At 43.7% G+C, this 72,089-nt stretch overlaps 1 long non-coding RNA gene across 1 annotated transcript; it reads left to right on the forward strand.

Annotated features, from left to right (window-relative positions):
• Positions 1–31,949: 31,949 nt before the first annotated feature.
• Positions 31,950–51,514, forward strand: LOC121718683. The gene is made up of 4 exons (XR_006033983.1): positions 31,950–31,960; positions 39,056–39,059; positions 45,078–45,083; positions 51,435–51,514. It is a non-coding gene; the product is annotated as an uncharacterized LOC121718683 (long non-coding RNA).
• The last annotated feature ends 20,575 nt before the right edge of the window (positions 51,515–72,089 follow it).

The following is a 72,089-nucleotide window of genomic DNA, read 5'->3' on the forward strand; positions in this document are numbered from 1 at the left end:
ATTTATTACCTTGAGAAAAAAGGGAGCTAAGCCATCATATACTTTTTTGAGGAATGTAGTAGGGATTGGATCTAAAACACATGTTGAGGAGCCGGTTTGAGTTATAATTTTACCAAGCTCAGATTGAGTAATAGTGCTAAAGGACCTTAATTTTGGGGGGCTGTTTTTGGGTGTACTATCAAACATATTACTTGTGTTACCAATAGCCTCCCTTATAGAAATGACTTTGTTTTTGAAGAAGTCTGCAAATTCTGCGCATCTTAGAGAGGATGCCTGACTGAGTGTATCAAAAGGTGTTTGATGCAATAGCCTATCAATGGTAGAGAACAACACCCTAGAGTTTCCACTGTTTTCAGCAATTACCTTAGAGAAGTGGTTCCTCCTCTCATTCCGAATAGCTCTATTATAATTTGCAATTTTTTCTTTTAGAATGGCACGGTGAACCTGTAACTTAGTTTTTTTAACCTGTTATTTTTTTTTATTATTATTATTTTTTTCAAATGAAACGCGACAGTGAAGTTGTGGTGTTGTCTATGGTATTCATGCTTGTGTGTGTGGAATGCAGTAGGTGTTTGGTTTCTGAGGAGCCGGTTACATGCTGCTATTCCGACATGCCGCTACTTAGACATTGGCGTCTAATTGTCGAAGTGGCGGCATTAACATTAATTTTCAAGCGTCCCACTACTGCAACAATTTTTTTTTTCATTGTCGGAGTAGCGGCACTTGACCTTTTTTTAAACGTCCATGTCTGTCTCTGCCTCTGCGGTCTGCACTTTACTGAACTTCGCTAGAGGTCGAAAGAAATCGCCCAAAAAGCTCTTTCGCCTGAGAAATACAGCAGTTCCCACATTACCTCCTGGGACGACAGAGTTGGAAGAACTTGGGGTAAGGTTGACATTTTGTAACGTAATGTTTGTAACAGGCGTAAAATTAATTTATTTGTTATGTCCATAACCTGTCATGTTCACATCATAAGCCTAACACTAGCCTACATTAATAATTTGGCTACATGATTTTGTACGTTTACTATTTTTTTGGCTGTGGAACTTTCATGATGAAAACGTAATGATTCACGTAGGCTATCCAGGGACGGATTAAACAAATATGGGCCCCTGTGCACAATATCAAAAGGCCCCCCCTCCCCCTGACCGCGACGCGCGCGGGCGCATTTGCGCATGCCCGTGCTGCCGGCGCTTCTCTCTTTGCTGTCGCTGTGCAGGCTGGTGCACAATTGCACACAATGAAAATGTAGTACATTATTTCATATATTATAACTCAGGCCCACACAGAAATGATTTCCAGCAGCTGTTTTTATTATTAGGCTGTAATCTCCCTTTGCTGTCCAAACAGTCTACATCAACATTTTTCACTAAACGGACCGGACACAGTTGTCATATCTGACGGACCGGTAGCAGGGACGTTGATAGTATTTTGTGAGAGGTGGTGCTGATCATATTACGGGGGGTTCGGCGTTTGGTAAATGGAGATGCAGATCATCTCCCTAATTAATTTCTTTGCGCAACAGCCCACATTATGCGCTCACTCCAGCGAGACGAGTGAAATAAGTGTAGGCCTATCTGTCATCGGCATCGCCATAGGCTATTTGCTACGATATAAGCTACTGTTAGGCCTACAACAAGTCGCGATTTATTAGGCTATCCAATCGCTATGATGTTTTCATGAACATTGCAGGAATCCACTTCATTCACCTACCCACGAGTGGGTCAGTTTCACTTTCGCAAACACGCATACACATTGAATGAGCACTCATAGCCTACCACTTCCACCTAATGTTATGCCTCTATATTTTATGAATTAAAAAGTATTTATTGATCAGGAAAACATTTAGTTTATTTTTCTTTCGGTCCACGGTTCCATAACACCATTCAGTTGTGCCGCAAATTAACAGACAGAAACACCGGGCATAATCTAGCCTAAATTCATGGCAATTTTTTTTTTAAATCCGAGGGCCCCTGTGCACATGCACACTTGGCACAAGCCATGATCCGTCCTTGAGGCTATCATTCACATTGTGCAAGTTCCAAGACATTTTAGCATTAGCCATGGACGTGACAATAATTTGTATAGCGTAGCCTACGATACCGCAACTGCATAAGACTACAGAAAGAATACAAACAACCCCATATCCGTTTCCGGCGGCGGAGTAATACCGTCGTCTCTAGCCTTAAGTAAAAAAAGAATTAAGAAGACATCTGAGCTGCACCGGCATTCCTCTCCTTCTCTTTACATTTTCTGTCCTGGCCTGGTTGCACCAGATTGTCGCTAAAAGACGCACAGAGATCCTTTGTCTTTTCATTTATTTTTTGCAAATTTAGTGATATAGTTCTGTGCTTTGCTCAGACCCCGTTAAATCACCGCTTGCGGTTATATTTTAGACTTGTTTTTTGTTTGAGTCAATATATTAATTGGCATTAATATATATTTTTTCAAGTTGGGAGCATTTGTTAATTTAACTTGATTATTTAAGTTCTTCACTGTTAAGTAGAGCTTACTCAAAAAAGCTAGTGAAATGTGTTGACTTGTTTTTTTTTTATTTTTTATTTGAAAGCACTTTTGATTCAACTTGAATTTTTGAGTTGCTAACCTACTGTAAGTCCACCTTACTCACAATACTAATGTCACAACCACCTGGCTCAAAGTATCTGTGACAATGAATGGGAGACCACACTGTAGCGATATGTTCAATAATATACATTTATTTTAACATTAAAAGATAAAGTCAGTATAGTGTATGAAAAAGGATAGTGTAATGCAAAGTATGTCTAGGGGTGATCAAACAAAAGTGTAAAACGCAATGTCGGTGTGAGGAGCAACGGCCTGAGGCTCTCCCCAGCGAAGCAGCCACGGAGTGACCAGGAACCAGGCCAGAGCATCAGAGCGAGTGCAGAGAGCAGAGACCGTCCATTACCCATGAGGTCTTCTTTATAGGGCCACCCATTACTCTCAGCACCAATGGGCATACTCCATGATCTGCAGATTAGTAACAAGATAGCATAGACGAAAGGGGCAGAGCCCCAACAGGCATTAGAAAAGGTGTTATACTGGGAATGACCAGCAGGGCCGTAACACTAAATTGGCATTACTAGATATTTCAAGTTGGGAGCATTCGTTGATATAACTTGATTATTTGAGTTCTTCACTGTCAAGTTGAAATTACTCAAAAAAAGATAGTGAAATGTGTTTTTTTAAGTAAACACAGAGGTTTTTTTTTTTACAGTGTGCAAGGCGAAACCAGTCGTTTTGGTAAAATTTATAAAATTAAGTTATTGTACTCACACGAACGGCCATAAACTAAGCTTTCCAACAATATGTATATCGGGTATTGCAAATAGTACCCTCATTAGATGTGGATATTTGGAGGTAAGGATAGCCTTCAAGAAACAAGGATCGCAGTTGCTCTGAGACATACGGCCCTTCTCCAGTCTCTCAAAATCAAAACACACCCAATTCACGCTTGGACTTTTCGATTATGTTTCTAAATGTTGGGACTGATGGACACTGAACTCTGGGGGTTATTTGAACGTTTGTTGTGAAGTGGTTTACTGTAAAAGGAGCGTCGGATATCCCGCCTGTCTTTGCCCCATTATAGGGCCATGATAATGCATGCGCAAACCTAAAGTCGAGAGAAAGAAGACTAAATAAATATGCAGACATGTTATGTGCAATTCAACAACTGCACGCATGACATGTAAAAGATATAGGCCTAGCCTACATTATTGTGTAGTAAATTGAGTTTATCCAACCTGCTGGCAAGCCAAAAAGCGTTGCACATGGCTTTATCATTGTCCTCTAAAATGCAATAGCCTATAAGCAACTTGAATATATCGCACACCCAGTTTGAACACCCTGATGGACACTGAACTCTAGGATTATTTGAACGTTCACTGAAGTGGTTTAGGCTACTTCAGTGTCTTTGCGCAATTGGCCATTGATTGACGGCCATTAATTAATATAGGACTACTGGCCTGCACGCATAGAGTTTGTTTGATGCATGGAGTTTCCGAACATTTTCCCCTGAGAGCTTAGAGAATAAAGTGAGGAGAGCTACCTGTGTTTTACATAATGTGTAACATTTATTCACATGGCCAGTTCAAAATCACCTAAGGTTTTGACTGAAATGTGTGCCGATATCAATTATTGGAAAAAACATTGTTTGGAGTGGATGGCGGGTGGATTGTTGATGTAGCTGCAGGTGCAGATGACATGACTACAGCTCATCCATGCATTTAAGATGTTGGAATTTAGGATACAGGAACTGCAGAGATAAATTGAAAATGAGGATAGGTCATGTCGCAATAGCAGTACTAAAAAAAATCGGAGTAGGGGCATGTCTAAATAGAGGCATGTCAAAATAACGGTATGTCGTAATAGAGGGTTGTCGTAATAACGGGTGAACCCCATAGGTGCCAGGCAATGCCAACCTCCTCCACCCGCAGCTCCCTCACTGACTCAGGCCTCGCAGGATAGAAAGCCTGAAACATTCTACTATCACAGACGGAGCTTCTGACAACTAATTATATCCTTTTAAAACTCAACAGCCACTGATACAGAGGAACAATGGCCCATTGATGAGGTGAGGCCAGTGGCTAGCATTTCATTTGGCTGCAGGGTTACAGAGTGAGGTTTGGGCTCATATTACCTTATCTTGCTGATGACAGCATGAGAAGAAGTCTGCCAACAGGCAACAGTTTTAACTAAACAAACATCAGAAGGACTACTTGATTCGCTAAGAGTTCCTATTTTGAAGCAAACTCCTTATTATAGTCTGACCATCATTCTAATATGTTCCCTTGTTCATTTTAAATATTATATTGTTTGTGTATTTGTATGTCGCTTTGGACAAAGGTGTCTGCCAAATCCCATAACCATAGCTAATGAAAAGAATAAAAGAAAGAGAACAAACAGGGAAAAGAAGGGTAAAGCAGCTGGGAAAGATGAGGAGAGAGCGATGGAGAATAGCGAATGTGTCATGAGCTCTCTCTCTGCCTGGTAACACGTGCTGATTGAAGTCTGATGACCTCCACCTGTTCCTGCTCTGCTCTGCCTCACCCTCGTTACCTACCAGCTGCACTGCATTCACCACTCATCATGCCCTCTATATAAAGCCTTGCTTTTCAGTCCACACTTGTCAGATCGTCTGCAACCAGCACCAGTTACCTGCCTGTTTATTGAAAACGCCTCTGACTCTTTGCCTGTGATCCCGGACCCGCTCGACTACTTCTGTGTTCTCCAGCCCCGGTAATCTTGACCTGCCTTCCGTCCCTCTTCTACGAATACCGCCTAGTCCTTGACTGTACTGCTGCTTCGTTTCAATTGCTGTTGTGTGTGTGTTTCCCCCAGGACTTCCCGGATCATCCAGCTCCTGCCTTCGCTGTTCGGCTACTGGGGGAACACACACACGCAGACTCTTGGAACTCCTGTACCCCCCCCGGAACCCCTGAAACCCCCAACCCTTAAATAAACTTTTGAACGTGACGCAATTGTGGTCCTCGTCCTGTTTGGTGTCTGACAGTACGATCTGACCAAACATGGACCCAGCGCACGGTCGAACCAGCATGGAAACCGACGAACCAGAACCACCCACCGCCATGCAACGCCTGGAAGAGACAGAGAGAGAGGTAAACCGCAACACTGCTGACATTGCCTCCCTACTTCAAGCCGGCTTGAGCCAGCGTCAGCAGTTCCAGCAGCAACAGCAACAACTTGCAATGATCATTCAACTTCTCACCAACCTTTCTCCTCTGCCTGCTCCCACCGGCCCAGCCCCAGCCAGCCTGCTCACCGGCCCAGCACCCGAGTCTCCTGCCCAGTCCACTGCTACCGTGGCTGCCGGAGCCCCAGAACCCAGGATCGGCAATCCAGAGCGGTTCAGCGGCGACCCAACCCAGGTACGGGCGTTCCTGACGAGCTGCCGTGTCCAGTTTACCCTGCAACCCAGGACTTTTGCCACTGAAGGGGCGAGGGTCGGTTACGTGATCACTCACCTGACGGGCCGAGCTCGACTCTGGGGAACGGCGGAGTTCGAGCGCCAGACCCCAGCATGTGCAACCTTCAACCTATTCGCAGAGGAGATGCTCAAGGTATTCGATTTGGAATCCACAATAGCCGAGGCATCTCGGATCCTGATGAGTATTCGCCAAGGCAGAAGGACTGTTGCGGATTACTCCATCGACTTTCGAACCGTGGCAAGTCGGAGCTCCTGGAACATGGAAGCATTGGTGGATGCTTTCCTCCACAGCCTGGCGGACTACATAAAGGACGAGCTGGTTTCCCATGATCAACCCCCCACTCTTGATGAAGCCATTGCTCTGGCTGTCCGCATCGACCGCAGGATCCAGGCCCGCCGTCATGAGAGAGGGCGCCAGAGTCCATCCACCAGCACACGGAGTGTCCCAACTGCCCTTCTGTCCGCACCTGCCACACCATCTAGCCAGCCGGACCAGTCTGAACCGATGGAGATCGGCCGCACCTCCCTAACCCCTGCAGAGCGCCAGCGACGCATCACCTCCAACTTGTGCCTGTACTGTGGTGGTGATGGTCATCGAGTCGCCACCTGTCCAGCAAAAGCCGGAGCTCACCAGATGTAGGAGGAATCCGGATGAGCTCAATGAACATTCAGCCCTCCATCAGCCGTAAACCCCTCATCCAAGTCTGTCTTCACCTGTCTGATTCCACCCACACCCTGGCAGCCCTGGTGGACTCTGGCGCAGAAGCAAACATTATTGACACAGGACTTGCTCGTCAGCTGGGCTTGGAAAGCCATCGCTTGTCCACTCCTGTTCCAGCCCGGGCCCTGGACGGTCACGCAATTGGCACAGTTACCAGCATCACAGCCCCCATCTCAATGATGGTGTCAGGAAACCACCGAGAGACCATCCGCTTCCACCTGCTCAGCTCTCCAGGCCAACCCCTAATCCTGGGCTACCCTTGGCTCCGTCTCCACAATCCTCACCTCGATTGGGCCTCCGGAACTGTGAAAGAGTGGGGAAATGCCTGCCACCTGACCTGTTTGCGTGCTGCCTCGCTGCCCCCCGGCTCAGTACCCCCCAGCATTGCCCACGACATTTCTAATGTCCCTGAATGTTACCATGGCCTCCGAGAGGTGTTCAACAAGACCAAAGCCACATCTCTGCCCCCACACCGTCCGTACGACTGTGCCATTGATCTCCTCCCTGGGACTGCTCCACCCAAAGGTCACCTCTACTCACTATCCCCTCCTGAAAGAAAAACTATGGAGGATTACATCAGGGACTCCCTGGCAGCTGGACTCATCCGCCCGTCTTCCTCTCCTGCTGGTGCCGGGTTCTTCTTTGTGGGAAAGAAAGATGGTTCTCTTCGCCCCTGCATTGATTATCGAGGTCTGAATGATGTCACAGTGAAGAACCGGTACCCTCTGCCTTTACTCACCTCTGCTTTTGAATTGCTCCAGGGATCCACTATTTTCACCAAACTGGACCTTAGAAATGCTTACCACCTAGTGCGAGTAAGGGAGGGTGACGAGTGGAAGACAGCATTCAACACCCACACCGGCCATTATGAGTACCTGGTAATGCCATTTGGCCTCACCAACGCCCCAGCGGTATTCCAGGCGCTGGTGAATGATGTGCTGCGGGACATGCTGAATAAATTCGTCTTCGTGTACCTGGACGACATCTTAATTTTCTCCAGAACTCTGTCCGAACACACCCGTCATGTCCAGCTGGTTCTTCGACGGCTCCTGGAGAACTCTCTCTATGTCAAGGCGGAGAAATGCGAGTTCCATGCTCAGACTGTGTCATTCCTGGGATACATCGTCGCTGAAGGCAATATCCAGATGGACCCCGCAAAGGTCTCGGCAGTTACCTCCTGGCCAGTTCCGGGGAATAGGAAGAAGCTGCAGCAATTCCTCGGTTTTGCCAATTTCTACCGGAAATTCATCCGGAACTACAGCTCCGTCGCCGCTCCCCTCACAGCTCTGACCAGCATCAAACACCCCTTTTCCTGGACCCCAGAGGCCAACACAGCCTTTCATACCCTCAAGGCCCGGTTCACCACTGCCCCCATCCTCCAGATGCCGGATTCAGACCGGCAGTTCGTTGTCGAGGTGGATGCCTCAGACGTGGGAGTCGGGGCCATACTCTCTCAACGGGCAGAGGAGGACAACAAGTTGCACCCCTGTGCATTTTTCTCTCGCCGGCTTTCACCTGCAGAGCGCAATTATGATGTTGGAAACCGTGAGCTGTTGGCTGTCAAGCTTGCCCTGGAGGAGTGGCGTCACTGGCTGGAGGGGTCCACAGTTCCGTTCCTGGTCTGGACCGATCACAAAAACCTCGAATACATCCGCAATGCCAAACGTCTTAACCCCAGACAGTCCCGCTGGGCCTTGTTTTTCACCAGATTCAACTTCACCCTGTCATACCGCCCAGGTTCTCGGAACACCAAGCCGGACGCTCTCTCCCGTCAGTTTCATAAGGATGACGCCCCTTCCCAGGAACCTGCATCAATTCTGCCCGATCCCTGCGTCGTAGCTGCCCTGACCTGGGATATCGAGGAGGAAATTCAAGAGGCCCTCCGTGACCATCCCAGTCCCAGTGCATGCCCAGACGGTCGTCTCTTCGTCCCAGATAATTTGAGGTCCCGGGTCATACAGTGGGGACACAACTCCCGCCTTGCCTGCCACCCGGGCTCCGCCCGCACCTGCCATCTCCTTGCCCAGCGCTTTTGGTGGTCGTCTTTGAGAAGGGATGTCCGAGAATTCGTCCGTGCCTGCCCCACCTGCAATCAGAACAAGTCCTCCACTCGGCCCCCCGCTGGTTTACTCCAGCCCTTGCCTGTGCCCACACGACCCTGGTCCCACGTCTCCTTGGACTTTGTAACTGGCCTCCCACCATCAGGTGGGATGACTGTCATTCTCACTGTGGTTGACCGGTTTAGCAAGATGGCACACTTCATTCCCCTCCCTAAACTGCCATCTGCCAGAGAGACTGCCCAGGCTGTTCTTGATCATGTCTTCCGTCTACACGGGCTGCCCAGGGATGTTGTCTCTGACCGAGGCCCGCAATTTACCTCTACATTCTGGAAGGAGTTCTGCCGTCTTCTAGGGGCCACAGTGAGTCTCACCTCTGGGTTCCACCCCCAGTCCAATGGTCAATCCGAGCGGGCAAACCAGGAGCTGGAGAAGGCGCTGCGGTGCATGGTTTCTCGCAAACCCCAGGCTTGGGCACAACAACTGATGTGGATAGAGTATGCTCACAACTCCCTCACCTGCTCTGCCACTGGTATGTCACCTTTCCAGTGTGTGTATGGCTACCAGCCCCCCCTGTTCCCCAGCCAGGAAGGAGATGTGTCCTGCCCGTCTGCCCTCGCCTATGCCCGCCGTTGCCGTCGTACCTGGTCACAAGCTCGTGCCACGCTACTCAAGTCAGCTGTCAGCTATGCCACTGGGGCTAACCGCCGAAGATCGCCGGCACCCGCCTACCGTGTTGGCCAGAAGGTGTGGCTGTCAGCCAAGGATCTCCCACTGCGGGTGGAATCGCGTAAACTGGCACCTCGATTCCTCGGCCCGTTCCCTATCCAGAGGGTCATCAGCCCAACCGCAGTCCGGCTCCAGTTGCCAACCTCCATGAGGGTGCACCCTACTTTCCATGTTTCGAAAGTCAAGCCGACGCATGAAAGCCCGCTGGTCCCCGTGCCGCTTCCTCCTCCTCCTCCTCGCCTCGTTGACGGTGGGCTGGTGTACACCGTTCGACGCCTGCTTCGGTCCAGACGGCGAGGTAGGGGCCTCCAGTATCTCGTCGACTGGGAGGGCTATGGACCTGAGGAGAGAACCTGGGTGCCAGCCAGTCGGATTGTGGACCGGACACTCATCGCCGACTTCCACCGTCTGCATCCTGATCAACCTGCAATCCGTAGGGGCCGCCCCAGAGGGGTCCCTAACCGTCCTGCCCGCCCGGCTTCCTGTCATGTGCCTGACCCTGACCCTGTCTCGGTACCTGTCCCGTCTTCTGTCCACGACCCTCCAGCTCCCTCCGAGGATGAGGATGTTCACTCGGACCGCTCGGAGGAATTCTAGCCCTCCACCGGCTCCCCTCCGCCCTCCCGACGTGGTGTCACTCTTGGGGACTTCTGGGGCCGTCCCTTAGGGGGGGGGTTCTGTCATGAGCTCTCTCTCTGCCTGGTAACACGTGCTGATTGAAGTCTGATGACCTCCACCTGTTCCTGCTCTGCTCTGCCTCACCCTCGTTACCTACCAGCTGCACTGCATTCACCACTCATCATGCCCTCTATATAAAGCCTTGCTTTTCAGTCCACACTTGTCAGATCGTCTGCAACCAGCACCAGTTACCTGCCTGTTTATTGAAAACGCCTCTGACTCTTTGCCTGTGATCCCGGACCCGCTCGACTACTTCTGTGTTCTCCAGCCCCGGTAATCTTGACCTGCCTTCCGTCCCTCTTCTACGAATACCGCCTAGTCCTTGACTGTACTGCTGCTTCGTTTCAATTGCTGTTGTGTGTGTGTTTCCCCCAGGACTTCCCGGATCATCCAGCTCCTGCCTTCGCTGTTTGGCTACTGGGGGAACACACACACGCAGACTCTTGGAACTCCTGTACCCCCCCCCGGAACCCCTGAAACCCCCAACCCTTAAATAAACTTTTGAACGTGACGCAATTGTGGTCCTCGTCCTGTTTGGTGTCTGACAGAATGAAAAGACAGACAGAGATAGATAGACTGAAGAATAAAAAAAAAAGAAATGTTGAAACGTGTGAATGCGTCAGGGGACATGTAGGGAATGAGAGCAGGCTCAAAGAGAGACAACCTCACACACAGGCAATTTTCAGGGGTCTCCCAGGCAACCGCCAGTAGCACAACAAAGAAGATTACATTTCTGGAGATCGCCCCCCTCTGCTGCTGCCTCCATATCCCGCCCATGGGTGTTAACAGGTGCAGGGTGCCCATGGCATCCCTGTGGGCAGGCTGACCCTTAGGGGTGGGGCTGATCATGGAAGCGTGGTGGTGGGGGCTGCATGGAGTGGCCGCCCGGGCCATAGGGCTGTGTGGAGTTGCGTTTGTTTGCTTACATCATGGCATGTGCCACGCCTCTTACATCCAAATGGTGAGTCATTATTACTCACGCGCCTGAGCTGTGGTCGCACATCTCTGTTGTGCGGGGTTAATGGCAAACCTGTATGTGTGTGTGTATGTGTGATAGAGAGAGAGAGAGATGGTGTTGGTTGAGCCGATGGATGTTGCTTGAATTTAGTTTGAGTTGAATTAATTTATGAGTTGTGTTCAGCGCATAGTGTGTCATTTTCACAAGAATGAAGGAAAAGGAAAACTTCCCAAGGGAATAAAAAGGGCTCAACAGCAGCACCTGCACACATGGGAGCCATGAGGTGACTGCTGTAGTGAGGTAATAAGGTGACTGCTGTAGTGAGCTAAGGTTGAGCTACAGTAATAAGGTGACTGTTGTAGTGAGCTAATAAGGTGACTGTTGCAGTGAGCTAAGGTTGTAGCTAATAAGGTGACTGCTGTAGTGAGCTAAGGTTGTAGCTAATAAGGTGACTTGCAGTGAGCTAAGGTTGAGCTACAGTAATAAGGTGACTGTTGTAGTGAGCTAATAAGGTGACTGTTGTAGTGAGCTAAGGTTGTAGTGAGCTAATAAGGTGACTGTTGTAGTGAGCTAATAAGGTGACTGCTGTAGTGAGCTAAGGTTGTAGCTAATAAGGTGACTGTTGTAGTGAGCTAAGGTTGTAGCTAATAAGGTGACTGTTGTAGTGAGCTAAGGTTGTAGCTAATAAGGTGACTGTTGTAGTGAGCTAATAAGGTGACTGTTGTAGTGAGCTAAGGTTGTAGTGAGCTAATAAGGTGACTTGTAGTGAGCTAAGGTTGTAGTGAGTTAAAGTGACTGTTGTAGTGAGCTAATAAGATGACTGTTGCAGTGAGCTAAGGTTGAGCTACAGTAATAAGGTGACTGTTGTAGTGAGCTAATAAGGTGACTGTTGTAGTAAGCTAATAAGGTGACTGTTGTAGTGAGCTAATAAGATGACTGTTGTAGTGAGCTAAGGTTGTAGTAAGCTAATAAGATGACTGTTGTAGTGAGCTAAGGGGACTGTTGTAGTGAGCTAATAAGGTGACTTGTAGTGAGCTGAGGTGACTGTTGTAGTGAGTCAAGTCAAGTCAATTTTATTTTTATAGCGCATTTAACATGCACAGAGTGCAACACAAAGTGCTCCACCAAAACAAGACACATAACAAAAAGACAAAAGATGCCGGACGGAGCGGCGTAGTCGCCAGCGTTCCCGCGACATCAAGACAAACAAATTTACAAAATAACAATTGACGCACAAGACAAAAGATGCCTGATGGAGCGGCGTAATCGCCAGCGTACCTGAGACACCTAACGGTAGACATACAAGACAGACAATGAACAAGTAATAAAATAAATAAATAAGAAATTAAAATAAAGAAAAGTCCGTGTTAACTTAGTCCAACTCAGTCCAATGGCAATGACATGGTGCACAGCTGCGTCTTCAGACCAACCCGGAGGATCCAACATTAACATGCCTTCTGTGAGTGACGTTAGTAGGCCTACTTGTAGAATGCAGTCTAGAGATCACTGGAAGCATAGAAGCTAACCGTCTGAAGTCATTGGCGATCCCGCAGATCAGCAACTCGGTGGATCCCCGACAGACAGCCTGATGCTCAGAGAGACTGCAGAGCTCCCCAACGTCAACGGTAGTTTCGAACGTTAGTAGCTGCTAGCTAGAAGCTAGTCTGCTCAATCCAGACACAGTTAACGTTAGTCTGCACCAAAAACGTTGGTCTGCACAAGCAGACTCCAGGCAATAAGGCAGATGGCAGGTCAGCAGCAGCTCGGCGGCCACGGCAGATCCCTCACAGAGTAGGTCCAGCTGTCCCGATAAAACTCGACCAGACAGTGAAGTGCAGCACCGTTCACGGATGGATGGATGGAAGGATGTCAGTCCAGGGTCACTATGACTGTTGTAGTGAGCTAAGGTGACTGTTGTAGTGAGCTACGGTGACTGTTGCAAACTTGGACAAAAGAGGAATTATAAAAGTTGACAGTGCTACGATTGGGCATCAGGTTCACAAAATCAAACCACCGCTTCTTCATCTCATGGTCTTTGAGTACATTTACATGAGAACTCAAGAGTTCCACAATTCTTTTGCATGTTTTCAGTAATATTTTTGTATGTGATGTAATGTGTTTCCAAACAAACCTCTGAATTTACACCATAAGCTTCTTTTTTAACCTCCTGTATGTTGCTGTAAATGTAAACATCAATGTTGTTTAGGAGGGGATAAAACAGTTTAAGAAAACAGAACAAAACTCAAGTTACTGCTAAACAATTAATCTGTGTCTTCATTAAGATTATTGACTAAAGTTGAATGTGTGTAAAAGCAACACATGCACAATATAGTGTATCATCTTGATTCTGCCTCTAGAGGAGAAAAAACAGGAGAGGAGAGCAAAGCAAACGAAGACATACTGACTTAACACTCCTGGCTGTGTGACACATATAGAGGCAGTGCATTCTATACATCCAATTAAGGCCGCCAGGACATCTTTGCATAATTTCCACGGCACCGGTCCTGTCACGATCAATGTGCCTGGCGACTAATGTCTCTCATTTGCTCCCGAATTTAATAGCCGTTAAATAGAGACTTTCATCTGATGTGGTATATGTGGCATAAACAAAAAGGGAACAACACACACAGATGAGCATACACCTCCTTTGCATAGACACCATAGGAACACTGACATTTCCTCACAGTCACAGAAATACTGACACTCATACCCATCCTCTCTCTCTCTCTCTAACACACACACAGACGCTCCCCACACACATCTCAACATCTCCTCTCCATCGGTCCCTAGACACTGGCCCAGTAACACACCGGTGCATTTTTCCATTAATCTTAATTACCCCCCCCCCCACCCCCCCACCCTAAATGAATTAAGTGATTCACTTGTTCCTCGGCGCAGTAAATCAACATGCTAATGTGTGCCATTCGTGTGGGGCACAAGGCTTGACATCCAACCTGGTAATTAGAGAGCCCCTTTCTTAAAGGGTGACGGGGTGGGGGTGAGGCTGGGTGAGGATGCTGCCTTTGTGCCGGTCGGTCCTGTCCCTGTTCCCCTCACATCTTTAAGCAGCACAGGAGACCGTGACCTCTCCTAGCCCATAGGCCTCTTAATCACACGGTGCGAATCATTGGAAAGAGAAGGCACTGTGCTCCTTCTCCCTCTCTCTTTCACTCTTCTTTCCTTTTCTTTTGGTCCATTATTGTTTTTCAAACCAGAGAACAAGAGATTGAAAAAAGAGGGAGGGGCTGTGGGAGAGACAGAGATGGAGTCGGCGAGGAGAGAGATGAGGTGCCCTGAAACATTAGCTCACCTCTGCATCTTCTGTGTGTGTGCGTGCGTACGTGTGTGTGTGTGTGTGTGCATACACATGAGCTATGTGTGAGTGTGTGTATCCTTGTTGTGTCTGTGTTCCTGTGTGTGTGTGTACTGCACATAGGTGTAGGATGAATGGGCATGCATGTGTTTTTCTGCTTACCAGCTAAAAAGAGACAAAGTAAAGTGAATCCACAATTGCATACCCCTGGTATTCCATTCCCCATCTCTCTCTCTCTCTTTCTTTCTCTCTCTCTCTCTCTCTCTGTGTCCTTGTGTTTACATAAATGCTGAGTGTGTCGAGCTGTGCTCGTGCACTACTTATCCTGGTAATGTGTGTGTGCGGGAGGCCAGGGCATCGAAGTGGTTTTGTCCACTGATTTTTCTTTCCTGATATCAACACTAATATCATCTTCCACAGTTCAGTATTATGCCACATAACGATCTTGCATTTCATACTTGTGTGTGTGCGCGTGCGTGCGTGTGTGTGTGTACGTGTGTGTGTACACACCACTCCACTTTCTTCTCAGGATACTGCACTTGAATCCTTTTCACCTTACAGAATTTCACTCACTGTAGCTGATATTTTCTTCACATCTCCAGAGGCATTTTGTGAAATGCAAAGCAAACAAGCGAGACAGGCAGGAGAACGTGAAAACTGGCCTACACAGCAGAATGTTTGCTTGTAGAATGATCAGGGTTCCCACGGGTCATGGAATTTCTGGAATATCATCTATTCCAGACATGGAAAGTCAGGGATTTTTATCATTTTTGGGCAAAGTCATGGAATATCAGGGAATTTTGTTGTAGCAGTTAAAAATGTACTTGCCAAAATACATAAATACAAATATTTCCACACAGAATTGGTAATTTGCTTTCCTGCTTCCTTGAGTATCCCAACTTTGTTTATTCAATGCCCATTTATTCATCTCTCACTCTAAAAAGTCACATATTCTTAACATACATTAGTAAATACCAATAGTATAGTAAGTCATGGAAATTCATTTTTTTGTCAGGGAAAAGTCATGGAATTTTACATTTGACTTAGAGTGGGAACCCTAAATGATGTTATCAAACATGCTATTAAGTTACTGTGGATCTAGTACAGATTAGGAGGGAGCCATTAGAGGGGGCATTGTGTGCTAAACAGATAGGACATTTATTAAGTGATTAGGTCATATCTGCCAACACTCCCACTCTTCCCGGGTTTCTCCCATATTTCGGGGTCATCTACCGGCACCCTCCCGTTTTGTTATTTCTTTTCATTTTGTGTGTTAATCTGACATTTCCCAGGTTGTCAGCTTGTGTATGAAATACACTCTACACATACAAATCATTAACTTCATTCAATTTCAACCCTTTTTTAATCATAGATCAGCAACCCAAAACCTGCAAGGCAGAGAACGTCTGTGTGGGTAATGTTACAGGGTCCCTGCTTAACGGCTATTAAATTTGGGAGCAAATGAGTATAAGTATATATACTCTTTGATCCCGTGAGGGAAATTTGGTCTCTGCATTTATCCCAATCCGTGAATTAGTGAAACACACTCAGCACAAGTGAACACACAGTGAGGTGAAACAACACTAATTCCGACACAGTGAGCTGCCTGCAACCACAGCGGCGCTCGGGAGCAGTGAGGGGTTAGGTGCCTTGCTCAAGGGCACTTCAGCGCTAACCAGTAGGCCACGGCTGCCCCCCAAATAGAGGCGGTTCTCGAGATATTCACAGAAAACTGTGTCCGCCCTACCCTCCTTTTGAGGGGGCAGGTGGGTGATGGATCAAAACAAAAATAAATGGTTCCATGTCATCCTTACATGTTACATGTCCACCAAGTTTCATGCAGCCCGGTCTTTCAGTGTCCCGGGAATCGTTGACACAAAATTACTGAAGAAAAAAAATACATATTCTGGAAGAAAACTCTGACTAAACCTATATGACTACCATATAAATAATACATATTGACACATCACATACACTGTTATTGAGTGTTGGTGATACACAATAAGCAAGTGTCCTCAGAACATAAACTGACAAGCTCAAGTTTTGGGGGTAGGCTAAAAGGCAGAAAGTGAATACATAATTGGAATGCAGCAAATCTCTTTCGGTAAGTAATCAATGACCAAAATGCAATGTTGCAAGTGTAGGCTACAGTATGAAACATGTTAAATATGCCACAGTCCATGTGTTTCTATTGAATTCCCAGTTGAATTGTCACTTTCAGAAAGAAATCAAGAGTTAAAGGGACAATTGAAACATGATTAAGCTCCACTTCATGATTGGCAACATGATAAATCTGTCAGCTGTTGATTTCTTTGCTGAAGTGATAAGTGAAATGACATCTTTATTTTTTCTCCAACGGCAGTTAAATAAATAAACTACATTGCTCCTCAAAAACAAACCTGACATTTTTAGAACTGACCTTTATATGCTGAGACACTCGCCTAGCACAAACAAAAGCGTGCGCTTACGGGATGACATTTAGCCAAAACCATGTCGGGGCCTGGATGTAGCCCGCCAGCTTCCCTGCCTCCCCGTATTTCCCTCCCCATGTGCTTGGATACTCCAGACGGGTTTTCGCACGGCGCCAGCTTTTTTTTTTCCCACTGGCCTTGAGAAGGCTGGACACACAGCTGGTCCGCTCATGTGCCCCGGTGGGTGCCGGTCAGCTGCCAGCTCTTCCCTTCTGGTCTACTGTATCTCTGGGCTGATAGCTCCTAGTGGGCCTGAATGTGTGCAACTGAAGTCGGTCCACTCCTCCCCTGCGGCTGCCAGGAGCACTCTCTCCTCGCTTGGCTCCTCTCCCTCCACCGCCTCCTGGGAAGCCCTCAGCAGGAGGGAGGGAAACAGAAATACAGTGCCACACTGAGTCTGGGTGGGTTTTTTTGTTTTGAGGTTTGCGATTTTGAGATTTTCGGTCAAGTTCGGACAGGATCATTAAACATGTCAATTTTATGTTCTGTAGTTTGTTTCAACTGATTATATTAAATACAAATTAGACTAAATAACACTTAATCTAAATCAATTCTAAAAACAGTATCCACATTGTGGGTGATTAATCAAGAGGCGCTTGCAATGACTGAGGCAGGGACTGAGCCTGTGATTCTGATATTGCTATCATTGATGAGAGGAATAGGATTGTGTTCATGGTGGAAGTAGGCTGTTGTCCTGATCCATGTATGGAGGAAGCCTATTTAGCAAAGCTGGTGAAATATCAGCCTGTGTGGTCTTGGCTACAAATGTCAATATCTTGTGCTCATATTTGGGGCACGTTAATAGGTCCCAGGATAGTTGGATTCTCAAAAGCAACATAACTGACTCAAAAGCAAAATAACAGAACTCAATCTCGTCGTCCATTATTGGAGGTTGCCACATTTTGAGAAGCAGGTGTGTACCCATAACATCTGCTGTGCTGCTGTTTTATTATTGACATATGACTGAATCTTGTCAGAGCAATTGTTGCAGCCATCAAATTTGTGTCCTTGTGTATATTTATTCCAAATTGCCTATGATATGTGTATATATACGTGTGTAATCAGACTTTCTGATACAGGTGGATGCTGATGACTTTGAACTCACACCAGCATATGTGTGTGTGTGTGTGAGACAGAGAGAATCCCATCTCTCCCTGTCCAGACCTGCACTCAACCCCACCCCCTCCACCCTTTCAAACTCCACAGCTGAAGGAGGAGATGGATTGGTGTGACTCAGGGGTAGATGTACTATCGCTTTTGCGCCCACTTGAGGCATATTTTCTTCACAACATGCACATAAAAACATGGTGTGGTCTGTACTAACAGGCCACACTTAGGTAAAACCAGAGACTGCCTGTCACAGGAACTGAGAATGACAATTTGTGCTTTTTTGTGTCATGCATAAGCATTCATAGGAGGGTCAGGGGAAATTGGGAGTTTCATGTAAAAAGATGAGCGTAAGATGTATTATCTATTAATGTATTACTCTTTATGTACGAAACTGTCTAGTTTGAGTATTTTCTTAAGTGGAGTAGAAAACTGCTCTGCATTATCTCTCTGCTCTCTATCATGTATTGTATTATTTCATGACTGCTAAACTTTTGATTCCTTTTAATGTTGTCAGTTGTGAGCAGTGCACATTGTGGTATGGGGCGGAGAAAGGTGCTGATTACCTGATGATTACGTTGATAACGCGGCGTTTGGAAATGTACATAAATCTGCCCCTCAGAGAGAAGAGTGGAACCACTATAGGATACTCTTATCACTCCCAGGCCACTTGTGTAGAAGAGAGGTCAAGGAAAGAGAGCAGGAGACCGATACATCGGAGGTGTGTTTTCAGACAGACACACCTCACGCCCTTCCCCACCCAAACATATTTACTTTGGCGTTAGTTGTCCTTTGGCTCTTTATGTCCTTTGTGCTTTGTGGGCATAATGCCAGTGTGGAGGGGAGAGTGTGTGGAGGGAGGTAAGGCCAGTGTGGAGGGGAGAGTGTGTGGAAGGGAGAGTGTGTGGAGGGGAGGGTGTGTGGAGGGGAGAGTGTGTGGAGGGGAGAGTGTGTGGAAGGGAGGGTGTGTGGAGGGAGGTAAGGCCAGTGTGGAGGGGTGAGTGTGTGGAGGGGAGAGTGTGTGGAGGGAGGTAAGGCCAGTGTGGAGGGGAGAGTGTGTGGAGGGGAGAGTGTGTGGAGGGAGGTAAGGCCAGTGTGGAGGGGAGAGTGCTGTGGAGGGGAGAGTGGCACTCATTCAGCCTGAGAGAGGAAGCAGAGCCCAGATAAGTGCATGTTTGTATGTTTATGGAAATGAGAGAGGGAAGTTTTGGACAGAGGAGAGAGAGAGAGAGAGAGATATATAATCAAAGGAAAGGAAGGTGAGGGAGACAGACAATAACACACACACACACACATATTCTCCAAAAGCAAAGGTATGCACACACTTTCACACGCATGCCAAATACAAATAGAGTGAACTTATCCAAATGCTAAGCACAAGCACACTCCCACAAATAAATTCAGTTACAAAGACACACACGTGCCCATACCCCCATGTATACCTTGGGCACACCAATCTCCTGTGTAAGCATCCCTGAGCAGTATCGACAGCTTTGCAGTCTTTGCGTGCACATGTGTACAGTATGCGTGTCTTTGCGAGTGTGTCTATGCATCTTCACTGCCCGTCCTTCCCAAAGCAACCCGCTTGCATTGCGGCAGATGTGTCCCCGTGACAGTCCGGTGCTGACTCAGTCTCCACATGGGTCACTTTGGGGGAAGAGGGAGCAGCACTGAGTCCATGATTGCCCGATGCCGTCACGCAGTCTGCAGGACACATCACAGAGGTCATCTAGTCGACGTCGGTGTCGTCAGGAGGGCTGACTTCCCGCCCCGCCTGCCTGAGAAGGCCCTGGAGGAAAAGGCTCTGCAGACTGGCGGCTGTGGAACAGCAGCTGGGTTAGAGCCTGCTTAGGGAAAGGTCATCTGGCCAGTGTGGGGTTGGGGAAGGTCACAGCCATGATGGCGAGTGGCTATATGGTGAAACAGAGCCTCAAGGACCCTGGTGAAGAACCAGCCTAGCTGAGGGAAAGGTGAGGATAGAGAGTCTGACACACACACACACACACACCTGCCATTCATCCTAACACCTTCCATATATAAATACAAGCATAAGATGCCAAATGGTTCCAAAATAGAGATCCAAAGACATACACATATAGCCTTGCTTTCAAGGAAGGCAGCGGTGTACTTCCGATTGGAGCACTCAAATGAACCCACCACCTCACCATTCATTCATTCATCATTCATTCATTCATGCATCTCTCTCCAAGACGCCCCTGTGGCCAGGCAGGTGCTTGACTGCCGCTGCATCACTCAGACAAAGAGCCCAACAAAAGCTGCCTCAGTGAGCATGCAAGCAGCCTGTGCCCACCCCCACATCATCACAAACACACACACACACACACATTCAGAGACTCACACATGCTTCACACATCCATTCCCTCAATTGCTCTAGGGCTCATGATATTGTTTTACTCTCATTATCTCTTTGTCTGTTGTTTACTCTGCCTGTCTCTCACCCCCCCCCCCCCCCCCCCCCCCCCCCACACACACACACACACACACCCATTCCTCTATGTTGTGGGTTGGTGGGCGAAGGACAAAGCGCTAATTGGTGCTGTGGAGTGGATGATAATGCTGCATTGACTGCTGCCGAGCAACTCCCCCACCTCCCCCCGCGACCCACTGCGGGATGTTGCCCCCCCCCATCCAACTCTCTCTCTGCCTCTCTTCTTAATTCCTCCCTCTCCCTCTCTCTCTGCCTCTCTTCTTAATTCCTCCCTCTCTCTCTCTGCCTCTCTTCTTAATTTCGCTCTCTGTCTCACTGTGATCCTCATGCTTCCACATTGTCACTATTTCTTCTCTTTCTCCTCCTCTTCTCTCTGTATCATTCTCTCCCTCTGTTGGGACTACGCTGCTTTGCTTTCTTTTTTTCCTTCCCTTCTCATTGTAGGCAGTGTGCCCTCGTTTGCCCTGCCCACACTTCCCTAAACATGTTGTTCCCTCTTCACACCATCCTCCCGTGCATGCACTCTTCCTACCCTCTCTGGTACCCTCCGTTCTTCATTGCCCAGTTGTCTCTTGCCCTTGCAGTTTACCCCCCCCCCCCCCCCCCCCTCTCTATCTTTGAGTCTAATTTAGGCCACCACAGAGGCGTAAGTGAGTGAGGATGCAGGGTGAAATATTTACAGGCTCCTGGCATCTTATCAGTGTCATTTACCTGCAACATTTATACTTAGCTGCTGGAGCTGAACAGATAGCTGTGCCTCTGCTCCTGCCGTACCCCTCCCTTCCCCAATGCAGACACAGGCACACACACACACGTTCACATACACACACACACATGCAAATGGAAACAAAAAAAGCTTTTGAGCTTTCACCTGTCAAGAAATCCCCTGAACATGACAGGCGGAGCTCTGTCCGAAGCCTGCCGAATGATTTGCAAAGCAATCCTTCCTCCTGTTTTTGATGTCTCCTCTCCTCCCACCCCTCATCGGCCTTTCTCTGTCTCTCTCTCCCTCCCTCACTCTGTGAATGAATATGCTGGATTGGCTTGGGTTTAGATGAAGTGATTAAATTCAAACCATGTCAAAGTGTTGTGGCGTGCCATGCATTTGAGCTCCATTTGATTTGACACACACACACACACACACAACCACCTGGTGGGGTGGGGATTTGCAGCTGCAGGTGTGAGAGAAACGTTTGCAATTTCCTTAAAAAGTGGCTGCGACGTTAACAGTACAGACATGGGCTGATAAGGTTAAGAATAACTTTCTTTCCTCTCCTCCCCTCCTCTCTCTGTTCTGATCCCTCCCTTTCTCTCCATCTCTCTCTCTCTCTCCCACTCTCTTCTGTCTCTCCCTTTCGCAGCAGCATCATTAGATTAATTGCACAGAGAAGCAGATGAAAGGGATCTGATACGGGGGGGGGGGGGGTATCTCTGTTGTCACGTTGACAGCCTGCCCCAGAGAGAAGTAGAGAAAGAGAAGTGTGAAAGAGGGAGAGAGAAGAAAGATAGAGAGATGTCAGAGTGGGGAACAAAGAGGAAGAGACTTCAGCATGAAAAGGAGAGAGGATGGAGAAAGTGGACTGCATAGAGGGAGAAGTGGCATACAGAGATATAGAAGAGAGAGGGAGAGAGAAATAGAGAGAAAGGGGGAGGGAGAGAGAAATAAATATATATACAGAGAGTGCAGACCTGCCGGATGGAGAGAACAGATAAAGCTACTGTGTGAGAGGGACTCATGGGCTGTGTGGCTGAAACGTCATTAGAGGTGTGTGTGTGTAAGCATCTCGCATCCCAATTTTAATAAAGCCTACAGGACACCACGGCAACATCAAGAGGCCAGGCACACCATGATTGATAGATAGATAGATACTTTATTGATCCCCAAGGGGAAATTCAAGACATAGGGGAAATAGCATGACAGAGACATGAGCCTAGTAAAAAACAACCAATCTATGGGCCAATTCTCTAAGGATGGCCTAATAAGGGAAGGTATGGAATGCCACTGCGACGTGTGCCTGTGTGCAGAGGCATATATTTGCCTAAGTGTGTGGAGATATTTTACGACCAAAGCACCAGAGACAATAGGAACCGTTAATAGGGAGTTCACGTTGAGTCATGCATATAAAACAGAAACCAGGGAAATAGTAAATCCATAACTTAGGTATGTTTGCCTGTTTAAATATGCATGTGTCTGTGGGATTTCTATTAGGCTAGTCTGTACATGTGTGTGTTTTTGTGTAAGACCTCATAAAATTGAATAGCTGTGTGTGAGAGAGAGAGTCTGTGTGTGTAAGAGAAAGTTCAGCAAACATAATACAGGGTAATAAATCTGTTGGACGCTGTTGGACCTAATCATACGTGATACACTGACACAGGTGGAGCAAACCAAATCCCCACATTCCCCACCTATCCATAATTGATGCATGTCTGTGGCTTGAGGGGTTTGAGGTAGGGCTGCTCACAAGGGGTTGTCACAGCCATGCCCAGAGGCTAAACTACTCAAACACCAGGATAATCCCTCATAACCACCCAATTCCTCACCATGCCCGGAGGCTAAACTACTCAAACACCAGAATAATCCCTCATAACCACCCACCCGGAGGCTAAACTACTCAAACACCAGGATAATCCCTTATAACCACCCAATTCCTCACCATGCCCGGAGGCTACACTACTCAAACACCAGAATAATCCCTCATAACCACCCACCCGGAGGCTAAACTACTCAAACACAACCACCCAATTCCTCACCATGCCCGGAGGCTAAACTACTCAAACACCAGGATAATCCCTCATAACCACCCAATTCCTCAGCGTGCCTCATCTGTGACCTCCCCAGGCACGGAGCATGACCCAGACTTCCAAAGAGTAGCCTATAACTGGAACACACAAAGGAGGGGATGGGGTTAAAAAAGACATAGACATAAACATGAGGAATGACAAAGCAAAACTATTTGTTTTTCCCTACACACAATTTTGAGTCTAATGTCCCTGTGAATGAAGCGGTCTAACGAGCTCCTCATCTAACAAGCTTGCTGACAAGTCACAGGGGTCTCTGCTTTACTGTTCATCTGCCCAACTGCATCATGTCACTGCACTGACAGATACAGTACATCAGCCCACTGCTGTTTATACACCTGTAATTACACACTACTAACAACCAGGGGAACCCTTGTCAGCAGGAATCTATTCCCAGAGGAGAGGCAGCTGCTGCAGAGTCACAGTACAGCTTGTCATCCATAATGGCCAGTTTATTTTCATGGTTATTTATTTATTTATTTATTTACTCATCTAGGAATTTATGCTGTCTTTATTTTGAAGGCCGTGGATGATTAGCTGTGATGCCCGTGATGTTGCAGCCAGCGACGGGGAGAGCCAGCGGATTCCCCCAGGATGATGGCGTCGTTGTACCCCGAGGCTGCTCAGGGACTCTGAGGGCACAGGGAATAGAGTCGTCCCTCAATTACGGTCTCAATCACCCAGCCAACGAGCGGTGCAGCATCATCGAGCACCGCATCATTTCCTCCTCTCCGTGTGGGCATATTAGTCGGCCTGACCTGCATCCAGCGTTGCCGAGATTTTTTTTTCTTCCCGGTGCTGAAAATCGCCACCCACGGGTTCTGCTTAAGATTGTGCAGTTTTTTTCCTATCCTTCCATGCTTTAATCCTTTCCCCCTATTTCCTCATTCCTCATTTTAAATTGTAATCAAATTGCCCATGTGGGTGACCTGAGCCTGCGATTCAGATAAGCATTAAATACGGCATTAGACTTTATAAATAAATAAAGTGAGCGAGTAAGATAAAGGCTCATGTCTGTCTGCTGTGACCGTGCTGCTAACACACATGGCCAAAGCCCAAAAGGAAGATGATCAAGAGTATGTGTGTGTGTGTGTCAAGTCATGTCATTCTTGGAGACAGTGTTAATCAGTGCTTTGTTTTTTTAGGCCACTCTTTCTATCCGGCCTTGGGGGCGACATTCCCTCTCTCCCTCAGAGGGATCGCCTCCTACAGCACCTGTCCACACCATTCCCTACCTATCCATACTGTGGGAACTCTTTGGGAAAATGCGGTGGAAAATATAGCAGCAGAAAGCAGATCATTAGTGGGTTCGGCCGGTGGACAAAATGATACGAGGGATACAAAGAGGAAAAAGACAAAAGATTATTCGAGGGATACAAAGAGGAAAAAGACAAAAAAACTTTTTAGCTGTCAAAGGTTTATTTGTGTGGAAGAGCTTCTTTATAAAGCAGCATTCTTTTTGGAAAGTCTGTGATGAACTCTCCTTAGATCTAGAACTCTTCAAAAAAACGAGGTAAGGTGCTGTCTGAGTTCTGCCGAGATCAAATCCACACCCTGCTGAAAGCCAGCCGCTATTAAAACTTTAAGACAGACACACTTGTTGATGTTCTAAGTAATGGTAAATAAAAACCTCCATGCTCCTCAATTTCTTCCCTATAAAAAGACACAAAAACTGGCCTCGACCCCACACACCTCCAATAATCCAGAAACAAACACACACATAAACACAGTTTTCATCCCACAACAACCTGGCGACTCAAAAGACCTTGCCGTGAAAATAACATCATCAGCTGCAGCAGCATTGCTATCTTGACATCAGCCCTGGCAATGGCATCAGCCACCCGTATCGATCCGAGCCCATAAATAATTTGGAAATGGGCACGTGCGGGAGAAGTGCTGGGGGTTGGAGAGAGTCAGCAGAGGCATTGCTTTCCGCTGACTCAGGGCCTCATTAAAAAGCACCCTCTGATTAAAACATAAGGAGAGCCCTTCTCTCCTGACCCTGTGCTCCCTTCCTCCTCCCGGCTCTCTTTATCTCTCCCCACTCACTCACTCTGTCCCTCTCTCATTCTTCATAAACATCAAAGGCTGAAACTTCGCTGAGGAGAACAGAATGCTCCTGACGCCCACCCCCCCCCCCCACACACACACGTCACCCCCTGCTGCTAATGATGCTGTCTAGAGAGGGAGAGAAACTCAAGTCTGGAGAGACTGGGCCACCACTACAACACATACAGAGATATCCACACACTCAGTGCTCACACTCAATCAGACACACACAAACACACAATAGGTTTCTGGTCTGAAAAGATACATGTTCATGAGGCACAGGGGGCTTCAAATGCATACACACACCTAGAAATGTGCAGACAGGGAACTAAACACACACACACACACCTGATCTCTTTACAGCCTTGTGCCATGTGAATATACTGTAGCTTAGCTCACCACCAAATTACAGACATCCACTGCTCTGACATATTAGCCAGAGATGAAGGGACTTGTTATGTACACTTATCCTACCCTACCATTAGAGGACATTACACTGTTTGTTTAGGTGTGTAGAAATTCAATAAGAGTTGTTATTACACTTGAATGGGCCTTCCCAACGTTCGGTGGTCTGCTAATTCTTGATAACAGACCGTTGCTAAGTATAACAGACCGCTGTCAAGGAAAATGGGTTTTGTGCTTCTAATTCACGTCTTTCATATCACTATGCAAGGACTGGAACTTCATTCAAAAGTGAAAGCAGACGGTTGATTAGCTGTGTTCTAAAGAATGTTTGATTCAAGTTCAGCGTGTGCTGTTGCGAACTACTTGTTTATCAGCATGGTGGTCAGCAAAAGCCACGATGAATCGGTAACAAATAGGCTATAGCTTAGGCTATGTAGGGTAAAGAGTCATATCGTGGGGAGTTTATTGTTTCGCTTTGGCAAGTAGCCGTGCAATAAGCGGGATAATGTATAAAACGCCGGTCATTATCAGGAAATGAGTCCCTTCAGGGCGGAACAAGACCCTGGTTCGCCCTGTCGGGACCTATTTCCCGATAATGACCGGCGCTCTATACATTATCCCTTACTTATAAAAGATGAGTGTCTCCATAAGCTGATTGCCGGGGGAATATGAGCTTAATCACATTCATTTGTGTCATGTTCTTGGGAAAAGGCTACTGAGGGTAATAGCATGAAATGGGCTGCTGCAGAATCATTGGTGTATTTGTGTTGTGGTGTTGTGCTGTCTTCAGCACAACAGCCCTGTCAGGTTCACGTGGAGCAATGTTAAAGGTGCAATGAGATTGTTTGGCTCGAGGCCAAGGCCAAAATGACTCCATCCATAGGGGCCACGAGGAGTGGCAAACAGCAGGTAGCAGACCTTAACGGCACACCAGAGAGATGGCGAGAGTCTGGGCTACAGGGAACAGACCCAAACACCTTGCTCAGCTTCCTCAGAGGTGTGGGACAGAAACCTGTTTAGGTAAGTTTAGATGCTGTGATAACACATCAGTTTTTTTAGTGCTTCCTGTTTTCTGCAATATCTGGGAAGGAAGTCTTTGACCACATTTTTAAGAATTCTACAGTGCCCAACCCAGCGTCTGGGTTTCCTAAAGTATTTTACCCCAGATAGCTAAAGATGAAGAATGCGGTGTGGCCCTGCTTGATTAAAACCGCTACACTACTGTGCCTTGAGCTTTTAAACTCAGAGTTCCTCTCATTATCTTCATCACATTTACAATTCTCACATTTCATTTCCTGACTATCCAAATGAACCTCAGAATTGTGCAGTGCACACACACACACACACACACAACACATACACACACACATACAATACACACACACACACACACAAAATAACAACTTCCCATCCAAAATAGCAGGAGATGTTTTTTTTTCCACTAAGACCTTCACCTAGACAATATCGAACCAGACTAGTGATTACCCAGCCTGCATGTGGACAAAACATTTTCAAGGACAACATCCTTCCTGAACACACAGATGGAGGCCTGCTTTCCCTATAACAAACAGAGAGTGAGAAGGTGAGAGCACAATGGAGCCATGGTGTAGGGTAGCGTCTCTGGTAATGGCATCCATCCAAACAGACAGCGTGGGGTCAGTGACAAGAGATGGATGTTGATTACAAGACAAACATGGACCACTGCCTAAATTCTCAACGTTTATGCATAAATTGCCCTGTGTAGACTCTGAGCCAAACCTGGTGCTAAGACCTCTAATCCCTAACCCAGAGAGGGTTTATACTGTACTGGGCTAGGCTAAAACAGGGCTTAATCAGTAACTCATGCCCTATAGCGATAAAGCCCTCTTAAATGTCAGGGCCACGTCCAAGATCCCGTACTTACATGTGATGATGAATGGGCCAGCTACAGTTGTCTTGATGTGAACTGGTAAAATGTGAACCACGGTTATTATGGTTGTATAAATAAGTAAGTATATGTTATTTACAGAACACATTTAAGACCTAAGAGCTTCACAATAGAAAACACACACACACAACATGCAAAGATACTACACCAGACTGTCAGCCATTCACAGTTCCAGAGACCAATGGTTGCCAAGTGCTAGAAAAAAAAAGAGTTTTAAAGTACAGACATCCCAACCTGCAGACCCGCCCCCCCCCCCCCCCCCCCCCCAAAAAAAATAAAAAATAAAAAAACTTTAGCCTACTTAGATACTGAAATACAGATTAATATGTTTGTTCAATAATGTCTAGTCTGCACACCAAATAAGGAAGGCCTATAGATGGAAATTGTGAAAATAAAATATGTAGATTTTGGTAGTTTGGTCTTTTCATGTAGCCTTGGCAACTAGCCATCTAGTATAGGCCTGCACATGAATATACACATGAATTGACACTAGTTAAACTCACCTCAACATGTTTTTTGCAATCATTTAACTTGCCATGGGCAATGCTAAAGTCACTGTTACAAACAGTGCAGCGTGCAAGACTAGGCCTATCATTATTTTTTACTCTTATGATTATGAGACAAGGGTACACTTTGAAATGGGTCTTACATTTTCCTTTTTTGGGGGCACTGACTCTGCCATGACGCTCCTGTTCCTAGATACACTGAACTGATTAAGTTCGGGAGAAAAGAGATAAAAAGCTCGCCTACACTGAAAACTGATTGGTTGATTTAGTGAAATAGGCCAATCAGCATGCTCTCTGTCTTGGATGCGTTAAGGCACACACCCTTTCTCTCCCCCCTGTCGTGTGCGCGCTACACTCAGATGCACAAGCAATTTTAAGTCTAGGTCTGTGTGATCGTTCGCTCTAGAACCCGGGAGATTTTATCTAATTTGCGGGCGTCAGGGAGCCGCTATCAACATGCGGGAGACTCCCGGAACTTCCGGGAGACTTGGGATGTCTGAAAGTAACACAATTTAGTATGGCCATTTAATGCCAGGGATTCTCACCATGCTTTAGCACCATTCTCCATATTGTAAGTCAGTGCAGCATCAAAATTAGACAGAGTTAGCTATTTTTCCTGGATTATTCAAATGCTGGGGGAAAAATGAAGTAACATAACTTGAGATATGGCATTTTGCAATTGGACTATTAGGATAAATGCATGCAGGCATACGTACACACATTGTCAGTGCACAAACACCTTTCCAACAATTTCCCATTTGCAACACAGATAATAAAGCCACCGCAGCAGATAGAAAGTTATGGAGTCATATTGTCTTTTTCTTAAACATGCAAGCACACAGGACATTAACTCCCATCCTCTGAGCATGTCATGCAAAGCTGAACTTTCTTTCGTGCCCACGAAAAATTAAGAGAGAGAGAATGAGAACTCATGAATTGGGCCAACAGAGAAGGCACAGCGAGGAGAGTGGAGGATTCATAGAGTCCATGCTCAGAATTAGGGTCAGTGTTCCCCTTTAAAGGAACACACCACCCAATGTCAGTAGTAATATATGTTCTTACCTTAACTTTCACGAGTTGGGTCATACCTCTCCCGTGTCGGTACGTGCACTCAAACGGTCTGGTGCGCGGCGCGAATGTGTTAGCATGTTGCTATGCTAGCGGGCTCAGACGTAGCCATAGAGGGAGGAAGATAGCAGTAATCGAAAACATCCACGTTTTCCCTACTTAAATACAGTTGCACGAGTAGTTGATAAAAATGTGTAAGGTCACACAACATGAAACGTGGCGATTTTCCAAGCGAATAAACAGGAGAACTACAATGTGTGGCGCAATAGCACTTGGAAGTACTTCGACCTAGCGTAGTAATATTAATTAACACCTAATTGTAGATCCTATCCACCATGAAATCACTATAATACTTCTGCTTGTTATCACAACCCTTCACAATGCATGTTATAACCATGATTGTTCACAATCTACAGTACTTTACCACTACCTGCTACTTTGCTAAGTCTGCTCAAACTAATGCCAGCAGGGCAGGTTGTCTCTATTTACGGATGACTGTGTGTGTGCCTCGGAGGGGGAGGGGGAGGCTGAGGGGTCGATTCAGCATGAACTCTGTGGTGGATAGGATTTAGTGTGTGGAAGTGTGCAGAGCATTGGCGCATGTTTAGTGTATGTTATGAGTAAAAAAAGCTATGTTCAGTTAGCCTGACGAGCCAGACCCACATTATAATGTAGGGTCTGGGCACTCACCGTTCGCAGTGCTCAGTCCGAGGCGCGGGATAATCGGTTGTCTTTCAAATTCTCTCCGCACGCAATAGGACCGCGCTATGAGTCCCATGCATTTCCCACCAGCGGAGCTAGTTGGCTAGTTCAAACTTTTGCCAACTTTTGCCAAGCTTAACTCGTGTCACACTGTTCGCCAACATCAACATCCATCTTATTTATTTTCAAGTAGCAGGGAATTCAAGCCAAACCGTTGCAACTCTGCCATCAATCATTATGTTAAGCCCGCCTAACGACTCTATACACGATTTGATTGGCCTGATAGAAGTTTAATTTTTCGAGCTCACAAGCCAACGGAGAGTTGCTAGACTAGCCCTGGCAGCAAATTTAATTTAATTTGCTGCCGCTAGGGTGCGTCTAGATTTCTAGGCTAATGTTCAGTTACTATACATCTGTTTATTTGCCGCTGATGGTTATGTCACAGTCAGGAGGGGTTTATTGTCATAAATATTGGGTTTTGGGGTTTCCAGGTATAAATGTCTGAGATGTGGGTTGACAATGCTTATTTGTGTACAATGAATAATTTCCTGTGATGGACGTTTTCCTGGTGTTCCATGAGGGAACACTGTGATTTGTGGATTGGAGGACGCAAACTACCGATCTAGTGAAGGGAAGTAATCACTGCCTATCTGCTGTCTTGCTGTGAGAGTGGGCCATCGTCGTCTGTCCAAGTTTTAAGAACTGCTTTCTTTCCGAGGGGTGCCGACTTCCTGGAGCTGTGCAGCCTGACCGAAGAGAGGAGACAGCTGATATGTGCGATCGTGCGTCTGCTAAAGTAAAGTAAAAACATTACCATTCTGTCTTAGTGTGGATGGGCCAGCTCGAGGGTTACGAAGTATTAAAACCTTGCTATTCTCTCCCTGAGGGCGATTGCTGTGTGGGAGATTGCGCCTCCCGACAAGGAAGCCAAGGACCTGTGCATCTAGGCAGCAGTTGGAGTGTGCCTCGACGTCACTGGCTGCAGGGAGGCGTATGGAGTGAGGATTGTCTCAAAATGATTAAATATATATAAAAGGATATATATACATATACATACATTTATAAATATCCAAATACAAAATACAACTATAAAAATGTGACATACAAATAAATAAACAAATTTATATATATACATTTATATAGCAGGTGTTGACTCGACGTCTGCGAGTGTTAGCCAGGTATGATAGCAGCTCTAAGATCCCAGGTCCCTACTAACCCTGCTAACGTCTGTATACTGACCAAGTAAACTCATGCCTCTCTGAAGAAAAAATCCACTATAACACACAAGTAACAAATAACACTACTTACCCATCCAGGTAATCCACCAGTGGAGGGTGTCTTCGCATTCAAATCTAGTGGTATTTATTTGTGGATCTTGGGTAGGAAGTAGGAATGTCTCAAAATTACGTCATCGACATAAAAGCAAAAAGGAGATTCACAAATGCAGATTCCACATACAAAGTCAAGCATATTTATTTTCAAATCTCGTTTACAAAAACACGTTTATTTATATAAATTTGTTTATTTATTTGTATGTCACATTTTTATGTTTGTATTTTGAATTTGGATATTTATAAATGTATGTGTATGTATATATATATATATATAATTTAAATAATTTTGAGACAATCCTCACTCCATAGAGGCGGACCCCACGGAGATAACGCTGCTACACTACCCGGTGCTTTGTGGGATTTGTTGTTTTCTTGGTCAGCGAGGAGGGTGCTGCCGACCAGTGTTATTTCTTATTGATCGGAGGCCGGCAACACGCGACATCGGAAGGGGCGTGGACTGTGTCATGGTGAGCCCTCCCTCCTTATAACCGCTTGGGCCTAGTGCATGATTGTCTACCTGTGTGGCAATGAAGAAAACGAACTGGAAAGTGATTCTTGTGTGCTATTTATATGTGGCTTTATTGGTGTTAAACTTGTTGCTATGTGATCTGGTACCATATACTGGAGTGCTGTGAATAATTTTCTACTACTAGTGCTAGCCTGTGTGTGTTTGTAATGCCATTCCCTTTGCTGGTGATTGGGTGTGTGGGTCTTGTGATGTTTTTGTCTTGCTGCTCAGACTTAGGCTACTAGTGGAACTGGTATTGCGGGAACTGTGTGTGGGGTGATAGCATGGACCTTAACAGAGGGTGGGCTCGGCCCTGATACTGTTACCACTTAACATCTTCTGCCTGCTCTGTATGTATGCTTGCTGGTGCTCCCTTGTTAATAAATCCTGTAAATTTATTCAGTGTGGCGTTTGTGTCTCAGAGAGGTTCATATCTGCATTGTTAAGAGTGGCACAACATTTACAGTCATTTCCTTTTCAGATTGTAGCAGTATAACATCAAATGCTAACATATACAGCTCAACGCTGAAGGAATTTCTATATTGCCTCTGGTTATTTATCTTTGCTGGAGGGCAAATTCAAGAAGGCTGCTAGCTTTAAGCATTAAGAGGTGATGTACTACGAACTGAATACAGCAGGGGTTGCAATCGACAGGCAAAACACAAGAATCAGCAATCAGAATAAGCCGGCCTGATTGTCCCTTGCCTGTCCAACAGGTCCCATCCATAGACTCCATTGATTGCAGGAAGTCCTGGGCTGTTTGTTGATCATCAGAGTGCCCAACATGGGGCCCCGAGGCGATCTGAGGGGCGCTAACGGACCAAGGTGAACTCTGGAGCAGGGGGAGCAAGTGTGTGTGTGTGTTGGTGGAGTGGAGGTTCTCATGAATGATCAAAAGTCATCATAACTAGATGTGGAGTTGAGTGTAAGTCGGTCTGGGGTCAGGGTTAAATGGGTCAAGAGGTTGGTATATTCACCTGTGTCGTAACACACACACACAAACACACACACACATGCAGGGGTGTTTTGTCAAAGGCAGTTTTATCAAGGTTCCATACTGAATAAGAAAATGAAGAGTTGCTACAGTCTCCTCTGGCTATTTCAGACTTTACAAGCATGGTGAAAGGTTTGTTTGCGCTCTGGGCATATTTGACAAGGCTATTAGCTTTCTCAAGGGCTACTAAGTGGCTCTTTGCTTTGACAGACATGTAAATCTAAACCTTGGAAATTGCTTTTTTATCAAGGCTATTTAAAGAAATTTTAATGTTTCAAAATGCATGGAAGAAAATATTATTGTATCTTAGTTTCGCTTGTTTTGCTTTAATAATATTCTGCTTGTTGTCTCGACCCATGGAATGTTATTACCACGGTGACAGAACATTCCATTTGGTTGTCCTTCCTCTTTTTTCCCTCTGTTTTTCTGTCTTGTTGAGAACTGTCACTACAGTTGAAGTCACAGCACAAAGTCAGTCCTGCTGGTGACTGTTTGGTCCCAGGCAGATTGTGTAACTTTATTATTAGTGAGTGTATTAGAGGGTGTACTATACCCATGTTTGGAGATATATGCTTTTATGTGTATCTGTGCTCACTCTGTGTTGGAGAGTGCTTAATCTGTATGTTTGTGCATGTGCCTGTGTGTGTGTGCGGCGGAAAGGTCGATGATACAAACAGCCTTCACGGCTGACGCTGGAGAGGCTGAAGTGGATGTGAGTGCGAGGTGGGAGGCCGGGGTGAGGCTAGTTGGTGGGGCGGAGGGGGATCTTATGTAACCGCCACTAACCAGGCTAATGGAGCGCTTGTGTCCGAGGAAGAGCCCTCTCCCACCCCCTCATGTCCCCAAGCCCTGCCATAACGGAATGGGGTGCGTCCTGGCTGTCTGCGTCCAGAGGCCATTCCACCCTCGAAAGACATTCAACTCAGCCGTCAGCAGAGCCAGACAGCCCAACACTCCGTATCGCTTCAGTGAGTGCAACATCAGCAAACACAGAGAGAGAGAGAGGCATGGCACACAGTCTATATCATACTCAGCTTCCCCAAAAAACACACACTGCCAAACAAATTGGACTCAATTAAACTCAAACACTGACCAATACAACAGAGAAGAGAGAAAAGAAACAACCAAGGAGGACAAGCAGACAGAAAAAGAGAAACACAGACACACAAACACACTCTGAAAAATATGCACAGAGACTGGAGAAGAACCACCAGCTTAACTCTGCCGTGCCTTGTGTGTGTGTCCTTGTCCCAGGCAGTCAGTCCAGTGACAGCTCTTTAACTCAGCTGGCCTGTGGTGACCACGCAGCCTACACAGGCTCTGTGCCACAGGGAGGAGGAGAGCTTCCTTTCTGGGGAAGAAAAAAACTGCGCCCATAGTCCAGTCAAGACTGAACTCTGATCGTGATAGGTAAAATCCCTAAGTGTGTTGTGGTCTTTGTTGTGGACTTGAGGGTGGAAAATTACACATCTCAAGGAGGGCATTGCGGGTCTTAAATCTCTATCTCTATTTGAACTCTGCTTTGTCTCTTTCTGTGAGCGCCAGCTCGCCCGCCAAGGCTGGGCAGTCAGTAGTATCCACAAAGGTGTGATGAGGCTGCCAAGAAATGGAATGAGATCCTTCAGCCACATCACACCCTGCTGGACGAGACTGACCGCCCCCGCCTCAGTCTCGTTTAATTAGCAGCATGGCAACGGAGGCAGCGCAGCAAGGTGTCTTCTGCAGCTTACATCTTAAAATATTCAAAAATATTCAACCAGCCTGGTCGTGATTAAATTTGGAGCTGCAGATGTAAAAGGATAAAGAGATGACAGATAAAAGATTTAAAAATGTAACTATGGTGACACGCGATCTTTCCCTCTTTCGCTTGCTAAAGCCTCAAAGTGTCCATCTATTATATCTCAAAGCCCTCAATCCGTTGTCAGAGACAAGATGTATGACAGAATATATATTGAACAATTTCCATAGGATTTGCAGCGTATGAATACGGAATTCTTAAAAAAGAGTGACTTTGCATCCCATTTGCAGTTAGTACAACTGATTCCAAGGTAGATTCTATTGGTGCTGATGTACAACTTTTTGGGATGGTGAAATATGATGTCCTTTTCAATGTTCTTTCCACCTTGCAGAAGTACTGTTGTATATCTGTCTCTCATTTAAAGACTTACTTCACCGTGTATGTGTGTGTATGTGTCTTCGGATGGGTTAACCAGCCCATTCATTCTTCTCTTTGTGAATATGTTAGAGGCGGTGTTTAGGAGAATTCTCCATTTCTGGCCTCCTTGTGTGTATATGTGGAATGTACATTCAGGGTGTATGGTGCCCTAAAGGTGTGCAATCAAAGGTGTGTATGTACTTAGCTTATCGTCTCTTCAGATCGTGTGTGAGCTGTTTGTTTGCTTGTTTGTGGTTTGTGTCTTCTGCTCAAATGCTGTTCTGGCCATAGGTCTGTGGTTTGCCCCCCCTCCCCCCCTGTTGCAGTGCTCATAAAGTGCAAGTGTAAGTAAACTTGGCATCCTCCCTTCCAAGCTCTTAAATTAGCCGTAGTAATATAATTCTCCTCTCCCTCCTGCCATCTCTTAGCCTGGGTTCCATTCCGAACTTAGTCCCGCCCACAACATTTGAGGTCGGGAAGTTCGGTCTGGCATTGCTCCATTGTGGAGCAAGTATGCTCGCCCTAGATCGGGCGGACCAATCAAATCGGGCTTTATGATGATGTACAGGTGAGCAAAAGCGCCTGGTCTATCACGTCATCTGAGCACGCTTAGATTAGGATTATGTTTGAAACAAAAACGCTGTGGCTAGAAGGAGACATGGCTTTTAAGACCCCATATGGAAAATGCATATTATTGAGGTTTTATCACTGAAAACGATTATTTCTGAAAACTTTGGCCAAAGTTGAGATGTGGGAAAACTCGTGGTTTCACTTTTTGAACCACGAGTTTTAGACGCCATCTTGAATTTAGTCACGATAAGTCGAGCGATGAGTACGAACGAACAGGTATGATAAGGGATCAGATTCCAAAAATAATTCCGTGGAAATGCATGGATTCCAGTTGCTGCTACTGGAAGAAACGGGAATCCATGCATTTCCACTGAATTATTTTTGGAACCTGATCCCTTATCATACCTGTTCATTCTTACTCGTCGCTCTACATATCTTGACTAAATTCAAGATGGCTGCCAACGCTAAACTTCGTGAATATACTGTCTGCATAAATCGTCTTGTAAGTAAAAGTCTCGTTTTAAATGTCAGGGCCCTCGGAAGTCTACCAATGAAGTGTGGAGATACATTGAGCCTCGTAAATTGTGTAAAACAATGATTTATTTGCATGGCTAGCCCAATGCTGAAGCACCACCATTGAAAAAGCTGTTGGTAGCATCGGCTAACTAGCGCCAGATTTCTGAGTGCAGGGGACAAGCGAGGTGAGCTATGAGACATACGTTCACACTCGGTATCATGTTTCAACACACTTTAGGTCAATATCACACCGGAATTCTCCTTTAAGGCATTTGTGGAGAAGAAGGATGGTTTGTGTGTTTTCTTCCTACACCTCACGGTAAGCTATTTCATTCCTCTGATTGGTTAGGTCTATCCAATTGAGTGCAGAGGCATTCCCCCCCTGTATCAGTTGAAACACGCCCCATAATTACGTCCCAATGGAGCAGTATCAGACTCATATTCTGGCTAGAATTGAGTATGACTACGTCAGGCTGGCCATCTCTCTCTCTCTCTGTGTAGAATGTAGATGCTCAGGCAAAGTAATTTACAGGGCCGTTTCAAGGAATTTGGGGGCCCCAAGCAAAATGGACATGGAGCCCCCCCCCCACCACCACCACACGCAAAGCCTACAGGAACCACAGCATAGCCATACAGTTTAAATTCACCCACACTTTATATAAATAAAAAATGTTGACAGTGCAAATACTGCTGTTGCATATATATACTGTGCATTAGTTTTTAACATTTTGAACATTTGCAGCACCACCGTACCATAAAATCCAATGTCAGCTTCTTCCTCATGAATGGAAGATGAAGTTGATGGTGTACCTGGGAAAATAATTGAAAAAGAATCTGAAATTACCTGTGAAGTACGTTTGACCATTTCACTGTTAGCATATTGGAAATGGTCATTAACAGCTCAGCTCAGTGAGAGAAATTCACTCTACCTTCATCAGTGGAGGTATCCTTAGGAAGAGCCTGAGGGCTGAGAAATTTAAGCAAAGCACCTTGAGGGAGAAATTATGATATGTTAGCATTTCCATATTTTGATATTTAGATGGGATGCAGCTGCTTTCACAACTACCAATGCTTACTGTTAAAACATTCCAAGCTAATGTTATACATTGACCTAAGCCTACTTGTAGCTTAACATAGCATTTAAGCATTCTGCTGTTTGAGAATTAGACAGACGCACAGTGCTTTAAAGACAGTAAACAGCTAGCGTGCATGAATGTTCCAGTCTGCTTTGATGCACAGAATTTATCGTGTGGTTTTTCTAACCCCCATTTGGTAAATAGATTATCACGGTCAAATAGTTAGTATAGCAGAGAAGCTATGCCACTTTCATCAAAACCTATTACAAAGCTATAGCAATGTTATGTCATTAAATACGATAAACAGTGATTCTGGAACAGATCTGCGTCTTCCTTATCCCGTTAATAAACATATTACAGTATGCAACCATATTCCGTCCGTTCGAAAAAAAAAGTTGCGCTGTTCTAGTTTGTTACAAGCAGCATGGGCCGTCAGGCAGGCAGTTAACATAAACATTTCTTGCTAGGCTAGCCTTCCTGCTGCGACATTACACCATTTGTACAAGACAAGTAGAGCTATTTCATCCAGTGTAATTTATCACTTACCACTATCTTGTTTTTTCTTGTCATCCTCTTCCTTTCTCTTCTTTCTTTTCTGGCTTCCGGATGCATAACTTCGCTTCATTATGACTGCGATGTTTTATATTTTCCCGGCAGCAGAGATCACGAACCTGGCTTGCTGGCTGCTGTCTGCGACTACTGAGAGGGGCCCCCTTGAGGGGGATCCCGGTATTGCCGGTAACAGTGTCGTTGCACTTTACTGCATTGACTATCAAAGGGGCGCTCACAGTTTGTCGTTGCATTTTATTCTTAACCAGTCGTTGTCTTGGGGCCCCTGGCCAGCTCGGGGCCCCAAGCAATTGCTTGGTTTGCTTGCCTTCTAGCGACGGGCCTGGTAATTTATGAAGTGATGTAATTCAATGAGGTCTGTTTAAAATGTACACCATTCCTATCCACCTCTTACGCATGCAAATCCACTCTGTTTTATTTGATAAGAATAGTATAGTATATATACTTTTTTGATCCCTCTGCATTTAACCCAATCGGTGAATTAGTGAAACACAAACAGCACACAGTGAGGTGAAGCACACACTAATCCTGGAGCAGTGAGCTGCCTGCTACAACGGCGGCGCTCGTGGAGCAGTGAGGGGTTAGGTGCCTTGCTCAAGGGCACTTCAGCCGTGGCCCACTGGTCGGGGCTCGAACCGGTAACCCTCCGGTTACAAGTCCAGAGTGCTAACCAGTGGGCCACGGCTGCCCAATGATTGTCCATTTCCAGTTTTCTTCCTTCAGCCTTTCCCATTGCAGGTGTGTCTATGTGACTAGCTGTTATACTTACATGTACCCATTACCTTCTCTTTATTGTGTCCACAGCGTCATGCCTTTCCATTCATTCATTCGCTGCTGTTTTCCTCATGTGTCTTATTGACTTTAGACACATCACCACCAGCCTATGCTACTCTTTGAATTCCAACATACCTGGCAGCCTTCTTTCCAGCCTGAGAACAAAAACATGGCACACACATAATGCACACATGCAAGGACACCCATAAGTGTGAGCAGTTACACAACACACACACACACACACACACACGGTACTTGCACACAGCAGTGTTCTCATCTCCCTAGGCCTCTCTCTGCAGCCACGCACCCATTAACACTTGTGTGGCAACATGCCGTCTCTGTTGCACATGTTGGACCCTGATAACATCTCAGCGTGCCTCAGACAGATAGGGGAATGGAGCGGTGTGGGGTAGAGTGAGAACAGAGGGTAGAGATACGCCATACATGCCTATACAGATGGAAGAAAATAAGAATATAGGAATTAGAGATAGAGGTTGAAGATAATGAATGATATTACAGACTGAGGGCTGGATGTACTAAGAAAGCACTAATACAAAGTTTTTTTATGCTCAGAAAGTGAACGCTGTGCCTTGCCATATTGCATGGAATTTACTAAGCTGTTTCTTCATAATATAGCCTCCTGTAACTAAGTCATGTTTTGACATCAGCCCTGTAAGTTTGGCAATATTTTTGAGGTGGTAAAAAGCTGATTTAGTTATCGGCAAGTTACCCAAAACGATCTCTTTCTTGGCTACATTTGCCAATTCCATGATGCGCTCAGAAGACAATAGGCTAGTCTATAGCTTACTGAAAGTCGCTGCATGAACCTGCATGACATGAGCACGAAATACAATGCGAAATATTAAAATAATCGCATCCCACTACGTGTACTACACGTTGAGTGCACAAATTTCACACACAAATTTGTTGCATCTTCGCAGTGTAATTTTGTGTCGTATCTGGTGTGTACCGGCCTTAGGCAGTCACAGACACAATAGTGCAAAAAACTGTCACGTCGGTCACTGGTAACAAGCAATATCAATTTGTTTAAAATAGGATGCATGTGATGAACTCATATTAGTCCACATTCTAGCAAGGGAGCTAAAACCCATCTCTTGAGGCAAATTGAGGGAAGTTTACCTGACGCACATATTGTGCAGCTACAGCTGGCTACTATTACACTCTTTAGCAGGACGGCAGGAGCTGCCTGCTTGCTGGAGACTGATGTGACAACAGGCCTCTGACGATGACGAGGGCATTTCAGGACCTGTGTGGCTCATCAGCCAGGGCCAGCGTCAGGGCTGTCTCTGCTGCGTCTTGTTCACCATGGGCGCCTGCGTCTGTCTGACAGGCCGGACCAACCGCCCCATCAGCTCCTCCCTCAGGCCAAGCCTGTGCCAATGTCAGTGCCAATTACCACATCAGGCTGGATGGCAGCTCAGATGGCCCCACTCGGCCACACAGTTTAGGGTGGCCCAAGGGATCCAGTATCAGGATGGTGTCTTCTTGTGACACCTTATAGACAGTTTACCCCAGGGGAATGTGTGTGTGTGTGTGTGTGCTTGGATGTCAGTGGATGTGTTTAAGAGGATGAACATGAGTGGCATTATGGGCAGAGGATGTGCTATATAGATGTATGTCTTTCAGTGTGTGCATGAGAGCATGCATCTGTATAATGGTGTATATTGTTGTTCCTTATGAAGTGGCAACCTTGAAAGTGATCATGCTCATCAATGAGATCTGGGATACATGGCATAAATAAGTGATAAGCTGCCTTCGGCCTGAACACGAGTGTTGATTTATTGAATTCTAAATCAATATGCTGCTCAGGGGGGAAAAAATAAAATATTTTTTTGTCTTCGCAAATCTCTCCTAAATCAATGCTTTTATGAGGCGCTGAGGCTAGCCAATGCATGTTTAGTCTGCTGAGGGAGTTTGTTGTTCCCAGGACAATGAAAGCATGAGAATGCCTCAATGCACCTGATAGACGATGATTTACCTTGCAGACAAAGGGAACGATGGAGAGGCACCTCAAGTTTCAGGTCTCCCATTAAGCCTTATGACTCACTCTAAATTGGTATTACATGACACTGACAGATTTCCCCACAGAGCTGCTTTGGAAAATGTTACAGCAGTACACTCTACATAGGCCTAGAGGGATGGAATAGGCATTCTTAACCTAAGACTAACCTAGTCTTTTATCTTGAACTATAAGATAAGACACTATTGTGTCTTATCATTTTAAAGAACATGTAAAGAACAGACTAAACAGTCAGTCACTCACAGTGAAAATCAATATTGCTGTTACACCGTCTGCAGCCAAACCCACTTTACCAACCTTGTAAAACACAATGGACCTGGTGCCTGAGCAGCTAAACATTCTATTAGTGGGGCAGATAACTGAATTTTTTTCATAAGAATCGTTCACAACTAGTAACAAGCGCCAAAATTGGCACACTTGCTGTATATAGGGGGTCATTATAATTGCAAATGTATACATTTACACAGAGATGCTTGTCAGCTCAATGCCATCTGTGACATTCCACAGTATATCACCAGCTGTTTTAAAGCAGCCCAAAGGCACTTTACATCCACATGTGCTGTCTCCCTGCTCAATCATATAAGAATGGGATATGGGAATGGCAACTCTTTGTGAAAAAGGAGAGAGTAAAGATAAGGAGAACGTCTCTGACGGACAAGGAGACTAAAGACAGAGCAAAAGAGCCAGAGAGAGAGAGAGAGAAAGCATGAAAGGGGAGAGGAATAGGAGAGGAAGCAAACGGAAAAGCATCAAAGACAAGGACAAGTAAAAGACGGAACGAAAGAATCAGAGAGTCTGTGCATGAGAGAGAGCTAGAGAAGAGAAGGATGCAAAAGAGGAGGATGGTGGAGGAGTGTGTCACAATGATGGACAATCTGTCATGGCATCACTCTCCTCCATCATGGCAAAGTGACTGCACATCAGATGACAGCTGAGTGGCTTTGCTGATTATAAAAAAAGTAATCAAGTTGAGATTGATGCCTCAAATGAGAATCGGGTGCAGGACTACCGTGGGGGCGGAGGACACTCACATTCATATTCAGTAGCGCACATCCGACATGTATGATTCATTCACTTTGCATAACGCAGGAGACATGTATGTTCCTGTCTGCCAGTCTGTAAATCACGCCCCACAGTCTCAGAGAGAGAGCAGAGCAGCCAGTCCACTCCCTATTAACAGTCCAGGAAATCGCTCAACATCACATCAAAGTGCTTTAATATCGCTAAGGTATGTGTGTGCGCGTGCTTTATGAGGGGGTGAGTAGAGATAGCCCCGGGCAATGTAAGCTATGGGTATGTGTGGATGTGGGTAGGGCGCTGGTTCCAGGTTATTGGCAGTGGTGGTGATGCATGTCTATGTGTGTTTGTGTGTGTGTGCGTATGTGTATGTGTGTCTGAAAGACTGGCCACACACACACATACATGGTTACAGTAATTACAAGGGAAAATGTAATCATACTATAGGAGGAAGTGAATGTCAGCCTTAGGGCTAACACTGGATGCTATAATGATTCCTAGAAATTAAACTGCAAGGTTGCACCTATAGGTACTGGCACCTCTGCATGGTTTTCATAACACCCATTCCTTCACAAGAGTGAAAATTAAAATTACCTTGATTTTCACTAATGTACTTCTCTTGTTCCCATTGGAAAAACAGAATAAAACGCTGAGGCAAAACAATATAATCTGTTCTCAAAGACATCAAAATGTACTAGAGGGTATTATTGGAATATTTTAGAAATAATTGCATTTCAAGATGGTGATCTTTTTAAAATTGTAATTAAATTCAACTGTGACAACTTGCACAGAATTCTGTGCTATAAAGAGAGAAATGACGCTTTGAACAAGTTTAAACAAAGAAAGGTTCAATTGTGTTGTGAATCTATGTGCAGTGCACCGAGAAACATATTGCCTGTACATTGTTCTCTTCTATGATATGCAAGCTTTTGAAACACACGCCAATTTTGCTGGATTGTTCCACATTATAATAATTTACATTACTGTACCTGTCAGTATTCTGTTGGTCCCTTTGTTTTGTAAAAAAGTGCACAATTTAGTAAAATGAGCACACATTCTCTCAATATACAAAAAGATCTTGCAATGATTCCTGCCGGACTCCATGTGTGTGAGACCCATTACAACAGAATTGTCTTTCCCTTCATGTTTTAAGAGTTCCTCTAGTGATGAGTGCCTGGGTGGTAATGACTTAAATTATGGTATGGTAATGTTTATCTTTACCTTGATGCATCTGTCCTCAGGGATCTATTTCCACATTTACACTCTAACTCTGCCTTATCTATGCTCAACTCATCATTGAAGTGGTTTAACCTGTACTCCTTCACAGTGTGACCTAAAAGCCTAATCTAGGAGACTGCAGAAGAATTCCATATCCATGATACATCATGTGGCTAAATTTATATTCACATTTACCTTGTGAGCTAACAGCAGAATAGCTGCCCAGTCTCAATTATCCCTATAGGATACATTAATCTGAAACCTACTAATACATTCTGACATTTACCTCTATATCACAACACTAGAGATTAATTTTCAATTATTGAAATTAATTAGATAGTTAAGTCAGCTCAAATCATATCCATATCATATTTTGCCAACAGACAACAGTAAGTGAAGTACATGTTTAAATGTCCAGACATTTGCCTGCTTAGACAGTGGTGATAAGGATGCTAGCATGGCTACACCAATGTGTTAAAAAAAACCTTTTACAGCCTTTTACAACCAAACAGGTGACAAGATCGCGTATTGTCCTAAAATAATGTAAAGAAACACCATTTATCCATCATCCACAGTTAACTGTGGAAAATGTGTGAATTCAAATATGAGGTTGGGTCTTCTACACATTTAGTCCAGATTTTATATATAATATAATAATAATGTGTCCATAGGCTATATCAGAACGCATTGACCAGAATTTTCACAACCCATTTATCATCAAGATGATGCCTACATCAGCAATAAAAAGATTTGAACCATCCATGAATCAGACAAAAATCAGACATTGTTCATAGCAATTCTCGACTGTAAACAGAAAAAGAAAATTCCATGATGTATCTTTATAGTGAGAATAAAAAAGATGTAGAGGTTTCACACACAGCATGAAAAGGGGCTTTTATTTGGGCTGCATGACTGACCTACTTTCTCTGTTGTGCTCATTGTTGTGGATGATCCGAGGGAACGTAAAGGGCTTCCTGTTCAACTCCACCATATACTATTCTTGCCATTTACATTTCTACAAAGTTCTCCAGGTCCGCCTGAGGACACCATTCTACCAGCAAAAGCCGCTGAATTGGTCACCTACAAGCCATGATAATATATCCAAATTAAATGTCTCTCTCTTTCTCTGTCTGTGTGTGTGTGTATGTGTGTGTGTGCATGTGAGAGAGAAAACCTGCACCCTATCCACCTGCCCCTCACTCCTGTCCGATGCCCAGTAGCACTCTTCACTGATAGGGGGGCCTAGGTGTCTAATTTGGGGGCTTGTGGGATTCGCATTTTAATTTTTGGAGACCATTATATCTTTGTTCTTAAGAGTAAAAAAAAAAAGGTTTTGAAGGACCCAAATCAAAGGTCAAATTCAGAAAAGGTCAAATTTGGGGTTTTGTCCATAAACCTCACATTGCCGGTATTATAGCATAGGGTTTGGTGTCAAAAAGCAAAGATATTCTACAAGGTAGTGTGCAAAAGTGGACCACATAAACAGTACAACATTATAAAACATTTTTAGGCTGATGATTGATCTCTTTAACAAGAAAGTGTGCCTAAAATTCTCAAAATTGTCCGCTTAAAAAAAATAATACTTCAATATCAATACTATCAATTCATGCCTATTAGTGTGCTTGAGTGTAGGCCTAGCCTGCTCTGCCAGTTCTTGTCTACACCCATTCAGAGTACAAAGTGCAGAGATCTCTGTTAAATCAAGTTTAATAGACTTTTACATAGCTAGTACCAGCTGAAGTCTGTAAGGCCTTCCGTAGCCTATGTTATTTTACAACATAACAAAGCAGTTTGGTACAGAAACTGCTACAAATCCACCTGTAACAGTAAGCATCTACAGCATGCTAAGATTCGCTACTAGAAGTCATGTGAAGCAGGCAAGACTCAGTGTCTTCAGAAAAGACGTGGTAGACCATCTTCTGAACCTGCAGCAACACCTGCAACTGCATCAAGTCCATCTAGAGGGACTATGTACACTTGTTCAGCGGCAGCTGCTGCCAGCATTGATAAGTGCTTCTTCTGTCAGAAGCAGACAAAAGAGCGTCTTCATGAGGTGTCTGTCCTCTTTCAATGCAGGCAACCAACCAAAAGATATAAGTAATATTTTGAAGTCAATGACTTTTAACAGGTAGCCAGTGTAAGGATGCTAGGATGGGGGAAATATGTTCATATTTTTTGTGTGTGTGAGCAGCTCCATTTTGTATAAGCTGTAAGGTCTTTAGACAGGTATTATTACAGCCAGCGTAATAGCATTGCAATAGTCTACTGTATCCTTGAGGTGACAAAAGCATGGATTAATTTCTCAGCATCTGGTAAGGATAAGGACTTCCTTATCTTTGAAATGTTCCTTAAATGGTAAAATTAAGTTTTGGTGATCTGTTTTATGTGATTATTTAGTGCTAGGTCCTGGTCAATTATAACTCCTAGGTTTTTAACAATTGTGGATGAGGTCAGTGGAAGATCACTATATGTAGCCTGTGATGTGGATAGGATATCCCTCATCCTTTTAGAACCTAAAACCGTGACTTCTGTTTTATCTGAGTTCAAAAGCAGGAAATTATTCGTCATCCATGTCTATATATCTCTTATACATGTGTCAAGTTTGGCTAACAGGATTAATTCATCAGGTTTTATGGAGAGGTATAGTTATGTATCATCTGCTTAACAACAGGGGGCCCAGTACTGAGCCTTGAGGCACTCCATATTTTACCATAATCTGGGTAGATGGTTTATTATGGACCTGTACAAATTGTTGACGGTTAGGAAGGTATGATCTAAACCAAGCGAGTGCTGAGTCTTTGATGCCTATCAATTTTCAAGCCTAAGTAGTATGTCATGGTCTATGGTGTCAAAGGCAGCGCTGAGGTCCAGGAGGACCAGTATTGACACAAGGCTAGATTTTTTGAAGGAGGGCTTAATAACAGATATCTTAAACGACTTTGGTACATGCCCTGATAGCATTGAATTATTTATAATCTAGAGCAAAACATTATCCAGGAAGGGGAGAGCAGTCTTAAGAAGGTGAGTAGGAATAGGGTTTAGTAGACTAGTTGCAGATTTTGATGAGGAAATTGTGGAGGTGAGATAATATGTTGCGTATATGTAAATGAATTAAATGTTGTTTGAGGTCTCATCTGTGATTCTGTTATGTCTTTGCTAACTTTCAGCAATGGAGTATGTGTATTTGGTGAAACTGATTGGTTATTGATCTTATCTCTAATTGTTTGACATACAATCATAATACTGACATACAATAAAACCGTTGAAAAAGCACTAAAAAATAAAATTCTCCCGCCCACCCTCCGTCAGGCATCTATCACACTACTGCTGAAAAAAAACAAAGACCCGCTTGACTGTTCATCATACAGACCCATCAGTTTGACAAATTGTGATGGTAAAGTATTCTCAAAAGTTATTGCACTCCGCCTTGAGTCAGCCCTTCCTTATTTAATTTCAGAAGACCAGACTGGATTCATCCAGGACAGGCAGTCCTATTTTAATTTCAAGCGCCTGTTTAACATTATATATACTAAACCTAGTAAATCTCCAGAAGCTGTAATATCACTTGATGCCGAAAAGGCATTCGATAGGGTCGAATGGGACTATCTTTTCCATACATTGTCTAGATTTGGATTTGGCCGTAAGTTCATTAAACTAATTAAGTTGATATACACTGACCCAACTTCATCAGTTTATACCAATTCAGTCTCCTCTGATTGCTTTTCTTTACACAGGGGGACCAAACAAGGAGATCCACTAAGTCCACTACTTTTTGTTCTAGCTATAGAGCCACTTTCAATAGCTCTAAGAAGCAATAGTCGCATTCAAGGTATTGTGCGTGGTGGCCTAACACACAATCTCACTCTATGCAGACGATTTATTATTATATACCACCAATCCTATCGCGAGCATACCTGAAGCTCTAACTGTCCTGGAGAACTTTGGAAAAATATCAGGGTACAAAATTAATTATAACAAAAGCGAGTACTTTCCCATTAATAAAACTGCCGAAAAATATCCCAACCTACCATTTAAGCTCTCAGGTGATTCTTTTACATATCTTGGAGTAGAAGTTACCAAGTCCTACCATCATTTATTTAAGAAAAATTTTGCCCCTCTTCTGGAGCAGACCAAAAAAGACATCAAACGCTGGTCCACTTTACCATTATCCCTTATTGGGAGAATAAACTCTGTAAAAATGAACATAGTACCCAAATATCTTTATTTATTTCAAGCTGTACCTATTTTGATACCACTGACATTTTTTAGGGCATTTAATCAAACAATCTCTCCTTTTATTTGGAATAATAAATCAGCACGCATAAGGAAAGAATTTTTGGAGAGACCAAAAACCTGTGGTGGACTTTCCTTACCAAACCTCCGTTCATATTATTGGGCTGCAAATCTGAATGCTATCTCTTTATGGTTGAAAGATTGGAGTGGCACTGCTCCTGCGTGGCTTCAAATCGAACGAGCCACAAGCAGTCCACACTCACTCCCCGCTTTACTCTGTGCATCCCTGCCACCAACGGTTAATAATGTGAGTGGAAATGTAATGGTAACTCAGTCATTACACATTCTGAAACAATTCAAAAATGCTTGGGTATCCAGAGCATCTCTTCCCACTCTCCTATAGTAAATAACCACCTTTTCCGGCCATCTTTATTAGATAAAGGCTTCCAAACCTGGCATGACAAAGGTATACATAGCATTAGGGATTTATATATTGATAATACTTTTGCGAGTTTTGAACAACTGTCTGCAAAATATGAGCTGACCAATGCCCACTAAGTCAGGGATTTTGTACGTACTGTAAGAAATTTGCCAATTTCCCAAACCCTCCCCCTTTGTCTTGTCTAGACTCTCTGTTAAGGGTGAATTTGTTAAAAAAAAAGGTAGGGTGTCAATGATTTATTCACAGATAATGGATACACTCAGTCCCTCTGTATCTCATATTCGGGAACAATGGGAAAATGATATGGGGGTCCCACTTTCAGATGAAGAATGGGACATGGCTCTGCTTAGGGTCCACTCATCTCCTATTTGTTCCAGACATGCTTTAATACAATTTAAGGTCCTTCATGAACTACACTTTTCCAAAGTTAGATTAGCAAAAATATTTCCAACAATAAACCCCATTTGTGACAGGTGCAAACAGGCCCCCGCTAGTAACTACCATATGCTATGGTCTTGTCCTAAACTGGCGCCTTTCTGGGATTCCTTTTTTGACACAATTTCCAAATCATATAATATTGATATTGAGCCCTCCCCAACAATTGCCATTTTGGGTATTGCATCATCCTCAGATGGGTCCAGTCTCCCAGTACACCTACAAAGGGTCATTGCCTTTCTCTCCTTATTAGCTAGACGTGCCCTTCTTTTTAAATGGAAGGATTCAATTCCTCCAACAAGTAGTCAATGGTTTAGAGACGTCATGATCAATATGAAGCTAGAAAAGATTAGATGTACTCTCAAATTTATAAAATGTGGGACCCCTTTATACAATATGTGGATACCTTACCTGGCCTGGAACTGTGAGCATATACCTCATGTGTAGATTGTTGCTCTATCCTACTTACCTGTCCTAATTATACAGTGATGCACCCCTTTTGTTTGTTTTTGTTGTTGTTGTTTTTTGTTTGTTTGTTTGTTTGTTTGTTGTTGTTTATTTATTTTTTTTGGGGGGGGGGTTTCCCCCCTTTTGTCTGTATTTGTCTAGTAGGTGTGGCGTCAATTGTTGTGGTTGCTGTTTTGACCAAAATATCACATTATAATCTACAAATGTATTATCTGTTTTGTGGAAAAAACACCATAAAGAAAGTGTTTAAAAAAATAAAAAAAAAAAAACGTTGAAAATAACTGTTTTGTGAACTTTATTCATCATAGCCAGTGATTTAGGCAGAATTTATGGTGTTAATTATAGTGAAATATACAATTTCAAAAAAATAGGGTTGAAACAGGTAAAAAAAATTGAGACATCATTTTTCTCCATGTTCAATGACCTCTAAAGACAGTCCAACCACTCTCCAAAAATTAACATTCCAAACCCACAGAAACCACATACTGTAGGCCCCCTGACTATGACAGGTCCAAGGACAGAAAGGGAAAGAGATAAATAAGGGGGAAGGGAGTGTGAAGAAATGAAAAAGACATAACGACAGGAGAAATAACCAGTGCAAGTGAGGTAAAAAAGACATAACGACAGGAGAAATGAAGACTGCAAGTGAGGTAAAAACGGCAGGACAGGAAACAAAGCAGGAAAGAGAGTGAGTAGTAGGAGAAAAGAAGTAGGAGAGCCTATGCGAGGGAAATGTACAGTGGTAAAAAGAGAAAGAGACGTCTCGTATGCAGAATTATAGAGATGGAACATCCCAAACTGAGGGACAGCCAAAGGGCTAAAAGTGCTGGGTCCCAGAGGGTAATACTGTCCCAAAATGAAGTATAGCACCCTGTCCTCCTCCATCCATCACTGTCCCAGGTGTGTGGGTGTGCTCACTGTCCTCTCCAGGCCACTAGTCAGCCACCACCCCCCGCCCGCCCCACCTGCTTCTGCACTACATATTCCTGTCCCCACACAATGTGGAGAGGCCTGATTTGCCATCGCCTTAGTGATGGAGATTGAGTGATCTGACTCCCACACATGGGTCAAAGAGCATGATAGGAGGAGCTCATGCACGACTGCTCTCAGGGGACCAAATTTAGACCTGTATCAGTCTAAAATTAGAACGGATCGGGGTGTGTGTCTGTGTGTGTGTTTTAGGCTATTAGTGGTCCATCTGGGTGAAAATATGTCAGGCAGGTGTCTGTGCAAGATGATGTTTTAAGGTCTCCATTTGTATTTGAGCAAGTTAATAAGGAAACCCAAGCAGAAAAAGTCTGTCCAAAGATATAGAAAGAAACACTGTGTTCTAAACGTATAGTTACTTATCTAGATCCATCCAGAGCAACCAGCAGTGGTAATCACATGAGAATGTGAGAAGTGGTAATCACATGAGAATTGTTAGTAACATACCCTGCAACCCTGCAACCATGGCAACAGTTGAGGTGGAAGTTGCACCACATCAAAATGGCAGTGTAGGTCTGGGCTCAAAATTGAACTATCTGAGGTCTTGAACCCTGCTGTTTTTGTTTTTTCAGCAGCTATGGCACTTGCTGACTTGAACCACAAATCTCCCTCATAGATTCTGAGAAGCATCCTGTCAGAGAAATCGCTATAGTGATTTAGGCTTTGTTTAGTTAAGATCCACCATACAATATTGTCAGACCTTTTGCATTCCTTAAACAGAGAAGTCATTTTCATTACAGAAGGCCTTTTGTAGTCAATTTACATCTGTGTGGATATGTGTTTGTTTACTATTGTCTTAGCTGGCTATGGCCATGATTCCCAGCACCCCCGTTCATGCATACAGTGTCTCTGGTTTCAGTTGCCATTTGGTCTCAGTTCTGGCCACCCTGCTGAGAACTCAGACCTGTCTACTTACAAAGTTACCTACAAACTTACAAACTATACATGAGTTCACTTTTACATTCAACTTAAGTGATATTGAGTACATTTACCATGTGGCTTAATGCCCAATAAATTGTTAATTTACCCACCAATTGCATATCTATAATTCTCGTATGCCATGCCATGTTTTGCTGAGTTTTAACTGATAAACTAGTTATTTGGTAATTTGTTCGAGATAGGTTCTGAATTATATGGAGTCAGATTAACCGTGGTTTCTTGTAATATAACCATCTAACTCATCAGCCTATCTGTCCATTGTTCACACACGTGATCAACAGGAGAATGCATGTGCATGAAGGGCAGCTGAGATAATATTTTATAGTTTAGTTTAACTATCTGTTGGAGAATTTGCATAACTAATTTGTGTGTATACATTAGCAGGTATGGGGAGAAGACAAAAATAAAGGATTTTCTATTATAAACCCTCGGAGATCCCTGAGCCCACTCAAGGCAACACACTGTGCCCACCCACTGCTCCTTATAGAACAGCCCCACACTCCCAGGCCTCATCGACTGATACCTCTGGCCTTTATATTTCTGCTCTGGGCATGATGGCTGATGTTTCACAGCTGTTTGTATTGAATCTATTGATGTGTGGTCAGTCTCCATCAGTGGTTGTGGTATAATCCCATTTCTCACCCTGAACCATTGACACAGAGGCTGACTTCAAAGGCTCAGAGTTCATGTTCAATGGACCTGATAATAACAATGAAAATTCACTTTCAGTAGATTGCAAAATAGAGTAGGTTTTTTTCCCTGATGGCTGAAAGGGAGAAGGGTGTGAATGCTTGACCACAATTGGAACTAGGCTCTGCCAAAGGAAAGTGCCTATCCACTTTAAATACATTTGGACATGTGGACGCTCACCTGGTAACCTGGATTACAGATTACCTGAGCGAGCGACCACAGTTCGTCAGACTGAAGAACTGTCTCTCTGACACTGTGATCAGCAGCACCGGAGCGCCACAGGGAACTGTGCTCTCTCCAGTCCTGTTCACCCTGTACACATCTGACTTCGAGTCATGCCACATGCAGAAGTTTTCTAAAGATATTGCAATTGTGGGGTGTATCAGGAACGGGCAGGAGGAGGAGTACAGGAGCCTGGTAGAGGACTTTGTGCAATAATGCAAACTCAATCATCTTCAACTCAACACTTCAAAGACCAAGGAGATGGTGGTGGATTTCCGCAGGTCTAAGCCCACTCTGCTACCAGTCTCCATTGATGGGGTCAATGTGGAGGTGGTAAGTGTGGCAAGTGGTATAGATTTTATACAATAGCTGACTACGCCACGATGGGACTTGCACCCAAAGATATAATTCAAAGATCAGTATCCTTAACCCAGTAAGGCACTCAGGTTCGTAGAACTGACAGAGACATGGTTCCATAATTTTTTATTTTTTTTTTACACTGTAATTCACATACACATAAAACAGTAAGAGGGCTGAGGCTTACCGGTGGGAGGGAAGTGTATGGCGTTAGATAGCTGCCTTAATTATGCGAGCGCATAAAGAATGAAAACGAGCGTAGATATAGGAATCGAGAGCGTAAATACATAAACATGAGCAGTGGATAATAATCTCGTTGTGAATAAACCTGTTATCACAAGCACAAATATTACAATTACATTATAATTACGTTCACTGGTCAGGTGGCCGTTCACCAGCACTGTCTTCTGCTCGCTCTCGCTTCGGAAGTTTCAGCGCTCTCGTTGTAAATTTTCCAACTGGAAACACGTCATGGACCAGGCTCGGCCAGACGATCGGACTGTATCGATTGAATTCAAACTGCTATGAACTACTATCAGTTTTGTCCACCAGATGTCAGCATTCCAAATTAAAATGGGCGCAAACTATAACCAACATAAACTTGGGACATCGAGTCAGCAGCACCATTTTGTCTACAGCAAGTTACGAAGCAGTTGGTCTAACGTTACTTCGGTATGGAGCCAGAGCGAGAAAACGTGAGTTGAAAAATATTTTACTACATTATTTCATGTTGATGTAGCGTTGAATGACATGATATTTGGTTTTCAGGTTCAATGGCTAAAAGTCTAGCTTCAATTTTAAGAGCCATTTTTCTCAAATGAACGTTAGATGCTAGGAGCTAGCCGTTAATGTCAAGTTAACGTTAACGTCAATCGGAAACCAGCCATTTTAGCTAGTTTAACGAACCAACTATTTCAGTGTTTTATTTGGTGAAATGGTGTAAAACATATTTTTTAAAAAGCTAAAACTTGTACTATTTTGTTGGATGTTTATTTTTTCTCTCTCTCTCTTTTGTCTTAGGACACTATGCGGGAAATTCTGAGCACGGCTCAAAACTTAATACGAGTTATCTCGCAGTCTCCCGCTGGACTACAGGGAATGAGGTTTGTTTTATTCATTGTGTTGAAATTGATGTAGATGGGCTGCCTAGCGTCGCAGTTTCGCTGTGAGAATCATGCAATTTCCATTAACGTTAGTTAAATTGTCAGGCTAGTATTTCATAGCCAGGGTTCTCTGAGGGAGATGAGTGACACTGACCTCGCGCGACCGCTCTTGCGCTATCCCATAGAGCCTCAGTCTAAACGAAAGAGAACATCAGGCTATTTTACGTTCTCTGAGGGAGATGAGTGAGACACAGACCGTGACTTTTTATCGGATAAGGCTAGGCATAGAGTCACAGTCTGTGTCAAACGAATCGACTGAAAGAGAACTGTTACTTCTATACTCTTTGCTGTTAATCCTCAGTGTTCCCGCCGGCGGGACGTTTACCCCCCTCCCCGCAACATTCTAAATCAATTGTATGCACCATATTGCTATGTAACATGTAAGGGATTATGCCCGACGAGGTGTCCATTATCAGAAATAAATGGACGACGCGGAGGCGTGAACTGTCCGACGCGAAGCAGAGGACGGTTGTTTCTGCTAAGTCCATTTATTTCTGATAATGGACGCATCGAAGGGCATTATCCCTTTTATACCATGGTCACTTACGAAATAAATAAATATAAAATCAATTATTAATACTAAATGAGTTTTAGAGTTAAGATTGTTCATTTTTTCAGCTGTTTTTGCAATGCTGTGGAATGTTGATAAGTCACAGCTGAGCAGACTAACTCAGGCGTTGTCAAGCAATGTCATAATAATTTTATAGGTGTAGTATATCACTTTTTAAAGAGCCAGGCAACGTTTTTGTGTAAATTAATCATCTTCGTAAGTCGGTATATGGTTAAATGACTCATTACGAGGCGATTGAAGGCTCTCTCGCCCGCCCCTACTGCCTGTAGGAAGAATATCCCACTTGCAAGTTCGGTGTATCCTACCCGCCGACCGAAGCAGGATCAGTTTACAGCACAGAGGCAGGCTAACAAAACGCTAGAGATTGTTGCAAACGTGTGTATAATGGCAGAGCCGGCGAAGAATATATAATAAGAATTATTATTATTATTATTATCATTATTGTTATTCTACTTTTTTGCTTTCCTGTTTTTGAGGTGGTTAACATGGTCGGAAACTCTCGAAATTTGGGGACCTGTACTATGAAGGGAGCTTAACCTACCCAGATGTAACCCAGGGTTACTTTGTCAAAATAAAACATGAATAACACAGACTGACAGATGAAGGGATTCTGCACACTCGGTCACCGTTTCAGCGAGTGCCACCATCACATTTACCACCACTCCAGCACTCAAGTTGAGGAAACGACCGGGTCCAGTCCAGTGCTAATGACGAACTTTTTAGTGCTTTGGATTGTAGGCTACTTGGGGAGATGGAATCACACTTTAGTGAGCGGAACATAGCACGGCTCTTAACCCTTGTAAGGCGTTCCTAATTTTGTTACAGCCAATGTTCCTGGGTCTGGTGGACCCACTAGAGGGTGACAATTTTTCAGGACTCCCGCGGGGCACAGTAAGCCACGTGCATGTAAGTCAAAGTCACACACCTGCAGATAATAATAAGGTGCACACTTTTTGACCAGTCAGTTGAGAATATGTAGCCTTTGATTTTCATAGAGTGGGGGGATTCCTTGTTAGTTTACGTAAATCAGGCCAACAAGGCTGATTCTGATAATATGATCTGCACAAAAGATAAACTTAGGTAAACAACGATGTGAATATTGTTGTCAAAACCTCAGCCCAGATTCAAACTCTTGGACAGGTGAACTGTTAATTGCTGTGCACCGGCGGCTATCATCAGCTAGCCTTAACGCACCGCGCCACAGAATTGACGACGGGTATGGGTGAATAGGGGGTAAATAACAATAGAGTACACAACTGTTTCACCAGCACATTTAAATGACACGTGTTACATGTTAATTTAAAGCAGTCGTTAATTTACAAGGTCAGCCTATATGAACCAATGAATTAACTTGATGACCCTGAATAAAGAAAAACAGATGATTTCACAGATTAAACTAAGGTAGTCCATCATTCCATCAAGTCTCTGTTATGTGCAGGTATGCCCGTTCACGTGCTACTAAACGTCATTAACCACCTTAGTCCAGACTACTTAAGTTTGGAAACTATCATGTTCCAAACTTACAAAGTACTATGTAAGTATGACAGTTTTGGGAAACAGTCGTAACTTACATGTTGGTTAGTTGAATGATGCATTGTACCACGTTAGTAAAAAGCTAACCTCCGCAGCTGCCCTGTTCACAAGCCAATCAATCAGCGTCAGCGACTACACCGAAAACTGAAGGCGTTTTCTATTGCCATCTCAATGTGAGCTAATCACTAACGTTAGCTGAGATGCTAGTTTTTGTAATGGCAGGAATATACCTGGCCCATAAAAACTAGGGCTGTCAATCGATGAAAAAAAATAATCTAATTAATTACATACTCTGTGATTAATTAATCTAAACATACACACACAAGGCATTTCAGGCCACAGATATAACCTAGGGGACACAATGAAAATTAATGAACACTCCCCTCAATGTCAACACTTATTTCTTTGCATTGATGTGCGACTATAGAGTTGATGAACTCCGGTGATATGCAAATTCCTTGCTGCAGACATTGCAGAGGACTTTATTTTTATCAACACCATCAGGCCATTTTTTAAAAGTAAATGTTCCTATCAATGATCCAGGCAGCACGTTTTCTTCTCTCTCCATTTTACAGTCTAATTTTACTGACTAAAACGGCTCGGGGTCAAAGGTCATACGGAATCGATTAATCTGCACTAATTTTTTTTAATTAGTTATTTTTTCTCAAATTAATTATTCGAAATTAATCAGTTATTTTGACAGCCCTAATAAAAACATAACAAATCACCAGCGAGATGCGCGTTTGGGAGAGTTTCAATTGCATGGGAGGGAGTAGCGAGCTAGCTCTCTGTTTTGTTTGAACGTCAACAGAAGTGATGTTACTGCATTGCTTATAGCACTTTTAATCAGAACATGTGAAAGTGCTTTAAATGTAACAATTTTGTAACTTTGTGTGGGAATAGCAGGTGCAGAAAGACAGAAATTCCTGCACACATACAGACGCACACACACACACACAGCAGGCCCAGTTAGAAAAAGGGCACAGTTAAGGTACATAGCACCTACAATTATTACACTCGGGTCCAGTAGCCGCGAACACCACATTATGTCATGTCGAGTGTCCTGTTAGCTCTTAAACTTTCTGTCACATTTGGTGCATCTACCTAGTCATTTTGTGAACGTGTTAAAATGTGCTCTCTACTTTAAAGAACATTTTGAGCGATCACATAGCCTATGTGCAATGTGGCATAGTCTTAAGAGTCAGTTAGTGCAGCTTGATTTTGAGCAGGATCTTACAAGATCATTTAAAAATAAATGGAAAGACACTATGAGGATATTTTGCTCTCAGAGTAGGCAAATTCAGCTGTAGCCTTGGCCTACTAGTGGTGAGTTTGTTATATTTACTGTATTTACTTTATTGTAGCCTATTCAACACTACGACAGAGTATTAAGGCCACACATGAAGAAAAAAAATATTTTTGCAATGCCGAGATTAAAGTCGACATGTCGATATTAAACTCGACATTTCGAGAATAAAGTTGAAATATCATGTCGACTTTAATCTCGACATTTCATCTTGACATGTCCATCAGAACTAGTTTGGAGAGAGACCGCTCCAAAGTAGACTAGGGTAGGCTAGGACAGTTGAAAAGGAGGACAATTTAATGAAACATTACCGTTTTCTTCGAGTGCAACAACAATAGACAGACATCATTTGGACAAAACATAGAACATATTAACCTGCGTTTGGCCAAATACTTTCCTGTTACGTCCTTTTATCACTGAGTTACAGGCGATAAATTCGATGGTCAAAATTAAACTTCATTAGTGGTTTATTTATTTACTTTATTATTAAAGAGTGTTTTTCATCTAAAGGTTCGACTTCATGCTTATTCAGTAGCCTAGACTATTAAGTGCTTTCCCCAATCCCAGACTTTCACATTGCATGTTTGTTTGTAATGGATGCAAAACAGCCTAGGCTATTGCTGAATGTCTATGGAGGGACGAATGAAGCTGTCGTCCTGATCAGGCAACCCCATGTATTCTAATGCACACATATCTGAGTTTACAATATTTTATGCAGGTGAGACATGGACAAGCAGTTTTAGAAATATGAGTTTTGCCATGTTAACCTATGGAGACTGACATCCTGTGGGTCATGAAGGGCACTTATTTGGATGTGCGGTGGCCTTACCCACGTAAAAACAGAGTGAAATAACATGTTTCACTATAGAAACATTATCTCATTGGAAACATGTATTTTAGCTATATAAATGGGTAGGCCTAGTGCATGGTATTTCCATAACCGTGAGATATAGCCGACACACTTCACAATGACGGAAATGAGTTGTTAACGGACATTCACCAAGACGTAGCGGCAATCTATCTGAAATAACATCTATTTGAAGTAGGCCTACCATTCATGATTGTCAAAATAGTGGGAAGCGTTCATACAGTAGCTTAGACTGTATATGTTTAACCTGTATTTCGAGTTTAATGTCTTTAAAGTCGACACATCGAGATTAAAGTCAACATGATATTTTCAACTTCAACTATTCTCGAAATGTCAAGTTTAATGTAGGACCCGATTACAATAAATAAATAAATAAATAAACTAGAGGTACCGCATAGCGGTACAAAATATGACCGCCGCTCAGTCCTGTACATCAATTCCGCGAAAATAAATCATATAAATGAATTTGTCTCCATCTTCTACTCCATCCCCCACTCTTGAAACTTTTGTGTATGCTTGTTTGGAATGTGTGTTTGCGGGCCGCACACAAAGTAGCCTACTGGCGCTGCAAAGGTGAATAGATTTGTAACACTTGCCAAAAAATTTGTAGCATTGTTATAAAACCTTTAAAATATCTAATAGCAACTGGACTGATGAAAGGTACACCTTTAGGCTACATTGTATTTGGGAAAAGCAGAAGGTAACTGCATAATGTATTTATTTATTTATTATTAAACAAAACAATCCCTGTCAGTTCCATGCAGTTTTCAACAGCTATCAAGAAGAGAGGTCATGTCATGGATTTTTGTGAATGTTTCTTCTTCTACATATGCATAAGTTTAGTCATCTAGTTCATATGATATTCAGCTTTATTGTCAATGCACAAATTAAATACCAGTAGTCTAAAACAAAATGCCATTGGTACCCAGTGGAGGCAAATAACTGACATGTCCAAAAGGGCTTTCATGAAATGCGTTGCTAGACTGTTTATACACATTTTAACAGGCCAAGTTAAAGAGCTACTGTCCGTTATTGTTTGTGCAAATAATATGCTGATTCATGTTCCCTTGCATTTTGCAACTACTGTATGAGGTCCATGGTTAGTCTGGCTTTCGCCAGACCAAGCTCAATCTTTTAAGAAATCGAAAAGGAATCGCCGGCAGATCAGGCTGAGTTCACCCAGCCTAGTCCATTGTAGGCGCCCGATAGAAATATTGTTTAATTTTGCAATTGAGATATCCACACACTGGCGATCCCCCCCCCGCCCCCCCGCGACGTGTTCTCCCCGGGTTCAGAGCTATTCTAAATGCAAAAATGCATAGAGGGAGTTATGACAAAACCGTGACTGTTAACAAACTATAAGCTATATAAGGTAGGCCCATATGCTAGGCCTATTACACAACATAAATTGTCACTAGGCTATGCTGGCGACCCAAATAAAATCTCCTTTGGGAACCAATGGCTTACAGTATCAAGCGGACTTAAGCTGCTACCTCTTGGCGAAAAGTTAATAGTTTTGTATATCAGTAGTAATACATTTCACGCAGCTTTGTGAATCACGGAAAGCGACACTTCTAAATGGAACCCAACCCACTGTACAGTACCTCAAGGTCTATGGCTAAAGCAGCCATAATGAAAGCGTTATGATTGTTTGGATACTTCACACACACATGTTTTTTAATCGCATAGACTACTACTACCAAGCTGGAATCAAAGCACATCGACTCCCCTCTCACACCCTAAACACGCACTTCGAACAAACAAAAAAGGTCTCGGTCTCACGGTATAGCCATAGGCAAAACTGTATTGGACCGGTGTAACGTTGGTACTAAATCATCCATCGCAAAGAATGATTTTTGTAGCACGTGCAACAAATATGTGTAGGTACAGCCCTGCTCTGGATACATCTCTCAACGTGCGCTCTAAAACATTTGGTTTAAATGGAGATGTAGATCACGGGTGCATTAATAAATCTACATTGCGGCGAGTTGACACAAATTATTCACTTTGACGAATTTATGTAGTTTCAGTCCTAGTTACTTTACTTTGAGCCATGCTCTTCCTTACTTAAATCACCTTTGAAAATAGAGGATTGAAGTAGCCTATATGGGTGTTTGGGAATGAACGTTGACTCAGATGCTTTGAGACTTTGAGCTAAATGTCCCAGCCCGGTGTTTAGGATGCATCATCAGGTTATCTTTCAGGTAGCCTATATTTTCCATTAGAAAACCATCATGTAGCGAACGTGTTGTGGCTAACTCACTTAGCTCCTGTTAGTAGCCTAGGTTATGGTTATAAGCAAATGAGATGACAGTCGAAAGATGCAATTAGTGCTGTTATCAATGTTCTTGGTAGCCTATAACCGCATTTATGGTTTTCTACAAATACATCAATAATCAAATTGGCCTATATCACTCAACCAATGCTAACGGTAACATTATTTTACCTACTCTAGGCTATTGATATAATTTAAGATTAACGTACCCTACCTGCAGTAAAAACCAAGCATGTCCGATTAACATTCACAGATTTATTTCGGCTTCAAGAAGAAATTGGAATTACATGTCATGCAGAAATCATCCTACCCTTATTAGACGTTCTCAGCGGTAAACTATAGTCTTGTCCTTGTAGGAAGCGTAGTGTCTTTCCAACCCACTTTAGATTAACTTCCAACAAAATTACGTCTCACTGCAACGATGCGCCATCTGGTGGACAAACGACTACGTGACGCCAATACTGGAAATGCAGCCAAATTATTATTATTATGATGAATATTTGGTTTTACTTTAATCCTACTGAATTTGTAATTATGTATCGGCCGTTGTAATTGCCGATACTGATGGTATGTGCGTACCTGTGTGCGTGTGTATATGTGTGCACCACCATCTACAGGCCAATGAGTGTACAGTCACTAAATGTACACATACATTTTTTTAGACCCCCCCATGGATGAAATTCTACGAAACTTGGCATACCCCCAGATAATGTCAGGTTAATCATACACATAAAAAAAAATTGGTGCAGTTCTGAACATCTTAACTGAAGAGAGGGGCGATTAAAGCAGAATGATATTACATTTTCATTTTTTACCGGGGGGGTGCAAATCACAAATGAGTGATTATGGGCTAGGTTGATGTGGGCCCTTGAGACCAACATACCATAAAAATTTCTTCATCCTCGGTGCCATGGTTCAGGTAGTTATTTAGGAAAAACTGCATTTTTTGGGTTTCGGGGGGCCCAGCGCGGTGGGGGAGTGGCCCCCGGGGACCAAACGAAATTTTTCCTTAAAAGTCTAGTGGGGCTACATACCCACCAAATTTCATGTGCCCCGGTGGTTCGGTGTCCCAGGTATCGTTGACCAAAAATTCAGGAAGTAGATGACGGGGGGAAAAAAAAAAAACTTTGACAATCCCTATATGACCGCTTCGCTAGCGGCGGTCATAAATAGCTGATCTCTGCCTCCATGGCTCTGAACTTTCCAAGCCCTTCTCTTGGTACATCAATAAGGACTTTATAAGAGTGTCACCCCACAGTACTGCTGTGTCGAAGGAATCATCCACAGAGCACAATGCAGTGCTGACCTCAGAGATTTCTGTTAATAAATCATGCCAGGTACAGAGGCAAGTGATGAATTCTATGTCCTTAATTTCTATGAATAGACCACAAACTTCAGAGAAAAACTTCTTATCTTCTCTTTACTTCTAGGTTCAAGTGATGAATGACTGGTGTTTTAGTTGTTACCTTGTGCTGCAGTGGAGTTACAATGGACTATAGTTGCCACATGGACATTCCATATAACTAGATCAAAATGTTCCTTTTTTTGTCAGAAATACTCTACCCAAAGACATGCATAACATTCTTCTAGAATGTATGTCTGAACACTAACCCCATGTTTGATTTTTACAATGAGCACTGCAGGTTTTTATATTAAGCACTCTTTTGGAAGTGTCACCACAGCAGTTGGATTAGCCTATTCATCTTGGGCTTGTGTTACTGTGTATGTCTGTGTAATAACAATGTTAGCAGACTAATTGGTAGTTGAAAGGTTCCTCCTAAACAGCCCTGACCTACTGAAGTATGGACTCCAAAAGCCACCTGAGGGTGTGCTGGCACCAATACATTTTTTGGACAAATGTGGAGGCCAAGTCAACACTTTGAATGTTTTTTTGTTTCTCAAGCATTAGTAACCCAAGCAGAGCACTGCCCAAAGCGTTAGTAACCCAAGCAGAACACTGCCCAAAGCGTTAGTAACCCAAGCAGAACACTGCCCAAAGCGTTAGTAACCCAAGCAGAACACTGCCCAAAGCGTTAGTAACCCAAGCAGAACACTGCCCAAACCGTTAGTAACCCAAGCAGAACACTGCCCAAAGCGTTAGTAACCCAAGCAGAACACTGCCCAAAGCGTTAGTAACCCAAGCAGAACACTGCCCAAAGCATCCCACTGTCTCCGCCAGTTGGCCTCCTTTCCACAGAGCATCCTGATGCCATGTCTTGGACATTACTGTTAAAATGGAAAGTTTACACCAAATCATTCAAATTCAATTTTTTATAGAAAACATGTTCGCCACGAACATCCGCCACTGTTTGCCGAATTTCATAGCACCTCAGGGAAGCCTGTCCACACACTGGGTGCGTTGTGTGTACAGAAAATCATAGTTTCATAGATTTTTCATGAACAAGTCACACCTGAGATGCATGTCTCGTGCAGGCAATATATAACCTGTAAACACAGTATGGGCACCGAAATGAGAAAGGACAGGTAACGTAGCCCCCAGTTTGTGTGCTACCTGGATTTGCCGTAAAAAGAACATGCAGTCCCATTCATAATACAACTTTTGTAGGCTACTTCAAAAGATATTAGTGGATGACATAGCAAAAACAGCCAGGCAAGGCAAGGGTACTGTCAGGAATATGCACACACTGATCTTTTTATCACAAAAATCCCATTTCATAGGCTACAACATTGTCTTTATTCATCTTTTATTCAAACTTTCAGCCACACTTTCGCCATATTGCCAAGTTGTCAGAGTAACTAACCATGCTACCAAAATACCTTGCATGAACATATGCAGAAGTAAATCAATATTCTGTTAAGGGGCATTTTCTGACTAATGTGTTTACACAACCCAATATTCTGTTTAATGCAGACATTTGTCAAACTATCCACCTTTTTTGTCCATTGCCAGTAGCTTGTGCTGCATTCAGTAATCAACTTCTACAGACTTCTCCTGGCAAGATGGCGACGACTGGAAGAAGAATTCAGGGGGAGCGTGCACTGACTGCACAAACTGTCTTTTTTATACCCTTTATGTACAATTACAAACTTTGGTTTGTCTGCAGGGACCCTCTCCACAGTATCACAGAAGTGTAATGATATTTAAAGTCAGTGTATTAACGCCTGGCTCACACAGTCCGTCTCTGTCATTCACTTTGAGTGGGCTAACATCATACATTGTCAAACTGAAGTGTGGGTCCGTTGCGCTGCTTTGCTTGTGGCAAAAGTTGAGAAAACTTTTCAAGTGCCAACACATACATCAGCCATGAATCAGCCAATCAGATCACCTGTATGCAAATGTCCGGACAGAACTCTCTACTCAACAAAACAAAACAATCCAATATGGCGGGACATCTTGAGAAACGGTAGGTGTTTATGTATATTTGCAATTAATTAGGTAATATGGTTAGATTTAGTCAAACAACTAGAAATAGGCCTTTTATATGGAGTTTTATGATGTGTATACCAGCTAACTCATGTTAGCAAGCTAGCTACCCACATCTTGTTGGTAGAGATTATAGTGGCAGTAGTAGGTTGTTTAGCTGTCAATCTCGGTATACCCTCAAGCGTTGGATAAGCCCTCAGTCATGTGTTTGTCGTATTTGCCCCCAAGGCCATCAGTGGGGCAGCCGTAGCCTACTGGTTAGTGATTCGGACTTGTAACCGGAGGGTTGCCGGTTCAAACCCCGACCAGTAGGTGCGGCTGAAGTGCCTTTGAGCAAGGCACCTGTACGTAAGTCCTAAACGAAGTCTAGTACTGGTTGCTAATACAGCGGATTAAGTTTAGACGTGCGCCCAGTGCGCTCGAACATAGCAAAACGGAGAGTTCAGTAATTGTTCCTATTATCTTGCAGGTTTATTTTACATCCATATCATACAGCGGCAATAACTTTGACTCATAATACATGTAACCAAAACACCTGTTCTGCAAAGCTGTTTCTTCTCAGTTGTTGTTTCACCTGACTTGCTTGCTTTTGTAGCTCCTTTGATAACAGGTGAAGTGTCCTGTATGTCACCAAAGATCTGAAGTGATTCTGACCTGGCGCTCGATGTACTTCACAATGTCTGAGAATCGTGCTCTTCGACCAGTTTTCTCCAGTATCTCACATGTCTTTGCTCTCCACTTGTCTCTGAGTTTATACGGAAGCTTCTGACTCAGAATCTTTATGTTTGCTGGCATGTTAAGTTCCTCCAAGTACTAAAGATCATCCATAGCGTTAGAACACTCACAGAGGAAAAGTCCATAAGCTTTGAGCGCTTTGGGGTCCTCAGCTTTGATACTTGGCCATCCTGTGACCTTATCCATGTAGGCCGCTGTTATCTTAAACTCATTTCCAAAGTGCTCCTTGAGCGATTTTTTAGCAATAGCAAATCCTTTACAGCTGGTCTTTGCTTCCACGCAGTGCTCAAACGCCTTCATAAATGTGTTGAACCTTAGAGGATCTCCATCATAAATTGGAATTTCTCAGCGTGGCAGCAGTTGCGAGGTTTGCATTTGAACAAGGAGAGCTGTTATGTCATTCTGTTGTTGCAGCAGATTGTGGAGACCTGCTATCTGATTTTGGCCTTGCAGGGGTTGAAACACTTGTTGGCCTAGAGTGGGTTGAAAGCCTTGACTGAAGGTTGTCTTTGATTGTAACTGAGGGGGTTGAGAGCCTTGAATGACGGTTGGCTTTGGCATGATAGTTGGCGTGGCTAATGGTGATGCATTGGTTTGTAGTGGTAGAGATGCATTACTATGCAGTGGTAGAGATGCATGTCGCTGTGAGGACCGAGACACAAATATTGAGGGCTGTGGATTGAGAGGGGTGCGCGGGAGTAAACCCCGACCAGTAGGCGTGGCTGAAGTGCCCTTGAGCAAGGCACCTGTACTGACTAAGTCCTAAACGAAGTCTAGTACTGGTTGCTAATACAGGGGATTAAGTTTAGACGTGCGTCCAGTGCGCTCGAACATAGCAAAACGGAGAGTTCAGTAATTGTTCCTATTATCTTGCAGGTTTATTTTACATCCATATCATACAGCAGCAATAACTTTGACTCATAATACATGTAACCAAAATAACAAACCGAATTGCTCACCACAAAGGCTAGGCACAAAGGCACAGTCGAAAACTGTTTGCTTCCCAAATTAGCAACACCTGTGTCTGGGTTTCCTGTAGGTTAAATGGCCTACCTGGGCTGACCCGAGGTCGGCTGAGCCACAAAGCACATACAGCCCCCTAGTGGCACCGAACAAAATGAAATAAAATAATACAAAATGAATATGGCTCATACAGCACCTAACCCCTCACTGCTCCCCGAGCACCGCTGTTGTTGCAGGCAGCTCACTGCGCCGGGATTAGTGTGTGCTTCACCTCACTGTGTGCTGAGTGTGTTTCATTAATTCACAGATTGGGATAAATGCAGACCAAATTTCCCTCACGGGATCAAAAGAGTATACTTATATGCTATTTTGTAGCAGATGCACATTGCAGTCCCACTCAAAACTACTCAGATTAACGTTGTTAGCACCCCCAATTCGCCTTTTTCACACAGCTGCCATTGTAAACCAAAACAAGACTATGGGGTAGGCCTGACTATATAAGTATATATATATTTGGTCTAAGATCAAATCTGTGCGTAAGAACGCTTTATAAATGAGGCCCCTGGTCTTCAATCAGCCAAAGGACACATGTAACTCCTCTCTTAGTTACTCTCCATTGGCTCCCTGTAGTAGCCAGAATTAAATTTAAATCTCTCACTTTGGCCTATAGGACACTGACCGGATCTGCTCCTAGTTATTTTTATTTACTTCAATAATCAAGGCGTACATCCCTAACCACCCACTGCGGTCTGATGAGTGTCTGTTATGTCGAACAGTCATAAACACTAGGTCTAATTCAAGACTTTTCCTCAGTGGTTCGATGTTGGTGGAATGAGTTGCCCAGTGCTCTCCGTTCCTGTGGTAGTTTTGGGTCGTTTAAGAGGGGTCTAAAGACATTCCTGTTCAACATGCACTTAGTTCTTTAAGCACTTCTTATGCGTTATGGTTTGTATAATATTGTTTTATTTCCATTAGGCTGTTGATTCATTTGACATTATTGTTTATTATTGATATTCTCCTTAATGTAGTTTTACCATGTCATTGTTTTTTATATTATTGATTATTGTTTATTATTGCGTTTTCCCTCATTTTCATTGCTTATTTTACTAGGCTATTGATTGAATTGACATTGTTGTTTATTATTGCTATTCCTCTCATTATAGTTTGACCAACATTCTAATCTGTTCCCTGTTAAATTTTAAATATTATGTTGTCTTTGCATTTGTGTCGCTTTGGACAAAGGCGTCTGCAAAATCCCATAACCATAACCATAACCATATCATACATGTTCACAATGGCCGCCGTGTGAATAAGGCAAATGCCAGTTTACACTTGTTTTCTTCTAAAATAGACCCTTTGTTGTTGTTACACCTAACTTTTCCTTCAATCAGGTTATGGCAATTGGGTTAAGGCAGGGGTCTCAAACTCAAATGAGCTGGGGGCCACTTCGGCCAACGTCATCTGATTGGAGGGCCACGTCAGTGTTAAAGGATAATACAAAAAAGAACGGCTATTTCTGAAAATGCGATGTTTTTTTTTCAAATACTACACAAAACTGCAAAGAGAAAGTGCAAATCTTGTTATCTCTTTTTAGACACCTGTGCTAACAACCTTAGCTTATAAATAAAATAATGATAATAAATATTAATACAAATTATAAGAAAAAACAAAAAGCATAAAAACAGGTATGTGTGTGTTTCACTCCAAATAAAAATATTTTCTTCTCATAACGTATTTAAACCTGTATGGCAAACTTTAGGCAACAGGGTTAAGAAAACAACACCATTGGATTTTGGCATCAAAATTTCAAAAGGCTTGAAAGTGGTCTTTGTAATGCTTTTTTAAGGTTTGAAAGTCCTACTGTGAATCTTTGAGTATAAAAAAAGTTTATGAAGGGGGTAAATGTATCTAATTTGCCACTGGATGGCAAGCACCTCAAATTATGCACCTTTCAGTAAATACTGGATGTTGAACATATTTGAGCAGGTTTACAGGTTGTCATATTACCCACATAACAAATTAACAGGAAAACAGTAGGCCTAAGATGTAAACCAACAATAGTAAACTAGCCTATAACCATAAATGTTATTAAAGGCCTACAATAAAGTAGCCTGGTCAAATCGGTTCCTATCGTGGGTGACTTGTTTGTGTTTCAGAGCCCTATTTTTACTACCCCTGCTGTCTGTACCACGTCCTTTACGGACACTATCATCACGATTACCACTGCCACCTCCAGCTATGTTGGGCAGAGGGTCGAAATAAGCATGGTAGGGCCTATGCTTAGTGGACACCGTCGTATACACGCAAAGACCCACCTTCATTCACAGACGCACCATAACTATCACTGTCAATAGACGATCGATCATAATCTCCAAAAGGCAGATATTCTCCTTCAGAATCAGAATCTAGATGAATAAAATAGCCTACCCAAGAGTTCATCACACATGAATGTTTTTTCAACATTTGGTGTAGGTCTATTTCTGCTTCAATTTGTGCAAAAATGGCCTGCATCGCTTCCGCGTCATTACAAACAAATGCACGTCTTCGTGTTTCTGGCATGTAATACAAGTATTTCCTGAAAACTTTGTGCAGCGAATTTGGGCTTGAATCGAAGCTCTGGATGTCTAGCAACTGGTCTATTTTAATCAGTGTTGTTGTTTGTTGCAATTAAAAATACCCTCAAGGGCCGAATGACATTATTATTTTGACATTAGGCGCGGGCCGGAGTTTGAGACCCCTGGGTTAAGGTGTTTACATGACTCATATGAATATTGTAATTATTCCGATCAATACAGGTATGCAATATGCAATATACAATATGGTATGCATGTAACTAGTCGCTGTCACCAATTGGCTGGGAGTGGGAGAATGAAATAATTCAGCTCACTATCCAACATCCAGTTACAGCTCCTTCAACAACAGTAATCTTAAATTATTATTTATTTTTCGCAATAAGATACAGAAACTGGCCTTTTAAAGTATCATGGCTGAATGTAGACCAGAGAGCAAATCTTTATCCAGACCTTGCATGTCTTTTTGTGTATCAGCACCATTGCCCTCTCAGCTGTATGGGCTTTTAAGTCTTCCCAACAGACAGTGAGTCATGAAGGCTGTACTCCTTCCCCCTCTGCTCTCACCTCATAAGACCCCATCCAGTTCTCGTCCTCAGAAGAACTCCAGAAGACAGTTTATGGGAGTGCCCAGCACTCACCCTGCTGTTCAATGCTCTGACCTCTCTGTGGCTGGTGGTGTGGCCTGCCCCAGGGGAGAGGGCGAAAAGTGACAGGGATGTGTTTTTTGTGTGCTGATACATATCGAGTTTCCAAATGTTTTCAGGCTGAGAAGATTGGAGACGACGCCTGAGGCCTGGACCCCATATGGCGATGAATGATCCTTCAGAACCATTGCTTGCCAAAGGGCCTTACCCACTTCCTGTGCAAGCAGATGCATGAGATGTGTTATGTTTGTGTATGTGGATTTCGTGGAGGGGTGTGGGGGTGGGACCTCAGTCCACAACCCACCCATCTAACAGTTTGTTGTTTGCCCCAAACCTAATGACACAAACAGACAGAGTGTGTGTGCTAGCACGACCTTTGCCTCGCATCCAGTATGCTAAATGCCTTCTTCAGTTTTTGCCTCGCAGGCAGGCAGGGATACATTAGGGGCCATCAAAAGGATGATTTAGTGTCTCTCTCTTCTGTTTTCTCACTTCCTGCCTGCACTGGCCCACTGCCTTCACTATGGGGGTCGCAGACAGAACCAGAACGAGTATGATTTTCTGTTTGTTTCCACAGTTCATCAACATCAATTAAAGCCTCAATGACATCGTTCATGTTTCTAGACCATTAGCATCAATTAGCCTCAAAATTGCCTGCAGGGAATGGGATAGGCAGAGGGAGGCTTGGTGTGTGACTACAACAGGTGTTTATTTAGCTAAATGTAGAGAACACAAGAGCAAAACTCAGAGAAATCTTAGCCAAACTGAAGCTTGTGTGGAAGCTATGCACATTTAAAAATTAGCAAAGGATATTTAGGACTGGAAATTACCCATCTATTTTGGGTTAATCTGGTGTAATTTCATTAGGATAATTCGTGCCACTGAGTTATTTAGTTGTATACGTTTCACCTCCCTTTCAATGTTTTTAAGATTTGTTAAAGGTTACCATTGAGTCTGGAGATAAAGTCAAGTCAATTATGCTAATTTTCCAAGTACCAGCTTCATCATAATGGCTTCATCAAAAAGTACTTTTTTGGATGGCTTATTCACATTATTCCGCGCACCAACAGGGGGGATGCCATCTTTGTCCGCTTTGTGTCCAAACTTCCCGTTGAGCAGTACATCCATTGCGATACAGTGAGACACAGAGTTCTATCGAGATGACTGGCATCATATGGGGTCATCCTAAAGTTAGGAATGTTTATTTGATTTTGATGACATCAAAATTTCTTTGAAATTTCTGTGATACACCTTTCCTATCTGAAGTTGGGAGAACAATGACTTAGGAGCGGCTATTCTCTAATGACTACCTAAACATACAGTAGTTACCATGGTTATCAAACAGATAAGATAGGATTTGCGAGTTTGGACATTTCTGAACTACGGCCCCGCAGTAAGTGTTTTGGTTTTAGCATTTTAGACAGTAAATAATCAGATAATGCATTGGGTTTTGGGTAACAATAAAGAAAGCACTTTTTAAAAATATATTTTGACAATTATGTATTGATATACTGTGCTGAGAATCGCCAATCCATCTCCTAAATATATCTCCATATACGGAAGGCCACGCTGAAAAGGCAAAAACACCAACTGAAGCTGGTGTTTTTTAGACTTGATAATTCAGATGAAATGATAAAATGAGCTATTATGGTTGATACTGTATGTTTAGTTTAGCAGCACCACACAAGGCAACATGTGGCTGTGGTAGATGCTGTTATTATAGAGAAACTAAGCAGAATCATTGTTTTTAACTGAATCATCAAGCATAGTCATGGATGTAAAACACGTATACAGGTACTTCAATGATACAATGTAACACAATTATATTTTTAATTAATTGGTTGATTGGCATGAGCAGGGGATGTTAATGTTGAATCCCCTGCTCATGCCAATCAACACTTAGCCTATGTACAGAAAAATGTGGTCCTCAGTCAGGTAACTGCAATGACATAAATCACCCTACAAGGTAGTAAACCTCAGGTTTATTGTAGCCGTGTAAATCTGTAATTTAATAGTGGTACTTTGCTTTAATTGTCCCTCTGTGAATAGAAATGTGAGAACGCATCGTCCAAACTTTCAACTTTTCCTCTACTCTCTGTTCCTCTCCCATGCTCACGTCTGCATAGCTGGCCACATTCTCTCATCAGCAGTCCATCCCACTCCACCTGGAGGCGGCCCTGCATAAATCATTAGGTAACGAGGTCGCTCAGCTCCAGCCTCATACGCACCTGTTCACTCGGAGAGGGAGTGCAGTGCGGGGGGAAGCGTCATCAGGGAGACCTGATAGCCCTCAGCCTAAACGGGAGGATAGGTGTAGATTACTGATGAGTCATTTAATCAAAAAAATACCTTTTCATCAGGCCACTTGTATCACAATAAGTAATGTACTGTACAGAACACATAGGTGATGATGCAAAGCATCATACCATAATTTCTACTCTATTCTACTAATTTGCCTTTGGGGAGAAAATAAAGTATATCTAGGTTTAGTCAGATTTTTTTTTTCTTTTTTTTTTCGCATGCCCAAATTTCCGTCAATGATTCCCGGGACACTGAAAGACCGGGGTACACGAAACTTGGTGGGCATGTAACCCCACATGGATAGCATGGAACCATCGTTTTTCGTTTTGATCTGTAGCCCCCCCCCCCCCCCCCGCTGGACTGGACCCCCCGAAAGGAGGGTAGGGCAGACACAGTTTTCTGTGAATATCTCAAAAACCGTAGGGTTTAGGAGGACCATTTTTTTTTGTATGTTGATCTCAAGGGGCCATGTCAACCCATTCCATAACCACTCATTTCATGTATAGCGCCACCTAGTTAAACACAAAAAAGTAAAAATGAGGTGTTGTAATTGAAGGTATCTGTGACCTAACATAGTCAAAACTGCACGAAATTGGAAGTGTAGGATCATTATGACACCCTCTGTATGCACGCCAAGTTGTGTGGAATTCCGTTCATGGGGGGCCACACAATAAATTAATTTATGTTACTATACACCAACTGGCCTGTAGGTGGCCGGAGACAGTTTTCTGTGAATATCTCGAGAACCGTAGGGCCTAGGAGGTCCACCTTTTTTTTGTATGTTGGTCTTAAGGGGGCATGTCAACCCATCCCATTACCACTTATTTCATGTATAGCGCCATCTAGTTAAAAATTAAAAAGCAAAAAAGTAGGTGTTTTCATCACAATATCTCTGGCTGACAAGGTCAAAACTGCACGAAATTAAAAGTGTAGGATCATTATGACACCCTCCGAATGCATGCCAAGTTTTGTGTACTTTCGTTCATGGGGGGCCTTACAATAAAATAATTTATGTGTACATTTAGTGACGTACACCAACAAGGATTCCCGGGACACTGAAAGACCGGGGTACACAAAACTTGGTGGGCATGTACCCCCACATGGATAGCATGGAACCGTCATTTTTCGTTTTGATCTGTAGCCCCCCCCGCTGGACTGGACCCCCCGAAAGGAGGGTAGGGCAGACACAGTTCTCTGTGAATATCTTGAGGACTGTAGGGCCTAGGATGACCATTTTTTTCCGTATGTGTGCCTCCAGGGGTCATGTTAACCCATTCCATGTGCACACATGTGCACAAACAGACACACACACACACACACACATACATTCACAGTAATCATACGTATGACACATACTCACACAGTAGACAGACATATGTACGCTTGCATGCACAGGCACATACGCAGGCACACACACAAGCACGCACACACACACACACACACACACACATAACATAAACATAACACAAACAATCAAGAATTTCTCAGAATTATGAACAGGCAAGATGGAGGTGGGGTTGTATAAAATGAATTTTACATGTGAAATCTATGAACTAATCATGTTTTGGTACTTGTTGTCTAGCAGATACCAGTGAGAATTGAGTGTGGATAATGCAATTTAGTGAGACAGTAATCATATAGGCCTTTCAGCGTGATTTCTTTTTGTGGAAAAAATGTGCTGGACTGGGCGGCGGTACATCTATCTAAGTTTGGGATGGGGAAACAAGCAAATGCTTAAAGGTGCTCTAAACGCTGTTTCTAAGCTAAAAAAAAACATCACCTCACCAACCACTAGCTGCCTGTCTCTTGAATACACTGTAAACAAATGCGGTCTCTGTCGATAGCCCAGGCTCCAAAAACGGCAACAAAAACAGCCTGGTCCATGATACATAACAAACTGTTTAAGCCAATCTCCGACGAGATAAACATTCAGGAGAGTTTCAGTTGCACGTTTTGTTTGTGCAAAAGAAATGACATCACCCAACATCACTTGAAGTACCTTTAAGGGAGCTGGTGGACTTGATGCATCATTCTGTCTTTGTTGTATTTGTGTGTGTGTGGGGGGCGGTGTTCTGTGCTCATCAAGCTATCATGTGCAAGCCAGTCAGAGATATAGTATGGTCAGGGGAATTTTACTTAAAACATTGGTTTGTCTGCCTCTACCTGATCCCCTTACACAAACACACACACACACACACACACACAAACATAAACACTCACACACACAAGGGTCTGTGATAGGTTAAAAATGTATTTTCTTTAAGAAGTCTTTGGTATTATCATAACCTCTTAGAGTTAATCTCCACTTTTAAAGAGCAT

The sequence above is a fragment of the Alosa sapidissima genome, chromosome 1, assembly GCF_018492685.1.
Source record: "Alosa sapidissima isolate fAloSap1 chromosome 1, fAloSap1.pri, whole genome shotgun sequence".
NCBI classification, from domain to species: domain Eukaryota; kingdom Metazoa; phylum Chordata; class Actinopteri; order Clupeiformes; family Clupeidae; genus Alosa; species Alosa sapidissima.